Source organism: Capsicum annuum, chromosome 3 (genome assembly GCF_002878395.1).
Source record: "Capsicum annuum cultivar UCD-10X-F1 chromosome 3, UCD10Xv1.1, whole genome shotgun sequence".
Taxonomy (NCBI): Eukaryota; Viridiplantae; Streptophyta; class Magnoliopsida; order Solanales; family Solanaceae; genus Capsicum; species Capsicum annuum.
Window position 1 is genome coordinate 243,249,793 of NC_061113.1, and position 72,089 is coordinate 243,321,881.

Genomic DNA, 72,089 nt, shown 5'->3' on the forward strand with positions numbered 1-72,089 from the left:
CGGCAAAACTTCTTCATCATCAATAAAACATGGAACATTCCAATCCTTCTTGTCTGGCATTGGAAGTATCGGGAGTTCATATGTCTTCACTATGGTTTGTGGCCTGTACAATTCAGAGCAATAACAACTATAATCCTTTACATCCACATTTTTACTTTTTAATACGACAATTCCATGTGGACAAGGTATTTCATCAATTTTATATCGGCCACAATTGCACGTGCCACGCTCAATATCTACAATGTACCTCCGTCCCGAATCATAAACATAATAAAGATAACTTCATGCTGGTTTAACCTGTTACCAAAAGGCATAACATGTTTCAGATGCAAAAATATTAATATACACTTAATGTAAAACAAAGTTTCTGTTCCATAATTATTTTAACACATACCGTCATCTGCAAAGATTTAACACCATTATGAGTTAGAATTTCTTCAAATCTTCTACCAAAAGTTGTATTTGTGTACGATGCAATTTTGTTGTTCTTACACTTCCATGCAGCAAATAAGATTCTAACTTCTTCTAGGACACCTAGAATAGAGAGTTTTCTAGCCTCAACCAAACAACCATTAATACATTCGGCTATATTTGAAGTCATCATTCTACCTCTATTTACAGGAGAGTGACACCGAGCCCATTTTTCATACCCATCTTCCTCTAGATATTCCTTAACTCTTTGATCAACCTTAGCAACCTTTGACATAATATATTCAAAATCTTCTTTTTTATAAGATTTAGCCATGGAATAATGAAGGTCACTAAGTCTATCTTTGCTTTTCCTAAAATGGGTGCAAACGTTTTTCCATAAATGCCATATACAAGCTAGATGAGGGACATTAGGATAAACAATGCTTACACCTTTTATGATACTTTTATTTCTTTCTGAAACAACACACATGTTGTCTCTTTCACCAAAGGCCTCTCGAAACTTTTGAAAAAACCAAATCCACACGTTATCATTCTCTGAATGAATAACACTGTAAGCTAATGACAGAATACAACCTACGTATAAATTAAAAAAGTCAATAACGTTTTTGAAAAAATATACTCAAGGTTTGATTTATTATAAATAAAACATCAATGTATAAGATAATATAATATATAGTAAATAACAAAACAAAAATAATGTACAACATAAAAAAAATTAAACGCACAGTACCTGCACCATCTAATGTGCTTGCCGATACAAATGTTCCTTCACATGGACCGCTTAAATGTGCTCCGTCAACAACAACAACAGGTCTACAAAATTTAAAACCCCTAATCATCGGACGCAATGCAATAAACAAGTATTTAAACTCGTTATCTGCTGCCTTATGCATCCAAATGTGCGATTGGGGATACACTTGGTTCAACATATATATATAACGGAGCATTTTTCTATATCGATCTGCTAGTCATCCTCTAAGTATCGCAATCGCCTTTTCTTTTGAGCGTCATGCTTTCATGTAGTTAATATCGACTCCGTAAACAGCTTTCATCTCTTCGATAATGTCCGCGGGGGTGTGTATTCTTTTGTGATTGATTAATTTTGGGGTAGTAAATTCACTCACAAAATTACTTGTTGCAACCACATTATTCAGCACTCGGTCCCTAAGACTGCTACTATGCTCCGAAACAATGTTTTAATCACAAACAATTTCGATTCATTTATACAAGAGGCCTCCATGACCCACTGGCAATCTTCGTTACGACAAATGAGTATATAGCTGCATCAAAATATAAAAACTTAGTCATTGTATTAACTAAAAGTATTAATCTTGAAAATATGAAGAAAATAAATTTATTCCAACAACTGCCCAGTAATATTATACATTTCTCTGCATGTCTAATCTACATTATACATACTTTTTAAAAATTAAAAAAATCAAATAATACAACACATTAATCAAAGAATTAAATTTCATAAAGTATGTATTCATGTTATCAGTAGATATCTGCAACAAAAAATAAAAACTTAATCAATGTATAAAACAAAAATATTAAAAATTAAAATATTAATAACAAAAAAATAAAAACTTTCAATGTCACAGTTATATTATACATATCGCTGTAATGTATAATTTAAATTATACATTCAAAATTTTTACTTAAAAAAACAGTAATAACAGACAAACGACTTCACAATCTATTAAACCAATGCATCATAGATTTCTTCACCTGCCACGATTTAATTATACATTACCCAACACATAAAATATCACATTATACATTCGTATGATAGCATTACATATCAACAGTTAACAAAAATACACAACATAAATTTCTTAACATAAAAAAATCAATATGCTATAAGATCAGGAGATACAATTGACATCATGCCTTTTTTTGTCGGATCGTTTCGCTTTTGTGTTAAATCCATTCGTTATTGCGTGTCTAGCTATTACTGAAACAAGAGTTTCTTTATCCTTGTCTATATGACTCACCATTATTTCAGTATTCTTGCAATCAGTAATGAAGTTTTTAACCTCTATTTCAGGCACATATAGAGCATACTGATTATCCGTTTCAAGAACTGTTAACGCAACAGAATCATATTCACTACACTCGATATACATTACAGAACCAGTGGCTTTATCAAACTCTATTTCACTATTGGCTTTGTGTCGCAACTTGAAATACAAAGCAGAAAATTAACCAAACCAGCAAGTTGTTTCTTTAACTCAACATAAACCGTCGCTCCATTGTCGTTTCTTATTACAATTGGAGAAGAGTTTCCTTCAACCACATATTTCACTTCAATTTTTTTACGCACTTCGTCTATATCCAACTCCATGGCGATAGTAGAAATCAATTTCAAGAAAGTAATACTTTCTGAAACAATTATTGCGTCACTTTTGTATGACTTATAACTAGTTTCTGACTCCTAAATTCCAGAATACCGCAGCAATATTGGGATATTCATGTTGTTTTTTGAACTTTTGAAGAACGTATGTAAAACAATTTTGTTGCTATTTGGAAATTTTTTTGAAGAAATTTTTTTCAGCACTAGAACCTTTTTCGTTTTCAGATCTTCAATCAAATAATAAATAAAATAAAATTTGACTTGTATATATATTTTTCTTTTGAAATTCAAATTTCAGTTACTAGTTTTATCCATATATGAGTTAATGATATTTAATTATTACCGTTAAATAAGGAACAGTGATATAATTACTGATTTCAATTACCTTAATTTTAGGAATAACAGTTTCATTATACATTCCACCAAAGTATATTGTGTAGACAATTGTATGAGTATATTTGCCAAAATTCGGGAGAGAGAAAATATGAGGGGATTTTGTGTAATTACTTTCTTAAGCTAGGGGATTTATGTTGTTTGTACTTAAAAATAAGGCTTTTTAGCCCGGCCCAAATAATCCCATGGCTCGTGGGGCTTGAGCAATGTGGGTTGGGCTAGCCAGTGGGCCGGCCCGTAAGTCAAATACATGCAACTATTTAGATTGTTTATTAGTATTTTTATTTGGTTCGAAGGATATCATGTCAAAAGTTATTTAATTTCGCTATTAAGAGTATTTTTTGGGGTGTTGGAGACTTCAAAGGCGAACTCAGAATTTGAACGTGACGGGTGCACCTTTATATTTAACATAGTAATTAATAGTATAAAAGTTCGACATGCAGTTCTTTGAAAACTTGTTAATTATAGTATTTTATAAGCAAACTTTTAATATTATTAAATATCATTAATTAGATTTAATATGAAAAAAGTGTGTTATCCATCATACTTGAATTCAATGCACTTTTATATTTTAAATAATAATAAAAAGTTTTTGAAAAGTATGAAATTTGAGAGATTTGTTTGCTAGATGGTTGTACGAAAAACGTTTGGTTTAAGATGATCTCAAATTTTAAATTACTAATTTTTTAAATAAAAAATAAGTCAATGATCAAAAGATAAAAGAAATAAATATTTACAGTACAATATGGGGAGAATATCTACATTTTGAAGTTAGAAGGGAGCTTGTATTTTGAAATAAAATGAAAAATACATTAATAATGTCCATAATACACAAAAGAAAAAATAAAAAGTGTAAAATAAATAATTACTAAGTAGGAATTTTTTTTAATCAATTGATATATATGTATGTGTGTGTGTGTGCGTGTGTGTGTTTGCGCTTAAAATTCCAAACAGAAAACAACAAATAAATAGTGTATTTGGAAAAAGGAACATTAAAAAAATGTTGTTGGGCTTCGAACCCAAGTCATCACGCAATAAAAAAGACTTTAATTGGCATGCTCAACCATCTTGCCAATCAAGTCAATTGTTTTCAAGGGTGCGCAACATATATTTAATATAACACCCTGATATATATACAGATATACAAACTATATACATAGAGTTTTTCTCGAGGCTAGCGGGTGGATGTGCACCCTCTACTGCCAAGGTAGGTCCGCCTCTGGGAAACTTGATTAATAAGTATTAACACTATGTAATATTGTTTGGTAATATTTATGTTTATTAACATTCTAAAATTAAATTATAAAATATTATTTTGTAAAAAGTGGGCTAGCCCGTAAGGCCGCAGCCAACAGAGTAATGGCGTGGGCTTGATATTTTGACCTGACCCATCAAACTCAAAGCCCGTGTGGCTAGCCCGGATGGGTTAGGCCGACCCGTATTGACAGCTCTACTCTGGCTTAAAAGGTAAGACATACCTAATAGGCTTTAAAAAACAACAACTTATGTCTAACGAAGAATAGTTAGAACTTATGTCCGGTGAGCAACATATTTAATTTTAAACTTTTGTTTATAAGATAAAATTTTTGATCAATTATACAGATTCATTATTTTGAAATGTCCTAAATATCTATCTTATGAACAAAAGTCAGAATGTCTATCTTATGTACAAACTTTATTGAACGGGAAAAGAAATAAGGTCCACTCCGTATAGAGATCAATTTTATAAGAGTTTTCTCAGGGAAGACAATGTCAACCAGAGTCATTTATGAACTTGACCAAGAGTACTACATATAAGGGTAACTTACATAAATCTCTGAATCTTTAAATGATATTACATAAAATCTCGACTATTTTGTTAAATATATTTTATCTCGGCTTTTTGAAATGGTGATACATATGTTATATGGTGATACATATAAAAAAGTGATACATTTGAAACTAACAAGATATTTACAACAACAACAACAAACCCAGTGTATTCCCACACAGTGGGGTCTGGAAAGAGTAAAATGTACGCAGTCCATACCACTACCTTCGGAGAGGCAGAAAGGTTGTTTTCGATAGACCCCCAGCTCATGACAAAGAATAATAAACAAATTCATAATAAAGCATGAAATAAGATGAAATAACAGAAATAAAAAAAACCCACACAGTAATACCCTATACTAATGAACCAAAGGCACCCCCGCCCTAAAGCTCTTCTAACTACTAACTACGACCCACCCACAGACACTTGTCAATAGAGAGAGCAGAAAAGCGAGTCGTGAGTGTTCGAGTCTGTAATCTTGTCAAAGAGGGTTTGACCTCAACTAGGCTACGGGTTGTTATTCTGGTAGACATCACCCGAACGTCGCGTCCTAGACTGATGACACTTGCTCAATCTCTAAAGCAAATTCGGAAACTTTGGAAGAACCAATCTCGAGAGGTTGCATTGGGCGGGCGATAGGGACTCTGGATTTCTTTCTGCTGGCCTTCTATCCTAATTCGCGTCCTCCAAACCTTCCTATCTAGTGTCATATCCTCAGTAAACTGTAACTGCTCCATGTCACGTCTAACCACTTCTCTCTAATATTTCTTTGACCTACCCCTACTCCGCCTGAAACCATTCAAAGCAAGTCTCTCACACCTACGAACTGGGGCATCCGTGCCCCTCCTCATCATATACCCAAACCATCTCAGCCAAACTTTTCACATCTTGTCCTCCACCGAAGCCACTCCAACATTCTCCTGGATAGTCTCATTCCTAACCCTATCACTCCTAGTAAGACTACACATCAAACGCAACATCCGCATTTCCACCATCTTCAATTTTTGTATATAGGAGTTCTTCACTGGCCAACACTCCATTCCATACAGCATGGTCGGATGGATTGCCACTCTGTAGAATTTGCCTTTAAGTTTGGATAGCATCTTCATATCGCACAACACTCCCGAGGCAAGCCTCCACTTCATCAAACATGCCCTAATATAGTGGGAGATATCCTCATCAATCTCTTCATTCTCCTGAATCATGGACCCGAGATACTTAAAACTATCTCTCATATAAACAACCTGGGAATCCAACCTAACTACCATCTCTTCTTCCTGCCTCAAGTCATTGAACTTGTATTTCATATACTCTGTCTTGCTCCTACTCGACCTGAGCCCTTTAGTGATATAAGAGAGACTAAGAAGATACGAAACATATACCAAAACAGACCACAAGTTTGAAGAACCGAGGACCCCTTTGGTGACCACTCTCGGATTCACTACCAACAACAAGAATACACGATATAATGATGTATTTGACCAAAACAGCCAACCCAAACTAATGTAACAACAACAAGAAGGTGAACAACACAATAAGATTTTAACCATAGAACGATTACAAGGTTACACAAAAAGAACACTATCAACGATTACAACAAAATAAAGATAGAAAGATAAACAAATGAAGGTATAATCTTAAGAACCTAAGAACATATGACACTCTTGGACCCTTAACGCTACAAGCTACAATCACCTATCTCTTACAATTGACACAAGAGAGGCATCCACACCCAAGCACTAATGTATCAAGCAATGCAACACACAAGCGATTCCACACTTGTATATGGCCCTAGTTATGATTTTGGGACTCTCTCTGTCTAAGAGGAGTGTTCTCTCAATATCATTAAGCAACTAAAGAAATAAACCTTATATTGTTCTATTTATACTACATTACAATAATAGACAAAATGGCAAAAAGGGCCCTTTAGTGACTAGTCTTTAAAAATACTCAAAAGTGTCATGATTATTATCATATCATCCTCTCTATCTTTAGAGGAATTTGACCACAAATTCACGGGCTCACCTCTTTTACAAAGGCACTTCAAAATCTCCTTCTTGCGGCCACACATCTTCTATATACTCTTTATTTTGCACTTCAACTTTCTTTTGCTCTCCATCTTGCAGTTTGCCATAATTCTTAACCGATTCAATGCCCACTTCTTCTCCAAGATAGTACAATTTACCCTCCTTTAGGATTATATTCCACCAGTTTGGGCACTCACTAACCTTGTGCCCTCACCCTTGACACTTGAAGCATTGAAACCCCTTGGGATTGGAAGTAGAATTCAATTTACCTTCATACCTTGGATGATTTTTTTGGACAACCTTGGTGGCCTTGGGTTGGGCAGCCATGAATGAGTTCTCTTTGAGCTCCCTCTCAACCTCTAAAGCCGTGTGGAAGATGCCATCTATGGTGTTAAATTTGTGAAGCATCATAAAAGTAGAGATATCCTTGTTTAATCCAACCTTGAAGCGCACAATATCATGACTTACTTGCTCGCCTTGGTGGTCAAGTTTCAACATCAGTTGTTGAAATTCATCATAGTAAGCCATGACACTCTTGCTCCCTTGCCTCAAATTGTACAATTTAACAAGGAGCTCATGCCTATAAGTATCAAACAAGTACCTTTGCCGCATAAGGTTCTTCAACCAAAACCAAGGAGAAAGTTGTCCCCCAATCATCTCATTCCCAAACCATTTAACATACTCTCACCATGTATTAGCATACCCTTCAAAGTGAGCTATAGCATAGCAATTTTTCTTTTATTCGGTGAGATCATTAAGTTAGAAGATCTTGTCACAAGATGACTTCCATACAAGGTAGGCTTTGGAATCACTCTCACCTTTGAAAATGGGAAGTCTCACTTTGATGGAATTGAGACCTACATCTAGGTTTGGGTGGTCATCTCTCACCTCTTGGCCTAACTCCCTATGTATACCCCTCATTCTTTCTTTCCTCAAGTAAACATCATCATAACCATCATGTTGTCCTCCCCTACCATAGCCCTCAACATGGATGGGTCTATTTGAGGTAAGTGGAGCTTGTAGTGGCGGAATTGAATTTGGATAGTGAGGTATTTGGTCAAGTGGAGCTTGGATGGAAGGGTTTGAGTTTTGTGGTGGTATTTAGGTTCTAAGCCCTTCTTATTGGACTTGGTGGAGTGGAGGATGGCTTGGTATATCTTGTTCTTGGCTTTGGGAGTAAAGATTGGTTTGATTTGTGGCTATTGATGGATATAGCATTTGGTGCAAGGTCTCGGAAGTATTAGTTGGGAAAATGTTTTAAGGGGTTGAACGTCGACTCCTTTGGTTTTACACACGTTCTAATCTCTCACTCATTGATGCCACATCCTTATCTAATTTCTCAAGACCCACATTCAACCTAGCCACATCTTAGGACATAGTTTCAAGGTGAGCCAAAATGAGATTGATGGCATTATTGTCCATTGTATGAGCATTTGAAGCCTCGGGTTCTATTGTGGTGGTACCGAAAATTAACCCTTCAAGTTATAGTCCAATCAAGACACCCAATCAGTCCGCAACATCACACACAACAATACAATACAAATTCTAGAAAACAAAACACACGTGAATTCAAAATAACCTCCCACAATGAGATCTCACCTTCAAGTTTCTTCAAACTCAAGCTCAACAATGGTGGATGGCTCAAATAAACTCAAATTTAGCTCAAATTCAAACGCTATACTCCTATAGTGTTAGTGAACACAAATCTAACACTAAAAACACAAGAAAAACTCAAAATTTGACCTAGGGTAAAACACGGATTTAGTATTTTTGGGGGGAATTTTCAATTTTGATACTTTTTTTATTGGAATTTTCAATTTCTAGACTCTAATAGTGTTAGAAAACAAGGATATAACACTAGAAACACACAAAACACTCAAAAATCAAGTTTTTTGAAAAACCCTAAAAATGTGGACAGTAACTTTTTCTTCTTTTTCACTTTTTTTTTTCAAGATAACAATCCTAAAATTGATTTTGTTGGAACAAAATCAAACCTTGCTTTGATACCAAATGGTACAAGAGAGACCAAGAAGACACGAAACATACACCAAAACAGTCCACAAGATTGAAGAACCGAGGACCCCTTTGGTGACAACTTTCGGATTCACTACCAACAACAAGAATACAGGATATAATGGTGTATTTGACACCAAAACAACCAACCCAAGCTAATTTAACAACAAGAAGAAGGCGAACAACACAATAAGATTTCAACTATAGAACGATTACAAGGTTACACAACAAAAACACTACCAACGGTTACAACAAAATAAAGATAGAAAGATAGACAAATGGAGGTATAATCTTAGGAACTCAAGAACATATGACACTCTTAGAACCTTAAAACTGCAAGCTACAATCACCTATCTCTTACAATTGACACAAGAAAGAAGTCCACCACCCAAGCACTAATGTATCAAGCAATGCAACACACAAGTGATTCCACACTTATATATAGCCCTAGTTACGGTTTTGGGACTCTCTCTCTCTAAGAGGAGTGTTCTCTCAATATCATTAAGCAACTAAAGAAATGAACCTTATAATGTTCTGTTCATACTACAATACAATAATAGACAAAATGATAAAAGGGCCCTTTAGTTGCAAAATGACAAAAGGGCTCTTTAGTGACTAGTCTTAAAACATACTCAAAAGTATCATGATCATAATCATACTTGTATAATTTAGACTCAAGGAGTTGTCTTGAAACCTCCAATTTATCATTTATACCTCCCCGTGTCTCATCAATCAATACTATATCATCCGTAAAAAGCATACACCAAGGCACCTCTCCTTGAATACGTCGCGTAAGCACATTTATCACCAATGCAAATAAAAATGGGTTAAAAGTCGATATCTGATGCAACCCTGTCAAGGCAGAAAAATGCTCTAAATCTCTTCCCTCCATCCTCACCTGAGTCTTAGCTCCATCATACATATCCTTAATTGATCTTATTTATGCCACTGGGACCTCACTCACCTCCAAGCGTCTCCAAAGAATATCCCTAGGGACTTTGTCGTAAGCCTTCTCCAAATCGATAAACACTATGTGAAGATCCTTCTTCCTTTCCCTATACTGCTCCACCAATCTTCGCACAAGGTAAATTGCTTCCATCGTTGAGCGACCGGGCATAGAGTCAACTGATTCTCCAAAATAGACACTATCCTCCTCAACCTTCGCTCGACCACTCTCTTTCAAATCTTCATAGTGTGACTCAACAACTTAATACCCCTATAGTTGTTGCAACTCTGAATGTCACCATTGTTGTTATTAAGACTGGCAACGGACCAGAACCGGTACCGTCGAACCGATTGACCAAAATCGAAACCGATACCAAAACTTCTTTATCGATTTGTGTCACCGAAACCAGCGTTATCAAAACCAGAATACCAGAATTTTCCCCCTGTTCGCACCGATCCGTTGGCTACCGGTGTGGAACCGATCCAAACTGAAGCGATACCGGAACAGTACCAGAAGAGACGTTGGGTTCCCTTAACGTACTACTGGTACAGTTTTGTTTGAAATTTTAATTTAAATTATATATATATTAACTTAATGGCCGTAAATATTAACTCATATAATTTATTAACCTTTTTTTATAAAGTTTTGTATTAGGTTTTTTTTTTCATAATTGCAACAAACAAAAAGACAAATTTTAAAATAAAATTAGGCAAATAGTCATTATATTTATTCAAATTTCATACGTTGTACATTTATTACAAAAAAATTTAAAAAAAAATCTAGTCTACGCAGCCACCTTCTAGGAAGGGTTCTGTTTGAATTAGATCTCTATTGTAGAATCTTATTAATATCTAAATTGTTTATAATATTTTTGGCGTACCTTTTCTATTTCTTCAACAGATAAATCTTTCAAAATTGGTCTTTTTCCTTGTTTCTCCATTGCTTCCATTCCATCATCACTATTTTCCTCAAAAAATTCATCTATTTTGTCTTCAACATGGGGCGGTAATTTGAGGAGCCCAAAATTTCTTCGTTAGGCATTGATCCAATCCCTAAATAATACCGAAATCTCCAAACTATCCCTTGCTAACGAATATCAGTGATCTTCTTTAATAAATTTTCCTGCGCTAAAAGCTTGCTCCGAAGCAACTAAAGAAACTTGAGTTGATAGCAAATCTCGAACCATCCTTGGAAGTTTTAGAAATTGTCTGATACGGGTCTTCCATAATGATAAAAGTTGTTGTTTTCCAATTTCATCTCTAATATTTTCCCTATCCTGCGAAAGATACGAATCAAAATCGTTACTCCTACAACATTGAAGACCAAGTTCTTCGCCCATCTTGTCATCTAAATCATCATATCTACGTCTAGAAGTAGAAGGTTCGATTGGCCCAGTATTTTGTTTCATAACTTGATACAAGTTATATAAACTCCTAGTTTTAGATACTATGCTAGCACAACATGTGTCAACTGATAGGGTTTCATGAGGTTCAATTTCTAAATTGTTGTATAATTTTTTAACCAACATCACTGTACCATGTTCTTTATAAAATGGGTTGAATAAATTAGTTGTCAAAAAAAATTTGTGGAATAGGAAAATAATATTTTTAAAATTTATCAAACATAGCTTCAATTGTCTCTTTGTAAGGGCACATTTTTTTATATTCAGCAAGTACTCTAGAAGAGCAGTAATAGTTACTAAAACAGAAGAAATAGTTGGAGTATATTGAACAGATATTGTGTTGGTAATTTGATGAAATGTTTTCAAAAATTTACAAAGTTCTTCTTCTTCAGTCCAATCATCTTCATCTAGCATTAAATTAGCATCCTCATTATAAGAATTATAAACTAATTGTATAGGTTTACGATATATAAAAGCAACTTCAAGCATTTGAAACAAAGAATTCCATCCAGTAGGAATTTCGTTTGGAATTTCTTTTGGAACTTTTCTAGTAGGAATCACATTGTTTACATTTATATTTATAATCATTGATTATTTTCCTTCTTTTATTTTTAAAAATATAACTACAAGCAATTCAAACTTTACACAACCATTTTCAAATAAATAAACACCATCATGTACTATTAAATTTAAAATATGTACAGTATATCTAACATGAAAATGATCTTCGTCCATAGGACATAATCTAGTTTTTAACTTGTCAATAGCTTTCAAATTATTAAAAGCATTATCTAATGTGCATGTCATAGGTTTACCAATAAATCTAAAATATTTCATGCTCTCCATTATTGTACTAGCTATATAAATACCGATTTTAGACTCGTCAACATATTTATAAGCAATAATTCTTTTTTGCATGTTCCAATCGTGATCAATCCAATGAGCCGTGAGATTAAAATAATCATTACCGACAACACTACGACTAATATCAGAAGTAACAGATATTCTACCATCAAATTTATCAAATAAGCAAAGAAGAAAATGGCAGTATTCAGCTTGAAATTTAAAAATATTATTTTTAATTGTATTTCGTGAAAAAACTTTAAAATAGGGATTACATACTCGTTAAATATAATGAATAAAATTGGGATTGGAAGTAAAACTAAAAGACAAACCCATAACAGCAACCATTTTCGCTAGTTCTTCTCTATCTACATCTTCACTATATGTCGATGATGAACTTGGGCCAGCCAGGTTAAACATGTATAAACGCATTTGAACCATATTAGCTCCTACAGATTCATGCACAAATGGTGAACCATCTTTTTTTTGCCTTAGCCTCATTTTTTAGACAAATAAATTCTTTATTACATTTCATCAAATGTGAAATTAGCAACCTTGTCCTGCCATTTTTCCCCCTGGTCAAATGTTTAAAAACACTCTTGCATTTATTGCAAGTAGCAGTACTTTTTACCCTATCGTGCTCCATAAATTTTTAAACTAAAGACCTTTTAGTACGTTTGGTACCTTTGGCCCTAGTAAATTCCGGTAAAAGAGGAAGTTCTTCACCGTGTTCCGATAATTCCGTAACCAAACTAGTAGAGGTAGGGGTAGGGATATCACCTAACTCTTGTTCTTATATATCATCATCTTCAGGTAACTCTTCCTCAAAATTATCATAACGCCTACTTAGGATCTCATGATCTAATTCCATACCGATACCAACGTCGAAACCATTAGGCTGTGATAAAGAAGTTTCATTATGTGTAGGCAGTAATGAACTAGTAGTAGCCTTACTTTTTTAATTTCTACGAAAAACCTTACCAAAGATTGGTTTTTTACCACTACTATTTTTTTTGGAATCCATAATTAAAATTAAAATATTAAAAGAAGCAATACAAATATTATAAATTAAAAAATTAATGTAAGTAAATAAATGTAGATACTAAAATAAAAATATAGCTATTAACGTAATAAAAAGAGATTAAAGTTGGAACGAATATACCGAACGTCTGCGTAAAAGCAGACGTATACCAAATGTCGAAATTAAAAGATGATAATTGAAGCTTGTAATATCTTTAAAAAATCTTCAACTCCAACTAATATTATAATTATAAATATTTAGAGAGAATGTGAGAATATTAAGAGAGAGTATGAGAATTGAGAATATTTGTGTGGAAAAAAAAAAAAAATAAAGGATATATATAGTGAAAATTTTAAGGGGTGGTGTGGGGTAATTGGGAGAGAGGGGGTGTGTGGCAATGGCTACATTTGCAACGGCCAAAAGAGTCGTTGCCAGTGAATCTTATACCAAATCCAAATTTAAAAAAAAAAAAGAAAAAAAGGCAGAAATTATTCTAACACCAATTACACCATTAATAGTCATTGTGGACTGAAACTAACATTAATATGTTAGAAGAATGATCACTGATAGTGGAAAGCAAATAAGTGGCAGCCGCTTAACGGAATCGACGTACCGGAACCGGTCAACCAGTACCAAAAATACTGATTTTTGTAAGGTTTCGCACCGGTACCGTATTCCAGACCATTGGATACCGGTATATCGGCACCAACCGGTACAATTGTGTTACCGATACCGAAACCGAATCGGAAACGGAGTTGACGGACCGGAATAGAATTTTTCGATTCTGTTGCCAGTCCTAGTTGTTATATAAAGGAATCATGGTACTCCACCTCCAAGCCTCAAATATTTTTGCAGTCTTGAAAATACCGTTAAATAATTTGGTCAACCGCCTTAAACCAGCCCCGCCAGTAAGCTTCCAAAAATCCACAGGAATCTCATCTGACCCCATCGCCCTACCCCTTTGTATCCTGCGAATAGCCTCACTGACCTTCTCCACCTTAAAATGCCTACAATAGCTAAAATCACGACACTCCTCTGAGTGCTCCAACTCCCTTAACACAATGTCTCTGTCCCCCTCATCATTCAAGAGTCTATGAAAATACGACTGTCATCTTCTCTTAATATGAACGTCCACCATCAGCACACTACCATCCTCCCCCTTAATGCACTTCACTTAATCAAGGTCACGACAATTCCTCTCCCTAGCCTTAGTAAGCCTATACAGTCTTTTTCCCCGCCTCTCTTCTCTAACCCCGCATACAAACTCTCAAGCATTGTTGTAACTACTAACTTAGCCTCTTTCCCAGCTAACTTATACTCCTCCCTATTTACCCGCATATCCTCTTCATCCTTATTCTCCACCATCTTAGCATACGCCTCTTTCTTTGTCTTTACTTTCTTTTTTACTTCTTCATCCCACCACCAATCCCTCTGACGCTGACCAACCCGACCCCTCGAGATACCACATACCTCTCTAGCAGTATCCTTGATGCACCTAGCCTCCTTATCCCACATACCATCCACGTCTCCCCTACACTCCCACACCCCCATCTCCGCCACCTTCTCCCCTATCTCCAGCACACTCACCGGCGTTAAGCCACCCCACTTTATTCTAGGTCAACCCTCTCCACCCCTATTCTTTTTATCCTTCTTTAAGCCTAAGTCCATCACTAGGAACCTGTGTTGGGTCGAAAGGTTCTCACTCAGAATAACCTTACAATCCTTACATAACACCCTATCCCCCTTCTTAAGTAGCAATAAGTCAATCTGAGTCTTGGTTATTGCGCTTCGGAAGGTGACCAGGTGATCCTCTTTCTTCGGAAAGCTCGAATTCACTACTACCATCCCAATGAACCTCGCAAAATCCAACAGAGCAGCTCCCTCTTCATTCTTCTCCCCAAAACCATAACCACCATGCACAACGCCATAACCTCCTGATAATACCCCGATGTGTCCATTGAAATCTCCTGCTACAACAATCTTCTCAGAGTTAGGCACTCCTCTCACCACCTTGTCCAAAGCATCCCAAAACCGTTTCTTCTCTTCACCGTCCATGCCCACCTGCGGCGCATAAACACTGCACACGTTCAGAGTAAACTCCCCATTGACCAACTTAATAGTCATCAACATATCGTTGACTCTCTTAACCTTCACTACTTGCCCTCTAAGTTCTTCATCAACTAAGACGCCTACTCCATTCTTACGTCTCTCACTCCCTGAGTACCATAGCTTATAACCATCCACATTCCTGGCCTTAGGCCCTACCCACTTGGTCTCCTGGACACACACAATATTAATCCTCCTCTTTCTAAGAATCTTCACAAGCTCTATGGACTTACCCTGAAGGGTCCTTATGTTCACTAACAAGATATTTACTTAAGGAAATAATAGATTCTCTTTCATTCATTGCATTCTTTTATTTAAGCATTCTTTTATTTAAGGAAAGATATCTAATTTTTCTCTCAGTTTAGATTTAATTTAGGTGTTTTAATTATGTTTCATTTTTTCGTCTTTAATTATGAAATATATGTTTTTTGGGGTCTTTTTTCTCTTTTTTCGTCTTTAATTTTAGTCTATTTTTTTTAGATTTAATTTTAATTATGTTTCAATTCTGCTTTTAGTCTCTTTTTAAAAAATATTATTACTTTTGTTTCCTACATTGATTACACCATTACCTTTCATTAATAGCATATGAATCACCCGATAATTGAAATAAATAATTGTATCTATCATATGAATCACCATAATACCATATATATCACCCATTAACATCATATAAATCACCCAATAATTGAAATAAATAATTGTATCTGCCATATGAATCACCATAATACCATATATATGAATCACCCAATAATAGAAATAAATAATTGTATCACCATATGAATCACCGTAATACCATATAGATGAATCACCCAATAATTAAAATAAATAATTGTATCTACCATATGAATCACCTATGTCACCCATTAATATCATATGAATCACTCAATAATTGTATCTACCATATGAATCACCATAATACAATCTGTATCACCCATTAATATCACATGTATCACCCGTTAAAATCATACAAAATGTATCTATCGTATGAATCACCATAATATCCATATAATGATATCATATTTATCATTCATATGAATCACCATTAAAAAGAGAGAGAATTATACATTACCCCCCTGAACATGTCCAGTTTTATTCATGGTACACCTGAACTTTCACCAGTCCTAAGTATCCCCCGAACTTATTTTTTCAGTACATTGCGAGGCCCTTTTTGCTGATGTGGCAAAATGTGTGGGTTTCACACTCCATCACGCGCGTGATGGAGTATTTTTAAGTCAAATCATCCTTTTAAATGGTTAAAAATGAAAAAAATAAATATTTTTCTTTAATTTTTTCAACAAAATTCAATTATCCCTCTCACTATTTATTATACCTCTTCAACCATTACTTCCAATCTAAAAAAAAAAATTCATCCATTTATTAATTTTTTAAAACTCATGTTTATCTCTTAATTAGTTTATGAAATAAAACTTTCATCCGTTTATTAGTTTTGTAAAATTTTCATTTATTAATCTACAAAAAAAAATCATCCGTTTATTAATTCAATCTAAACTCCAGTTTTCATTTTTATGAAACTTCTTCTATTTTGTAATCTTAATTATATATATCATGCGAGTTATTGTAACTAAAAAATACTAAATATCGAAGCAGATATTTTAAAAGATAATGCAAAATAAATACAAAAAACTAAGATACATACTTATAATAAAGAGAATGTAGTTATACTGATTATAGATTTTTAGTCCCTAACGATTTGATTTTTGATTTAATCAAAATCCTAATCCAAACACTAATCGAAAACTACTATGAAACACTAACCGAAAAAAATTATTTTATATTTTTAACACACAAAAAATATAATTTTTTTGATGAATTGAAAAGATTTCCGTATATGAGTGTTGGGTACACGAACGAAATCCCACATTAGTATCTGAAAAGAAAAAGAAGCTACATATAAGGTGTAGAGTATTCTTAATGGTGTAAGTTTTTTTGAGAAAAATAGTGCGGACATGATCTTAAACGAACAATATCAATGAGAATGTTATAATTTTATGAATTAACTTTCACCGGTCAGTCAAATTTAATTTTTTTCATAAGTGTTATAAATACAACAATATCTTTCATTTCAATAGTGAATTTATTGCTTGGAAAAAAATGAAAAATGAGTTAATACTACTACTCAACTAATATTTGACTATTTGCAATTGCAGTATAAAGAACTTCAAAATCCTAATCGAAACACTAATCGAGAACTATTAGGAGACACTAACCGGAAAAAAATAATTTCATATTATGAAACACTAATCTAAAAAAAATAATTTCATATCTTTAACAGACAAAAAAATATAAATTTTTAAATAATAACTTACTTGATCGATGAAAATTATACCTTTCACTATTTTAGAGTTGAGAAAAATTTAAAAATATAATTTTTTTTTAGAGAGAAATCGAATAATTAAGGGTAGAAATGAGTAATTTTTTAATATAGGATAAATATAAGGGAAGTGAATGGTATTATCCACGTGTACGGCCACATCAACATTTTTATCCACGTGTCCGCGCGTGTGTTACATGCAGTGGACAGTGGGCCGAACAGGGTGGCGCGACATACTAAAAGAACAAGTTCGGGTGGGGGGTACTTAGGACTAGTGAAAGTTCGGTGTGCCATGAATAAAACGTGACAAGTTCAGGGGAGTAATTGATACTTCTCTCTTAAAAAAATAAACATGTATGAATAACTAAATAAATTTATATATGTATCAATAGATTTTAAAAAAAATTGGAGAGATTTTAGGAGAAGAAAAAAAAAGTTGCATGCATTAATGGAGTAGGAAAAAATCAGGAAGGGAGATGATTTAAGCATTACTGGAAGAAAAAAATCAGGAAGGAAGATGATTTAATTATTGATAATTAGGGAAGGAAATCTTGAATGGGTTAATGGTGAAGTAAAAATAGGATGTGAGGTTCTCTTGATATGTATCAAGAGTAAAGTTGAAAAATGAGATTTTATGTAAATTTTTAAAAGGGGAATGGACATGGGATGACCATTTTAAAAAGTATAAGTAACACAAATACCAACTCTTTTGGAAGTAATTACACTCTCTTCCACTTTTTTAATTACTTTATTCTCTCTCCCTATTAATATACATAGCATAGCCAACATATACATAGCATTCTGTGTATATGTTGGGATTTTTGTAATATGTTTAGGGAGTTGGGATTTTTTGTAATATTTGAAACATTAGTTGTGTATTTGTGTAATTTTTAGTTTTTTTTAAAAAATGGCCCACATTTGAAAAGGTGGACATGCTTAGCCAGTCGGCTTAAGTAATACCACTTTTTAGCCATTTGACCCAACTGGACACTTGCAGTCTCTATACTCAATCGTTACACTTTTATACCATATTGATACACTTTTATACTGTATTGATACACTTTTTAAAAGAGAGAAAAGAACTTCTATGCAAGCACATGCAGTCTCTATACCCAATTGATGCTCTTTTATACCATATTAATACACTTTTATACTACATTGATACACTTGCAGTGTCCATATACTCAATTGATACTCTCCTATACTAGATTAATACATTCTTTAGAATGCATATAAAAACTATATAGAGTCGTATAAAAATGTATCTAAATAATAATTGTGGTTAAAAACTGTATAGAATGTGTATAAAAATGCTATAATTATTATATAGAATATGTATGTGTATAGAAACTCTATAATTATTATATATAAATATGATAGCCGGACTCGTAATATTTTCTCAAAGTCACGAAGTTGGAGTACTTTAATTGAAATTTAATTGTCAGCAAGTTGAGTACTGAAAAGTCAAAATTTTGGATGACAATAATTTCCTCCAATCCATAGAGAGTGGAAAGAGTTGTCAGTTTCCTCTCACTTTCTCAAAGCAAACAAAGAATGGAAAAAAGAAGGCAAAAAAATACGGGCCCATTAAAAATAAAAAATCGACCTTGTACATAAAACGGAAGGGCCAAATTGTGATGTACCCATCCCTTAATGACTATTTATTGAGTTTTTAAATTTAGGTGTTAGTTTTATGAAATTATTTTAGTTTTAAGTGCTATTTTTATCCTTTACCCTTTAAAAAAAAGTAAGAGATATTAGGTTATATAGTCTTTAAGTATGATATTAGGCAAAATTTAGAAATAACATACTTATCCCCTTATAATTCGTCCTAGGATAATTTGTGTAATTTATCCTAGTATAATTGGAAGGCCCATTATTCTACAAGGCCCACTAGCCCAGCCCAATTTGACGTGTAAAACCCTATAACGTATCACCTTCCAATTTAAGTCGAAAACCCTAATTTTCACCTCTCCTTTCTTGTTGGGTTAACGAAGAAGAACCTGTAGCAGCAGCACCGCCGGAGCCATGGTAAAGCCGACAACTTCTCCGTCGTTTCATTTTGTCGAACGACATTTATAAGTTTTTACTTACGAGTGAATTTTTTTGGTTAATTTAGGTGAAGTATTCAAGGGAACCCGATAACCCTACCAAATGTGAGTACCTAATTTGCTTTGCAATTAATTTTTGAGATTTGATTTCTCCATTTGTGTAGATCCGAGTTATTGGACGTTGCTTTTATCTTTTTTAATTATATTTTTTAATCTAATTTGAGTTTGGTTTTGGTTTTGGTCTAGCTTGCAAAGCCAGGGGTTCAAGTCTCCGAGTTCATTTCAAGGTGTGTAATTAATGTTTATATTCGTCAACGTTAATTATCCTTGGTCCATCAATTAGAAGTGTATGTTAATTTAATAACGTGTGCATATTCATCAAGTAATGTTTTGGTAGTATTTCAATTATTTGTTTGTTTATTGTATGTCGTAAGTTGGATTATGTGTGCTCTTACTAGTGTTGATGAGTGAAGTACGTAGAAGTTTGGATTCTATTTTGCTTTTGTGTAATGTCTCTCCACATGAGTGTCGAGTGATCACGAGTATGAGTGAATAACAGACGTACAAGTTTGCAATTTGTTTTAAACCGTGTTAGCTTGATGGTAACAAGTGGTGCACATGTTGAAGTAAATGCTTCTCTACTGTTGATATAAACGTGCACAGCTCTTAATTTACTGTCACTAGTGAATGCTAAACAAGCGTGATGCTATATGATCGAATATGGAGGGTTTTTTTGTTTAATCTTAGAAGCAACATTTTCCAAATGCGTGGTCTAGTGGTCGATGAAGTGGGATAAGAACATAAAGTATCAGGTTACAGAGGCAGAAAATACTAGGCGCTTTCTTTTCATTTTTTCAAGTCTTGGTGGACAGAGTTGCCCCGTTCTATGGGAGGTAGCATGTACCCTGTGGAATTAGTGGAGGTACACTCAAGCTGACTTACACCGCAGTTATAAAAAAGTTTCGGAATTTTGAGTCTTGCCATTCTGAAAGCTTAGTCTATTACATTTTCCTTTCCAAGATAGTGCTTGTTGCAAATAATTAAGTAAAACAAGTTTAGTTATTAACGACAAAAGTAATTTGTTCTATCCGTAGAGATTTTTTTCATTATGATACTTTCTGTGGCTAGGTCGAGTTTTTTCCAGCTTCCATTTTCAGATTTTCTATTGTGTACTGCTAAATTATCTCCCTTCAGATCTTGATTAGCGGATTATAGTCTGTCCAGATGTTTTGTTGACAACCAATGCTGCAGAACCTTGTCCTTTTAATCACTAATTTCACAAGTTGGCGTGTCACTCTTTTTGGTTAGAACATATGATATGTTATGGTCCTAAATGTGTAGCTAGAGCTTTCATTCTTGTCTACAGTCTGTTCCTGCTTCAGTTATATGTTACTGAATCTTGGATTTTCTGGTTGACGTTTTACTGGTTTGGTGCTGTAGATGTATTTAACATGAGTTTCCTTTTTGTTTTTTTCTCAACCTGTTTCAAATTTTTTTTTTTTTATAGATAGTCTAGTAATATATAGTTGTAATTTTTGGTCACGTCTTTGTTAAAATAAATCAAGAACTGACCTTGATTCAAACACATTCCTGTGTAGCATTCTTTCTCAAAAATGAATTGGAATAGTATCTACAAACATGACCTTTTTCACCCTAAGTTGTGGAGTTTCTGATGGTGGTTGTTTCTTTACCAATTCTTACTAAATATGTATTTATTATCTGCTTACAGAATACGCGTGAGACAGCCCATGCACTTAGAAAGATGCCGTTGGACAAGGCCAAGAAATATCTGGAAGATGTTCTTTCCCACAAACAAGCCATTCCCTTCACACGCTTTTGTGGTGGGGTTGGTCGTACTGCTCAGGTAAAGGATCGTCATTCAAATGGTCAAGGACGTTGGCCTGTCAAATCTGCAGGGTTTATTCTGGATTTACTCAAAAATGCTGAGAGCAATGCTGAGGTAATATCAGATCATGTTATGTTTTTCTTGAAAAGAATGTGCAGCTTTCTTGATTATTCTACCTGCTCTTAAGCTTATTTTGGTTGTTCACTGGAACTTATTTAGGTTAAAGGCTTGGATGTGGATTCACTTTTCATATCTCACATCCAAGTAAACCAGGCACAAAAACAGAGGCGCCGCACATACCGAGCACACGGAAGAATTAACCGTAAGTGCTTTTATTTTCTTACTGCTCATTTTTGTATCTAGTCATTGATATATCAATCCCAACATCTTGGCCTTTTTGCAGCCTATATGTCTCACCCTTGCCATATTGAGTTGGTATTGTCTGAGAAGGAAGAGTCCGTCAAGAAAGAGGTGAACTACTATTTGTTACCATTTATTTTGTTTTACTCGTATGTACAATGTAACTACCGCACACTTCCATATTGCTTGCCTTATGTTTTCTTTTGTCATCTGCATATTGGTTAACTTACCTGTTCTTTTGTCTTCTCCAAGAATGTTTTCAGAAATGTCCCTAAACATTTTGTTTGTGATGCAGCCGGAGACTCAGTTGGCTCCTAGGAAGGCAAAAGCATGAGCAGTGAATCTCCTGGATCGCAGAAGGTGTCCTTAGGCTTTGTTATGTAACAATTTTGGCAGTTTGAACCATTTTCTCCGTTAGTTTGTCGCACTGTTCTGCGTATTCTTATTATTTCTAAAGTTGAGTTGGATGCTTACCTTATTTTGGTGGCTAAAGACTTCTGGTGAACTTTTCATTGGATCACAAACTCTCTTCATTTCTATACTTAATCTGTGTGGGTCGAGTTACAAGCAGTGTTGATGCGATTTTTGTTCAAGTCCAAAGATGATCAAATCGTAATGTGCTCATTAGCTTTAGTTAGTCAAGGTACTGCTAGTTACTGCACTTTATATGGTTTCGATCTTATTCAAAGCGAACGATCTCCAAATTAGCTTTAAGTTGAGGTACCGTTTGTAGTGTAAGAACGTTGTTTGAGAAAGTAGTCAAATGCCCCCTCAATCTATAAGCCAATTTTCAACTACGAATCTATACTTCATGGGGTGCCTTATTAACCCCCTTGGACTATTTTAAAGCAGAAATATTATTGATTTTTACTAGGTGATGTGTTGAAAGTTAGGATATTTCACGAGGAGCTCATTTCTCAAAATTATGGGATTTTGATGCAGTTGTATTCATGAGTTTAATCATTTTCCTCTATTTAACAATTAAACAATGATAAATACAGTCCGAAACAAAAGAGACTACATTTAATAGCGTGCATAAATACTTGTATGTATTCAAAAAAAGGGGTCATTTATAAAAGGGAAAGGGTTAAATATGCCTCTAAACTTTACGAAAATGTTCGGATATATCCTCCATTAAAAATTTAGCTTACCAATATCCTTGACATCCAAGTTTTGGTGCACATATACCTCTGTTGTCAAGTTTTGGACCATATATACTCCTGTTGTCAAGTTTTGGATCATCCTGTCGCCGTTAATTGCTTTGCTGGAATTTTCCAACCTCCTTTTTCTTAAGAAATTATATTTGACACATCACTTTTTTATTGTCACATCACACATAATTAAATTCACTCCTTTTTCTATATATTAAACATCCTTCAAATGTTCTCATCTACCTCACAATCTTTTTGGATTTTCTCTATTTTATCGAAACCCTTTGTATTTTTTGATTCTTGTGTCACAGCTCCTCTCATATATACATATATACATACATACATATAAAAGATATTCTCTTAATTGACAACTTACCTTTGTTGTCTCTATATAGACGACCTCTTTTACACTTCTCTTAATTGACATCTTGCCTTTATTGTCTCTATATGGACTGCCTCTTTTACACTTCTACATCCCTCTAACTTAAATTTTCCTTATTCTTCTTATTTTTGATGTTGGAATTGACGATAGTGCGAAAGACAAAGTCGGTTGATGATAGCAAAATAATCTGCAGTTGGAAAGTACTTTCATTCTTGATTAGTGTCGCAATTGTGCATTGAGTTTTTATGGGGTGTTCTTGATATTTTTCATTTTTTACTAGATATTTTTTGGGGGTTATGCAAGAATCAAAAAGCATAACAAAGAAATTTCGGCAAATTAGAGAAAAAATAAAGAGATTGTGAGCTAGATGAGAGCATTTGACAGATGGTTAATGTGTAGAAGAAGTGAGTTTAAATTATATGTGATGTGACAATTAAAATGTGATGTAGAAAATATGATTTAAAAAAAAATGGATAAAAAGGGTTGAAATTTTTTAGCAAAGCAATTAGCGGCAATATGGGTATATATGACCCTAAACTTGACAACATGGGTATATATGACATAAAACTTTGCAACATGGATATATATGACCCAAGACTTGGACGCGAATGACATTGGTGAGCTAAACTTTTAACGGAGAGTATATCCAAATTTTTTCGCAAAAATTAGGGATATAGTTGACCCTTTTTTTCTTTATAAAAATAGTATAGATACATAATCTTATTCGTCACTTATAGTATATTTTTATTTTTACATCTGATAACCCAATTTTCTTTTTACCGAAAATAGCTAAATACATATATAATGCATTTTAAACACAATGTTGACATAATTAATAAGAGAAAAATAAACAACAATTTTTAATACATTTTGAATTCAATATATTATACGTATTAAATATATATTTCAATACACGTGGTGAATATATATAACTAAAATATGTTGAATACAAATACTTTATAAATATTACTACATGTTAATTTTAAATATTCCGTGATTATTTAAATTAGTTTATATTGTTAGAAGTGTATTATATTTGTTACGAGATAACAACTTTCGAATTCATAAAACGTATAATATTGAATTCATAAAGTGCATCGCGTATGCTAAATATAGTATACACACTGAAATTGTATGCAATGATATAGTACTACCTTCATTTCGTTTTACTTGACTCCTATAAAAAAAATAGTTGCTTAAATTTGCTTGTCTAATTTATAAAATTAAAATAATTTCTATTTTATTTTTCTCTTTCTATGCGGATAAAGTTTAGAAATGACCCTGAAATGGCTAGATACAACAAAACTCTGGATTATCTTTTGTTGTATTTATGAAATTAAGATAACTTTTGTATGTAAAAAATACGTTTTAATTTTTGTTCATTAGATATACATTCGTAACATTTAAAGATAGTGAATCTGCTGAATTGACTATAAATTTCACTTTGTAGACAAATATGAAAACTTATTTAAGGGGATAAAATTCAAAACCACATTCTTCGAGGAACAAAAATTCAATTGTTTAGGGGACAGAAATTTAATACTAGAAACTTTGAATACACTAATGTAATTTCCACCTCTCTGTAAAGAGCCTACCCGGTGAAATTTCCTTATTGGCAAGTCGCAATACGTTTTGTCCATTTGGGCCGTGTTGTGGGCGAAAAGTCTACTTGGGCCAAGTCGATTGAAAGACCACCGTTCACCACCGCCGCCTCCGCCTCCTTCTCCGGCGAACTCCTCCCGACCACCTCCCTTCCCGTTATCAGGTTCCCCTCTTTCTCCTTTTTCATGTTTGTGTAATTGTTCAAAAAGACCGAAAAAAGAACCCTAATTTTTCCGACGAGAATTTTGCTATGAATAACAATAACCCAGTTAAGAATGTTAGTTTAGGAAACTCCGGGCCAACTCCAATGCAAATTCCTCAAACTATGCCGATTAACCATAATAATCAACCAGCAAGGCGCCATTTCCCTGGCCATTTTCAGTTATCTGAACAACAATCCCAACGCTCTCATCCCCAATTCCAAGCACAAGCACAGGCATTTAGCCATTTTATTACTTCGGGCGTTAACGCGAATGTTGGTGCTGGTGCTGGTGTGTTGTCTCCTGCTAGTTCAACTCCGAATACAGGAGGTTCTGGAGGAAGTAGAAAAGTGCTCAATCGACCACCTTCTCGTACCGGTGGTTCGTCTAGTGGGCAAGCAACTGCTTCACCGCTAAAGACGATGGAATTAACGCCTGCTGTACGTAGGAAAAAGAGGAAAGTTTCTGATAAGTTTATACCTGATAAACTGGCTGCGGTTTTGCCTGAGTCTGCACTTTTCTCTCAGTTGCTTGAACTTGAGGCTCGTGTAGATGCTGCTCTTTGTAGAAAGAAGGTCGATATGTCGGAATCACTTAAGAGTCCTCAACGTTTCCAGAAAACACTTAGGATTTATGTGTTCAATACTTTTGCGAATCAGACGCGAGGTGATTCGGATAGTGTTACGAACGAGCCAGCTTCATGGTCTCTTAAGATTATTGGGAGGATCTTAGGGGGTGGGCCGGGTTCTGTAGCGTCTGAAAGAGAACAGAAATTGGGTGTTTCTTGCCCCAAGTTTTCGTCTTTTTTCAAAAAAGTTACTGTTTACTTGGATCAGAGTTTATACCCTGATAACCATGTGATTTTGTGGGATAGTTCGCGTTCACCAGCACTTCATGACGGTTTTGAGATTAAGAGAAAAGGGGATAAGGAGCTTACTGCAATCATCAGAATGGAAATGAATTATATGCCTGAGAAATTTAAACTATCGCCAGCTTTGCAAGAGGTTCTTGGTATTGAGGTTGATACACGAGCTAGAGTTTTATCTGCTTTGTGGTACTACATAAAAACTAGGAAGCTACAGATATCCCTTGACACCTCATCGTTCACTTGTGATCCTCCTCTAAGGAGGATTTTTGGAGAAGAAAAGTTGAAATTTTCCCAGGTTTCTCAAAAGATTAATCCGCATCTGACTGCCCCTCAACCTATTCACTTGGAGCACAGGATTAAGCTATCTGGAAATAGCCCAGCTGGGAACACTTGTTATGATGTACTGGTTGATGTTCCCTTCACAGTGCAGAAGGAATTATCCACCTTCTTATCTGATTTAGAGAAGAACAAGGAGATTGATGCATATGATGAAACTATTTCCACTGCTATAAAGAAAATCCATGAACATCGGAGAAGGCGAGCTTTCTTCCTGGGATTTAGTCAGTCACCTGCCGATTTTATTAATGCATTAGTTGCATCTCAAGCCAGGGATCTTAAGCTTGTTTCTGATGATTCAACCCGTGATTCAGAAATGGAGAAACGTTCTGAATTCTACAATCAGACTTGGTAAGCTTCTTTCCTAAGTATGTATTTATTGATTAGCTGGGCTTAAACTTCACCGTGTTGAAATGCTGTATAATGATACTCTTTTTATTCAATATTATGGTCAGTACATCTTTCGAAACGAAAAAAAAATATAATGATATCACGTAACATTGATGCCGTGAACATGTCTGATATAACATATGGAGAACTTCTTCATCAGAATGCAGACGGCTAATGCATGATCTCCATTTATCCACAATCATTATGATTTATGGGTTTTTTTTAACTTTGAAACTGTCTCTGTTGATTATGTATAAGATAAATCTACATTCATTTGTACCTTTCAAGCTTTTCAGATCACCTAACCTACTTTCTGTGAACCTTATAGGACTGAAGACGCCGTCGTCCGCTACTTGAACCGCAATCATGCTTCTGGTGCTGACCATTCTGCAAGAAAATAGGGCCTGTCCTGCCATCCTTTGGACAAAGACGTCTTACTTAAACTAGGGGATCTCATCTAGCTGCTGATAGCAAAAGAGCATATTGTATATCAGTCGGGCTTGAATGTTAAGACATTTGTCGACTTCGCAAAAGGATAACGAGGAACGACCTCCTGCGAGCCAATGTTACTAATGTGGCGTAGTTGTAATTATGTTGGAAATGCTTTGTTTGTTAATGGCTGGAGTAGAATTCACAGCTGATCAGCATTTCGTAGTTAGCCATTCTTGACTTTATGGTGTTTCGTTAGATGCATGCTGGAATAGGAAATTGCTCGTTAATAGTTCAACTTATTGTAATTGGTAGAAGCAGCTGATGTCTACTTTTATCATTTCAATGGAAGGATAGACAATTGGTGCTGTATTTGATTAGAACCTAGAATGTGTTAATCTTATGGCAAAAGTTGATCCGCAATAGATGCTTACATCAAACTGTGCGACTTTATCCTATGATTTAACGAAGTGAGGATACACAGTATGAAAATCCTATATGCCACAGATGTCCAATATTTAGTTCTTTACCGTAGCTTGTTGAGTTACTTCAATAATTTACAGACTTCGTTCTTAATCCAATGTAGTGTATGGCTGTGACTGAATTCTAAACTCTTGGGTAGCAAACACCAGGTGATGGTAATAGAATTCTGAATATAATTCTTGTATGTACATTTAGCAAACTTTTTAATACTAATATAGTATGTACCAAAATAATTAAGTTCTGTCGGAATAATAATCAATTACATGTTCGAACTGATATGTAACTATACTAGCCACATAAACTTCACAGTAGACGATTAATTGTAAATAATTACTTTTTTTAATTTTATAATTGTGACGTTGCACGCTTCAACTAATTTCACAAAGATATGTGTCATCTACTATCAACAACAGGTATCGAATAACTCAAATTTGAACCTTCTTCATAGTTCTCAAGCAATTTCATTGATCACTAAAGTCATATCCTTTTTATAGTGAATTAAGTATTATTTACGCAATAAAAAGTCACGTGCCTTCCATCATCCCTTTAATCGAAGCGAATGCAAATATCAGTGTCTGTATCAGAGGCCAAACCGATAGAAAGATATTTTACGGTCAGTTCTAATCTTTGAGCAAACAAAATCCTGTTGCCCCTTTATCTCTTTAACTCTCCATTTCCCGCTCCTTAAACCCTGAGCCATTTACAGAGCAATAAGCTCTCGAATTCCTTCACAGATTTCTCTACCTATATGCAGCTCGTTCCTACAATAACAATACAGAGATACACTTAACCAGTGGCGCAGTATTATTCAATCCACATGGCCGCCGCTTTCAGCAGCGCTATTTCACTATGTCCCTACAAACTATGCCATCGCCTAAACCCTAGAAACCGTTATATTTCTTGCTGTACTCCCTCCTCCTCCTCCTCCTCTTCTTCTATAGGTACGTCACATTACTACTTTGCCTTCCTTCTTTTGTTTTTGATAAAGCTTTTTAGTAATAAGTATAAGGTAACTCTGTCCGCTAAGTGTAGGACCAATGGGAAGAAGCCACCGAATATTTTGTCTATGGTTGAATTTGAACCCGAGACCTCATGGTCCTATGATGAGAGTGAAGTCATGCAATTAGAATTTTTGGAGTATTAGAAAGAAGGTGAAAACACAAAGTCACCAGTGAATAGAACTGCAAAGGAAATGGAGTAATCACAATTTAAATGGTTAACTTATTTTAGTGGATAAATTGCTGCCTCATAAATAATAAAGATTAATATATTGGTTTCGATTACTGGTTGCAGTTTGGCTTATTCTCTGTAATATTATCCTTGATTTTCACAGTATGACCTCAAGTCCTTTTCAGCTATAGTTGGATTCGTTGTTAAAGTCAGTCTTTTGTATCCTGATTATGCATACGCTTACGAACACATTTTGTACCTTTTCTTGTATTACCTTGAGTAAATTGTATGCTTACGTGTATGTAAGAGTCACACATACACACACTATGATTAGTATTGGTTAAATGGTTCATTTTTCTTAACTTCATGTAAAATGATTTAGCTTGGAGATGTTCCTTGCTTCTTAGTTCTTACACCCCCTTGCTTTCCTGAAGCTTCTTTGGGAAGAACTTCATTGATTTTTTTTCTTCTATTTATTGCTGAAAGTTAGTGTTGTTTCAGGTGTACATGGATCAAAAGGTCCTCGTAAAAGACCCGGTAAAATGGAGGGTGCTGGAAGAAGCATCGACGATTCTGTACAGAGAAGGATGGAGCAATTCTATGAAGGGCCTGATGGCCCACCTTTACGTGTTCTTCCTATTGGCGGTCTGGGAGAAATTGGGATGAATTGCATGCTTGTTGGAAATTATGATCGTTATATCCTTATTGATGCCGGAATTATGTTCCCTGGGTACGTGTTCCACAGTGGTCATTCGTGCAACTCTTCAACAATCTATTAAAATGTTGATGTGTAGAAAATTTTACAGAATCTCCCTTTAGTGAATCTTCTTTGATTACTCTTTCTGTTCATTTCCTACTGAAAGATCCTCTAAACTTTTATCTATAAGTTAAAATTTCCGAGGGGAAATGATAACCTATTCAAAAAATTTCTTCCTTAGATGGTACTAGCTGTGTTCGGCTTTGAATCTGGTTACTTGTCCGTATTTCTTTTTCATGGACTGACTTGGGATCATATTGGACACCTTCTCCAGCTATGACGAGCCTGGTGTTCAGAAGATTATTCCTGACACAACATTCATTAAGAAATGGAGCCACAAAATAGAAGCAGTTGTTATAACCCATGGACATGAAGACCACATTGGTGCTCTCCCATGGGTAAAGTTTCTATCCTACTCTATTCATATTATCACGTGTACTGATGAAAATATATTTGCATATTCGGCTCAGGGACATTGTACTCACACACTGGATCTAAGTTAAAGAACCATACTTCTAACAGTTTTTAAGAAACTAGTGTATGTCATACAGAACTTATCTTTCTGTCTAGATTTCGTGTTTCTAAGGTCCTTTATTTGATTGGTTTGGTAAGAATTTTCTCATCTTTTCTATTCCATGCCTCTATGGGTTGTCTCCCCTTTGTTGGTGTTAGCCTTTTCTGATGCATGGAGTATATTTCTTGGTGTTCCAGTCCTTCTTGTTTAATTTCCAAATATGCTTGTATGTATTTTACACAGTTTATGTTGCCTTGACATCTGTTATCCTAACAGGTAATTCCTGCTCTGGATTCTCATACACCGATTTTTGCATCGTCGTTTACAATGGAGGTTTGTAAAAGATCCTATGACTCTTTTGACTGCTTTTGATTATATAGTAATCCTGTGTTCACAAGGATTTGTTGTATTTTGAAGCCTAAATCCGTAAAACCTAAATCTGCCTTCTATCTCAAAGAAGAAAAGGAAAATCTCAAATCAAAGTGGAATTTTTTTCCTTGACAAATAGTAAGCATAGGGAATATGCTTTTCCTTGAGATCCAGTAACAGAACAAAGTTTTGTGTCTTCTCTCTCCTACCAAGCAAAGGCAAATCTGAAATTACTTGTTTTTTCGTCTCTTCAGTCTTGCATTCATCTGTCTTTCACTTTTATCCTCATTAAATAGAAAAGGGAAACTTCCTTCTCATCTATTCTGTTTGTAATCCTTGTTCTCTCCCCCTCTACCTTGGCTCTGTTTCTTCTTTCTTCTGCCTTCTGATCTCCTTTTGGAATTTCCGTTTTGTTCTTTTCCTTTTTCTTCTTTTCCTTTTCTCCTTTCTGTAAATGTTTGGATGACATTCTTATTGTTGTTATTAGTGAACAAGGTCCAGTGGTCCATTTCAAAAAATGAACTAGGTCAACTGGTTGGTATACTATCTCAAGGCTGCAAGGATAATTTGATTTTGTTGGAGTATGATCCAAAACCAACATAGGACATAAATTGAGACACCAAGACCTACTGTTGCATACGTATTTATTAGAGCATCATTCTCTTTTTTCCGTAAACATTTCAACAGTGCTAGATATCAATTTCTGCTGAACTAAGTATCTCTATTGTTTTGTAATCAGCTAATTAAGAAGCGACTGAAGGAGTTTGGGATATTTGTTCCATCTAGGCTTAAGGTATTTAAAACAAGAAGGAAATTTACGGCTGGGCCCTTTGAGGTAGAACCGATAACGGTTACCCATTCTATTCCAGATTGTAGTGGAATAGTGTTACGTTGTGCTGATGGTACGATCCTCCATACAGGTGACTGGAAGGTATTACATTGTTTTCCTCTTATAAGTCATACTTTTTTTTTTTTTTTTTAAGATATGTGATCTGTATCTTAGCCTATGAGTATTATTTTTTGATTGGTAGCATTATGAATATTCTGTATTTACAGATAGATGAGTCACCACTTGATGGGAAGGTTTTTGACCGTGAGGCCCTGGAGGAACTCTCAAAAGAAGGTGTTACTTTGGTACGGATAGTATCTTATTGTGGAGTTTACTTTTTTCAATTAGGCGTATGTATTACATTTGGAATGCAGTTCAACCTGCTGAAATAATGTATGAAGTGATACATATTGAAGGGCTTGAAGAGTGTATGGTCTGCAAATGAATTACTATTTACTTTCTCAAGTAGTAAGCTGTAACTGCTATTTTGTTAGATGAAATTTAGATCCTTAGATACATCTTCTGTGAACTCTTTGATTTTCCTGTTAATATTCAGCTGTATGCCATGCGTGTTATTTTTGGACGATTTTAGGTTCTTTTATTGAGTGACCCCACAGTTTGGTAATTGTAACTTTTCTAATAGTATTTCTTATGTAGAAACAAATGTGTTTTTTTATTCTATATTTTAGTATATATATTTGAACATGTGATGCGCATTGCGCTCCATGTTCTCTTGATGGTATTAGTTCTTTGCCCCATAACTGAAAATTATCTCATCACTTGCCTCAAATGTAGTGTTACTTTCACCCCTTGTTAAATTCTTGAGCTGCAATCTTCTCTGTTGTTTTCATGCATCATTTGTTATGTCTTTTTTAACTATGATAATGTTTGAGTGTGTAAAATCTCTTGTTCTCAAGTTTGCATACATGCACGTGTCTTTTGCGTATAATGTTGATCTTTTTTCCCAGGGACAGGAGCGAATGTCCAATTTATCTTAATCCTATATCCCCATTTTCTTTATGTGCGTATACTTCTATTTATTTTTTCACCATTCTATAAAGTTAAACGTACAATAAAACATGGAGGATATGTTGTTCATTGAAGCAAACCTAAAAGAAATTATTGATGGGTATTTTTTTTTTTTTCAGATGATGAGTGATTCAACAAATGTCCTTTCGCCTGGAAGGACACTCAGTGAAACTGTAGTTGCAGATTCGTTGCTGAGGCACATTTCAGCTGCCAAAGGAAGGGTCATCACTACTCAGTTTGCATCAAATATTCATCGTCTTGGCAGTGTGAAAGCTGCGGCTGACTTGACTGGAAGAAAACTGGTATAGTCTCTCATCCCTGTTATTTGAATCTTTTCCCACACGTTCTCGTGATCTTTTAGTGTCATTTAGACTATCTTTTTTGTTTTTCAGATTCAGATTATAACATGATTGTTTAATAGGTATTTGTTGGCATGTCCCTGAGGACGTATCTTGACGCTGCATGGAAAGATGGGAAGGCACCAATCGACCCATCAACTCTGGTAATGGCCTAAATTGTCAAGGCCTCTTTTGACTGGAGGACATACCTTATCTGTTCGCAAAGACCTGATATACAAATTGACATGCACTATTATACAAGACTGTTAAGCTTACAAGTCTCGATTTACATATTTTTCTATGCCATAGTTGTAAGTTTTAATCATGATATAAAATATAAATGGTAGAGTGCCGTGTAAGATCGTTACAAGATAGGGTGAGGACCAAAAAAATAGTCTTTATTCAATTGTATTGAGACGAGATATTCAGAACTTTACCTAATATTTCTTATGAGCGAAATTAACTTGTGTATCCACCATCACCCCAGATTTATATTCATTGACATCATATGCGAAGGACACTCTCATCATCTGAAAACCTTTAGAGTAGTTTTAATCCAGGGGTCACCCCCTCAATGGCGTGGCTTAGTAGATTGTATGAGGTTTTGTGATTACATTAGAGGTATCAAATGAACGGGTTGGTCTGAATTTCGGTGGCTCAAAATAGGCTGAGTTAATAAATTAGCGGGTTATTGGCCTGTCCAAAAGTGATTTGGACTAAGGGCCTGTTTGGATTGGCTTATTTTAAGTGTTTTAAGCCAAAATGATTTGTAAGCACTTTTGAAGTGTTCGGGTAAAATAAGAGTGCTTTTAATTACTTATTTTTAAGCTAAAAAGACAAAATAAGCCAAAAGTCATGAGTTAGAATTCCTAACTTATGGCTTTTGGCTAATAAGTCAAAAGCTACAAGCGCATCCAAACACCCACTAAAATAGATTGGGCTAAAATGGGCTAAAAAGTGGGTCCTAACCCAACCCGCCAATTCTTACTACGATTTAATTTCCTTGATTCTTGTATAATTTTTAAGTACCTAATAAAATTTCCTTTTTTGATATTGTGGTTATATGTAACATATCAAACAAAAAGAGACAAGGTTTCTCATGGCTCAATTAGGATTTAGGACTACATATCGACTGATTTTTTTTTTTTTTGATGAAGTAATTGATTCATTGTTGGCATCCAGAAGATGCAAACTAGCTACGAAAGGAGTGAACAAAAATATGCTAGATCTGATGTATAATCATACTACCAGTGAGCTAACAAAATTCAGAAAGCTATCGGGGGAATCCTTTGGGGATTAAAAAACCCAATCAAACAAATACATGAGACATCTAGCTTTGAGCTTGGGCTGACAAGTTGAGAGTCCATCAGAACATCTGCCATTCCTTTTATTCCAGTTAGTCCTGAAAATGGCAGCAGGTATCATCTTCCAAATCTTCTTGATGATGCTGTCAACTTTCCAAAGGCTCCAGCTTTCAAAAACTTCCCTTGATAATGTTTGGCGTTACCCACTTAAGACCAAAAAGAGTGAGAAACATGTTCTGTAAATCTACTGCCACAAGGCACTGCAAAAACAGGTGGCTATGTGATTCTGCTGCTCTTTGATACATATTGCATCTGTTCACAATCTGAATCTTCTTTCTGGCTAAGTTGTCTTGGGCTAAACAGGCTTCATAGATTGTAGTTCAGTTGAAGCATATCACTTTTGCTGGAAGTTTGGCCCTCCAGATTAACTTCCAAGTCCAATTGTCAGTAATAACATTTTGGTCCACAATTTATAGATGGACTGAATTGGCTGAGCCAATAAATTGGTGGCTCATTAACATGTTGGGCGGGTCATGTTTTTATGGGCAAATTTGCCACCCCTAGATTACGCCAGATTTTTATTACAATAAATTAAGAGTACACAAAAATGACCAGAACATAGTATTTGATTCAGGATAGACCAGCATGACTTTTTAGCCACGTACCAAAAGTTCCTGACGGGAAAAAAGAACATGTTGTTGAGGTTTTTTTTTTTTTTTGGGGGGGGGGGGGGGGGGGGGGGGCTAGGAAGGGGAGGTGGAGTTTCCTGTCTTTCCTTGTCGTGCGACTTCATTAAAATTTGTCTTCTCCTTGGATCTGCTATCCAGATCAAATGTCTTGCTCAATTAGAATATGAGGATAGGGGGCGGAAAACACCTTGAGCATTTATTGAGTGAGGATTATCACTTAAATTTTTGTATATATCATTGTTTAATCTGTGTAGTGCAACTAGTGATATACGGAAGGGATATTTTCAATTGGTACAGTGCCTATTTTCGTAAACTTCCTTATAGATTTTCTCTTCTTATTCTAATTTCTCCCTCACTCATAAGTACACACATCTAATTCAGTTAAAGGGGGAAGATATTGATGCTTATGCCCCAAAAGATTTGCTGATTGTGACAACAGGTTCTCAAGTAAGTATTGTTGATGTGTCGTCCAGCTTTGCAAGCTTCACTTACAGAATATGTAACCTAGTCTCTGTTGTGTCAGGCAGAACCTCGTGCTGCGTTGAATCTTGCGTCATATGGAAGTAGTCATTCACTCAAATTAAACAAAGAAGATCTAGTTTTATATTCAGCCAAGGTATTGTATTGTAGAACTCAAAGCAAGGTGAATTTTTCTTTCATGACAAATTCTCCTCAGGAGTCCTATTTTCCACAGATGTATCTGATCAATTAAGATCATCCATGTCTTTGACTTTGGCGTATTACCTTTAATCTTTTAATGCCCTAGTTCTGGCTCCATTGAGAGAATATTTGACACATGCATGCGCACCTGAAGAGAAGAATCTTATTCTCGCTCTTCTACCAACATTTTTATTTCCTTTCAGCCAATGTAATGATAGTCGATGAGTTTTAGTTTTGTGTTTGTAGCTTCTCTCTAGATAGCTCTTCTTGTGCTTTGTCGTCACCATTTTATGCTTGCTGTCCCACCCCATGATCAACCTTGTTTATGTTTAAAGAGTTTATATGCTGTTTTTAAAAGAGCTTATTTGCTCTACAACATCTCTGCCGTATGATAGGAGGTGGTTTTGTTGATTTGTAGCTTTGCAAAGAGCATCTACTCTAAATGATGTGAACTATAAATTTCCCGCTTTGTGAGTTGAATAGAATCATGCTGCTGAGTCTCCTTCCAACACCAAACAAAAATAGTAAAAGTGAAATAAACGTAAGGAAGAGATTCAAAATAAGGTCCTATTGGGGTTAAATTTCTACAGTAGGAGGATTGACAGCAAATGTCGTCTTTATTTATATCCTTGCGGTGCTTCCTTGGCTTGTGTGATGAACTAGTTAGCAACAACAACAACATACCCAGTGTAATCCCATAAGTGGGGTCTGGGGAGAGGTAGGTTGTACGCAAACCTTACATCTTTGAATAATCAATATTTGGTAGCTTTGAATATCTTTTTTCTTTTAATTTCTCTTCCTATTCATATGATAATGCTTAGGAACATATCTTGTTGAATATTTTATTTGGATCAGGTAAAGTAAAAGGAACATATCTTCTTGATCTTTTTAATACTTTTTGGCTCTTTTGAAACTATTTATGAGAAAGATTCCTTGAGGTGTTCTTTGGAAGTCTTAAGTTTGCAATAAGATAATTGATAATGTTGTTTGGTTGCCATAATCAGCTGCACGATTTTTTTTATAGGTGATTCCTGGTAATGATACCCGGGTGATGCAAATGTTGAACCGTATATCAGATATAGGATCAACTATAGTGATGGGAAAGAATGAGCTGCTGCATACGTCCGGCCATGCTCATCGGGAAGAGCTGGTAAAATCATCTTTTAAGTGAACAGCTTACTGCATTACGATGACTGTTATGATAATAGTTCATTGAGTGTTGACCTCTCGAGTCCCATTTAGTCATGACTTTATCTTGAGTTATTCCTTTGCTGGTAGAAGTTGTACGTGTTAGATATTTGTTGACAGACTCTCATTCACTAACTTAACAACAATCTGAGTATCGTTCTTGCTTCCACGTAATAGAAGCAAAATAAAAAGTTGGTTGTAAGATCACGTGCATTATTTTCGTCATATTGTGAAAAGAAAATGAAGAAGGTTCATGTTGTGACAAGAAAAGGGAAATTTTTGATGGACGGTAAGAATCACACTGCTGTCACTTTTTCTAAGTTGACTTAAATTTGTAAGTTCCAAACGGTTGGCCCGTGGATGAAAGACATTGAAGAGAGAAGGAGAAGGGCGGGGGAATATGATTTTCGTTTTTATGCATCTTTTTGCTTTAGAAAAACAAAGAAAGGGAGAAGATATCATATCAAATTTCAAAAATTCCAGTTTCTCAGATTATATCCCAGAGCATGACACAGTTCTGGTTATGTTTATATGTTTTACCCTTTTTTTTGCCTCTTTTTTACAACCTCGTGGTCAATGTTCTAAGATGCAATACTGATGATGGATTTCCCGTTCTTAAGGAAGAAGTTCTAAGGATCGTGAAGCCACAACATTTTCTTCCAGTCCATGGCGAGCTCTTATTCCTTAAAGAGCATGAATTATTGGGGAAATCAACTGGAATTCAGCATACAGCTGTAAGTAGTATGGTTTTATATCAATGTTTGATTGATAATGCTTATTGCTTCAAGTATCTTCAAATTGTATAGACACGTAGGCATTGGATTTAAGGTGTGTTGGGGGCATATCTTCTTGAGACAATAACGGAAAGAATTTACCAATAATGCTATTCTACTATTCTTGTTGATTTAGGAAACTGAATCATGATGGAAGCATGTCTATCTGGTCACATTTAGATATTTCACTGGTTTAGGCTCAGAATCTGGCAGATTGTCCCAATTTGCTTCCTTGGTGAATTGAAGGCCAACCTCATGGTTAGAGATTGATGACCCTTTCCACTAGACTATTCCTCCTTGTCAGATAACAGATTCTTACCAAAGCTAGATATAGTGTTTGAGGAAAGTTTGTCCAATATCCAATATGTTGCATGCCGTTCTTTTTTCAAGGTTTAGCTGAGAGCTGTTCCAACTTCCAACAGCTCTAATTTATGCTCTGCTTCATTAGCTTTTTTGTGACCAGTGGTCCTAATGTCTAAAGATTCTAATTATAGGATTCAACTATTTCAACTGATTTTCTATCCACCTGAATTGTATCTAAGCTGACCAACCAAAGAGTGCTTTTATTATGCATGTTTCAGTTTCCAGCTTCTCCCTATGGGATGCAAGAAGTACAATCCTATTTATTTGGATGATTTTTCAAAAATACATGAATATATATACTTGAAGAATGCTTAAGGGGATGAGACGACTTCAAGCATTGGGAATTCTGTAGTTAGAGAATGATTCAGTTGAATCACTTGCATTATAAGCATTATTGTCAAGCCTTCTTGGTTCTTCATCGATGCTGATTTAAAGTGACCCCTGTTATTGTAACTGTGTGCAAATAGGTAATCAAGAATGGAGAGATGCTTGGAATTTCCCATTTGAGGAACAGAAAAGTTCTATCCAATGGTTTCACTTCCCTAGGGAAGGAGAAGTTGCAGGTTTCTTACTCTCTCATTGTGTAAACAAATACTGTAGTCTTTCATCTTACCTTCTAGTTTAGGCTGGTTTATGCAGACATGATATTGATCAAGTAATTTTCTTGAAGTTGATGTATAGTGATGGCGACAAAGCATTTGGTACAGCTGCTGAACTTTGTATTGATGAGAGACTAAGAATTTCTTCCGATGGTATTATAGTGGTCAGGTAATTTTCTCGAGCTTGTGATGCATCACATATTTTCCACCTTGTGATATTGATTTCTGTAAGATATCTGTAACAGTATGGAAATATTACGTCCTCAATCCACGGATGGTATGACAGAGAAAGCTTTGAAAGGAAAAATAAGAATCACCACGCGCTGCTTGTGGCTTGACAAAGGGAAACTTCTGGATGGGCTCCATAAAGCTGCACATGCTGCACTTTCAAGTTGTCCATTGAGTTCCCCATTGTCCCACATGGAAAGAACTGTGTCTGAAGTTCTTAGGAAATTGGTTAGGAAATACAGTAGTAAAAGACCCGAGGTTATTGCCATTGCGTTTGAAAATCCTGCGGGAGTCCTGGCTGATGAAATCTATGGAAAACTTTCTGGAAAATCACATGTAGGTTTTGGAATTTCAGCACCGAGAAATGTGTTGGATAAAGATCAGAAAAGAAGACAGGAAAGTGGGGCATGTGCAGAAGAAGGCAATGGCCATGTCCATCCAATTGATGCAGCTGAGCAAGTGAAAGGTTTTGTTCCTTTCATGCTTCATTGCAATAAAATAATTCAGTAAATTCTTTCCAATGCATTCTGTGGTTTTCTAATCTAATAAGATGCTAGGAAAAGTACTCACCTTCGGGTTGGTCTGCTTGTGATCTTAATATAGTTGCTTTTGACATTCACAAAACCAACAAGCCTAGGGTGTAGGGTGGTGGGGTTGTCCATTCATGTTAGTATACAGGAGTTTTGAGTAGAACTGGAGCATCACTTGAACTGAATCTATATTTTAGGGGTCACATATGGACATATGCTACTGCAGTTTCGGATTTAGCTAACTATAATTTGTTGTGTTATAATTTTGGTTAATATTTATCGTGTGCATGACAAGTGCTGACAGGTTGCTCCAATATTTAGAAGCCCAAAGACGATGGGATTCTCACATGTTTTCTATGTCTAAATTGAATGTCATTGCTGGCTTAAAGTATGCTTGTGCATCATGCTTGGCTTATAAAATATCTTTTATTTTTCTTTCTGGAGTAGACAAGTTCATTAGTCGGTGGATAGACATTACATTGGAAATTGCTTGTTGATTTTCGTCTTCTGATATGACTAGATCTTAAGCATCCAATGCATGCTTAAATTTTGTTGTCAATTCTTCCCTAACTTCTACGAGCAGGTGATGATATGGACATTGAGAGACTTACACGCGATGGAGCAACTACTTCAAGCTCAAACTCACCGGATGAATATTCTACCACTGAGGTATTATTTGATGATTCTTCAGTGTCTTTTGTATCATCATCACTACTCGGTCAGTTAAAAGAAGGTGAATTTGGCACTTCAACACAGGGGGGATCAGAATTGTCCAGAAAAGAGAGCATTCAAATTGATTCTGGCTCTCCACAAACTATGGTGAAAACTTCCAAGCCTTCGAAGAGAAACAAATGGAAACATGATGAGATACAGAAATTGATTGCATTGCGTGGGGAACTCCACAGCAAGTTCCAAGTTGTTCGTAGACGAATGGCACTATGGGAAGAGATATCTTCTAGTTTTCTATCTATTGGAGTTGAGCGAAGCCCTGCACAATGTAAATCTCTCTGGGCTTCTCTGGTTCAGAAGTATGAGGTAGAGTGTTTCTGATTCTTGTTTCCTCCTTGAGCGCATGTACATTTTCTTGGTTGTGCTGATTAGCATGCTCAAACTTTATTGGAAGAAACAATATTCCACAATAGAACCATAAACATGCATTTGGGCCATCCTTTTCAGTTTTTTTTTTTAAGAATATCACATTATTTCTCTCTTGAGGACAATGAAATGAAAATAGGGATGGTACCCTTTTGTTATGGTGTGTTGTGGCTTCTCAAGGGGAAAAGGATGAGAAATAAGATTTATCCGTTTCTTGAATTGTAGATACACAGATAATGCTAAAACAAAAAAAAAACACATGAAATATTTTGTATATTTCATTTTAGTTGAAGATTCACCCTTTCACCGGCATTCTGTTTGGAAGGCTACTTTTAATAACTATATGGCATTCTGTAACAGGAAAACAAGAGGGACAAGAAAAGCCAGGAAAAATGGCCTTACTTTGAGGAGCTGAATAGAATCTTGTCTGGTTTGGAGGCAACGGCCCAAAAATGATTGCATGTAAACTTGTGGCTAGTTTTTGTCGAGCAATTCTTCATTGACGGGATATGGAATTTCTGATATTGAGATTTATCCAAAAATACTAACCCGGCCTTAAAATAAAAGAATCCGGATGAAGACTTCATCATTTGTACTGGCACCTCTCGATAAGCTGTTGCGCAAACTCTACAGATGAAGCCAAAGGCAGGGAAGGGATTTGATTTATCAGGACTTAAAATAGTCCTTATAAAGCTGGGGAAGGAACAGTAAATTTTGCAATTTTTGTTAGTGATTTTACAGGTGGGAAGATTCGTCATGCTGGTGATATTTATCAAGTGGATACAGTTGATGGTAAGAATTGGCAATACGATTGATTTGGGTTACTTGTAGAGTGGTAGACACTATTGATTATGCATTGTATGTTGTACCTACTATAGCACTGATTGCCTTGATGATGGGAAGTAGGAACATTGCTTCATCAAGGAAATGGTAAAAGAGGATAATTTATAGAAATACTCCTCCAAATTACCTTAATTGTTTCTTGGTACTGTAAAATGTTAATCTTCCTCGTAAGGCTTCCTTTCATCAGATGGTTATAGTTTTGGGCTAAAAGAACAGCTCCATCAATCATCACTCATATTTCTTGGATTCTTCAAATCATGACATTGTTTATTTTGTACAATGTATGAAACTTGTAACAAGTTGTTACTGTAATATTTAGATTACATGATACTTATCATGCTTGATAGGCAGAGTTTCTTGTTATTGCAGGTCAATTTAATCTTATATTGCAGGACATTTACACTCTGTTATTTATGTTTCTCATCTCGAGAAGATCTATGCGTGCTCCCTAGATAGACTGTCCTCAAGAAAAAATGTTTTTGTAAAAGTAGTAGTTTATAGAAAGATTTACATTGGTTCCCTTTATTAAAAAAGAGTCACCTGTAAAAGTAGTACTTTATAGAAAGATTTACATTGGTTCCCTTATTAAAAAATAGTTACCATCAGATGAATAAAATCTTTAATATTCTTGAGATATTAAAGTTTAAAATAAGTAATGAATTAACATGCATAGCATTTCTAAGGCCATATTTTAAACTGAAGTTCTTACTCCTTAGACATTAAACTAGTTGGTTTCTTACTTTCCATCTTATAATAATATTATCAAGAAACAACACTGCTTGCGTAGAAGTGATATTCGCAATAACTTATAACTTTAGCAAGTGCGGTTATACAAAATTGGAGCCAAAAAAACGAAAAAGCGCAATTTAGAAAAGATACTATCTTGACGAATTATTTGGTTTAAGTTATTAGCTAAAACACGTATATTTATAACAAAATCTTTGATGCAACTTTTTCCATATAAAAGATAGAGTAAATTATTCAAGTTAAAAGTCTCGATAATTTCACAATTATAATCTTAGAATATTTCAATTTTATATCAAACAGCCCCTTAAATTTATATAATTGTGTAAAATCATTTAGTTAAACTTTTAAGAAGAAAATCTCTTAAATCCCTCACAATTGCTTTTACAATTTTTTGTTTTTTAAAACTAACGAAATTACAATAATAATAATAATCTAATTAACCAAATCCTATTTTACCGCCCCCGAGGAAACAGTATATAATAAGGCGGAAAATGAAATGAATTTAGTCCTTCAACGTTGAATCAATTTTGCAGTTAGTTTGTGTGTTGAAAGTAATGGAAGATACCTCCTCATCATCATCCAACAATGTTACAGTTTCCGGGGCGGCAAAATATCTAACGGGGCTTCCTTCTCGGGGCCTCTTCTCCTCCACCATCCTCTCCTCTAATCCCGTAAATTTCTTCTTTCTCTTTCCCATAAACCCTAATTTTTTTACTGATTCCTTATATGTGTAACTAATGCTTCTTAATAATAGTAGTATAATAGTATAATTTAGATATAACTGTTTTATTTTTTTTTTTAATGTTTTGAGTAGATATAACTGTTGTATAATTGACGCTCAAGGGCGTGACCTAGTGGTCAATGAAATAGGTTCGAGAACTTTAAGATCTCCCATTTAAATCCCAGCAGAGAAAAAACGTAGAAACAACAGCAATACCCAGTGTATTCCCATATAGTGGGGGGTATGGGGAGTGTAAAATGTACGCAGTCCATACCACTACCTCATATGAGGTAGAGATTGAGAGGCTGTTTCCGATAGGTCCCGGCTCAAGACATATAACAGTATAACAAATAAAAAATATAAAAGCACACAACAAAGATGGAAATAAGACACCCACAAGATATTACTGTAAACTATCTATCCAAAACCATAGACATCACCGAAACACCATAAACAAGAAACTCCAGGCGCAAATATAAACAAAGCAGTCTTCCCTACTATAATGGCCGAACTCCTACCCACTAACCCTATACCTTAATTTGAATCCTCCACACTTTCTTATCAAGGGTCACATCCTCTGTAAGCTGTAACTACTCCATATCATGCCTAATCATCTCCCCTCAATATTTCTTTGGCCTACCTCTACACAGCCTAAAACCGGTGTAGTCGCAGAATGTTATGATCCTACTGCAAGGTATGGGACTTTGAGTCCCACATCGGTTAAATGGGGAGCTAATGTGGGGCTTATATAGCATTGGGCTCTCCCACTTTAATGGCTAGCTTTTGGGGTGTGGTTCTCCTAAGGTTGTATCAAAAAACCAAGGTGTAGGGAGGGTAGAGTGTATGCACACCTTAAGGTAGAGGGGCTGTTTTGGGAAGATCCTCCGCCTGTGGCAAAACCAAAAATTTCATTAAGGGGCGTTCAAGATTTTGTATATATATATGTATGAAAAATAGGTTTTGACCTATATACTTAGTATAATTCTTCATATACATAATATAATTTTTTGAGAAGGGTGTTTGATTGGCGACCCTAAACTCTATGTGAGTACGCCATTGCCCTCGCCCTCGGCTTGAGTGATGAATATCGAAGCAACTAAACACATATAGAAGTGAAGAGGATAAAGAAACTAATAGGGAAAAGATAATATAGTATTTAAAAGAGGAGCAATAACCATAACCAGCCAATGGCTAAGTGAAATACACTAAATAACAAGTAACAAAGTTTCTAAGACAGGCAACTATGAGACAAAAGTAGTAGGTGATTTTTAATCATCTGTTCTAATCTTGGTGGACAGAGTTACTTTCGTTTCCCGTAGAATTAGTCGAGGTGTGAGAAAGTTGGTCCAGACACCACAATTATCGAAAAAAGAACTGTTGTATAGTTGTCCCAAACTTATCTTTTCTCTTCTTTGTCGGGATAAATTCTAGAGAACAAGTGTAGGCTTTATATTGGACATAGAGTTCAGGAAGCTCAAAGGCGGATACTCTTATAGCACTTGGGTTCATTTGAATCAGTACTTTCGAAGTGGAGTGTAAATATGTGTGAGAATTTATTGAGATTAGAATAATAGTAGGCCTTAACTTGTGTTTTAGAAATATAACAGATTCAATGCTAAGAATTTTAAAAATTGAATCCGTAGAGAACAACCAAAGATTGAAGGTGGCGGAAATGAGAATGTTGCGTTGGATGTGTGGACTTATTAGAGGGGATAGAGTTAGGAATGAGACGATCCGAGAGAAGGTGGGAGTGGCTTTGGTGGAGGATAAGCTGCGAGAAGGAAGGTTGAGATGGTTTGGGCATGTGATGAGGAGGGGCACGGATGTCCCGGTTCGGAGGTGTGAGAGACTAGCTTTGGATGGCTTTAGGAGGAGTAGAGGTAGGCCGAAGAAGTACTGGAGGGAGGTGATTAGACATGACATGGAACAGCTGCAGCTTACTGAGGACATAATCCTAGACAGGAAGGTGTGGAGGTCGCGAATTAGGGTAGAAGGTTAGGGTGAGTGTGTAGATTGTGGCAAGGTGATAGGAGATCGATTGGGTAGCCGGGCTGTAATCCTAGGCCTGTGTCCTTGAGTAGGGGCCTTTAGCCAGGTGAGTTTGGGTGGGGTGGGTGAGTGTTTGTTACTAGGACTGTGTCCTTGAGGAGGAACCTCTGGTTTATGAATGTAGGTTTCTACTAGGTGGTGTCCTAGTGCTTATTTTTTATTTCGAATTGCTCGTACTTCTTTTTTTTGTACTTCTCTGATAATTATCTCTATTATGTCTTGTTTATGTATGCCATCTTTTCCTGTTACATGTTTCTTTACGAGCTTGGTGTACTATTCTCCGTCTTGAGTCGGGGGTCTTATCGGAAACAGCCTCTCTACTTCTTCGGATGTAGTGGTATGGACTGCGTACATCTTACCCTCCCCAGACCTCACTTTGTGGGAATACACTGGGCCTGTTGTTGTTGTTGTTGTTGTTGAATCTTAGAGAACAAGATAGTAGAAAGAGTTTAAAATTGTGTTCATTCAATTTCTCCAACTCTGTTTGGACCTGTACAAAGCATACTAGTATATAGATATAAGAAGCTCAAATTAACAACTGCACAGGGCTTGGTCTTCATTATCCTTATTGTGGAATTCTAGAGATTTTCCATGTTAATGGAACTCCTTGTATGTGATCCTATAATCAACATGGTGATATAAGCACAGCTTTATAAACGCAGCTCTGCATGCAGTAGTATGTTTACCTGAAAAAGGGTTACATTTAGATTGAGAAAGCGCTATGGCCCTTCTCGCCTTTTGGTTGAGATACTATTAAACCCCAGCCTAGACAGTAATAAGGTTTTACAGCCAAAAGGAAAAAAAATGACTATTAGGTGATGTTAAACGCTGCATGAATAGTGTAGGATCAGATATGTCTTCAAAAGATAAATAAATAGGTAGTACCTCTTATATGCATTCAACGGCCTCCTTGCACCTTTTAGAGTAACAATCAGCTTCTTATCTTCGCTTTAAGATTATAGTATCAGATATGTCTTCGAAAGAGAAATAAATAGGTGGTACCTCTTATATGCGTTCAACAGCCTCCTTGCACCTTTTTGAGTAACAATCAGCTTCTTATCTTCGCTTTAAGATTATATTATCCATGTGGCCTTATCCTCTTATGTGTTTACTTACCATCATGTCTGCTGAGTAGCATTAGCTGGAAAAGAATTTGGTTATCAAAAGCGAAGTGATGCTATCAGGAAATATTTACTAATGCTTCTTTCATTTTCTTTTGGTCTCCACTAATTTAGAAACTTCATGCAGGGTGGAATGCGAGTATATGTCTGCGAACACGAAACTTCACCTCCGGGTCTGTCTCTGTATATTTATGCCTTCTAAATTATTTAAAGAGCTGCAATTCTATATTACTGAATTAGCTGCACAATCCTGTTTTATGGTGAAAATTGATTAGGCCTCTAGTTCACCTGTTATTCTTGTTCTTTGAATTGTTTTTACTTGCAGATGGCTTTTTTTTATTGCTTAATTTTTGGTTTCTTCAACTTTACGTATGCACTTTTGTTCCAAATCATGTAAAACATTGATGTCCTGTCATTGTGTCTCATTTGGTACATGGTTATATCTTAGAAATATCTCTTGTATCTTGAGTCTTGATGCAATTCGAATGCCACTTTTTTTTTCTTTCTCACCTTTTCAGATTTTTAAAATTTTATTCATTTCCTCATTTACCATTTTCTTCAAGGCTATCTTGATTTCTTCATCAATCTGGATTGCTAGTTATGTTTACAAAATGTTGTATATGCAGAGGACCAGCTTATTAAGACAAACCAGCAAAACATACTGATTAGGTCTCTCATGCTTAAGAAGCAAAGAGGTGACTATAATTCAAAAGACGGGAAGGGAATTTCCTCAAATGACAATGGTAGAAAAAGGTAATTGTCCATGTTTTCTTTGTTCAGTATTATTGCTATCCTTTACTAGCTATTGTACCACTGTCCAGTTAACATATTTGTATCTCCTGCCACCACCTAATTTTCAGAGCTGCTGAAAAAGCATTGGATGGTAGGGTATCAACCAAGAAGGCTACCACCAGTAAACAAGTTGCCTCTACGCAAGGTGGGCCCTTTATTAATCGTCACTTATGGTCTTTGTAGGTGGTGCAATCAAAAGTATTTTTTAGAAGTGGTCTTTCATCGTAAAGATACTTGAATTATTGTCTTCATGAAAAATACTTGAATTATTGTGGGTGTTCATGCATCCTATTGCTAAATTGAAAAGGAATAAAGCAGGTGAGTATCCCTCAGCTCTTTACTACTTCATCTGTTTTAATTGTCCAATTTGACTCTTAAAATCTAGCGCAAAACTTTTATTGCATAGTTTGAATACCAGCTCTAATACTTTTGGGTCCACAAAAAGAGAACACAGTATTGTTTGCAAAAAGACAGCTCCTTCCCTTCCATTTGATGATATACCATTTGATTGGGTACGGAGAAATTTTAGATTTTATGTGATTATTATACATTAGTAGGAGTTGGTAGAAGAATATATTGGAAACATCACATCAAGTTTTAAATTTAAATAGTCAATTTAAATTCTAGAAGTTCTTACAGATGTAATAACTTTATTAGTTATATTGTCTTGGATCCTAAAATGGGAAGTCTCATATAGGTTGGGATAATAGCGGTAGTATTTAAATGATTAATGAGTCGTGGATTTTTCATTTGACCACCTCAGTTCGTCTTAAAAGTTAATCTCGATATTATAAGGCAGAATCATAAATTATATCTTAACTTAAAATATTATTTGCAGAACACGAAGGGAAGACTAGGTTGGCAATTGAAGCAAAAATAGGTGGGAAGTTGGGTGCTAGTATATTTTACAAAGTTAATCACAGACGCAAAGTGGGAAGGCTAGGCTTGCGGGAGGGGGGGGGGGGGGATATAATTTACCGTGGATTATGAGTGGAGAGGAGATTCGAGTTAATTATATAGTCAAACATCTCTAAATTATATAGTCAAACCTCTCTATAGTGACAGCATTTTCCCGAAGATTTCATGGCTGCTCTAGAGAGGTGTTGTATATGTATACTGACATCGGACATTCAAATCTCAGTTAGCTGTTATAAACAAAAATATGCAAAATTAGAAAGAGTGAATATTAAAAAAAAACAAGCATTAATAGTTTTTTCCTCGTGCAATTATGAAATAGCTGATGTGCACCATTTATATAATTTTTTTCTTTAAATTATATATTCGTACTTGAAATTTACTATGTGCATGACATTACCATAAATATTTTGGTATGTTTTGTACATAATATTTTTTTACAAAATTTTAGAACATAATATTTGAGTATTCGGATATAGAGAGGTAATTTTACAAAGTGTATACCGTTATAATAAACTCCATTGCCGTTATAGGTAGAATGTTGTTATAGAGAAGTAAAATATAGCATGGAAAATTGGTTCCAGAGAAAATCTGACCGTAATAACGAGATGGAGTTACCTATACTACATCATGAGATGCTACACAATGCACAAAGTAAAACTCGACTTTTTGAGACTATCTTTTTTGGTTAAAAGAAGAGTGATGGGTTCAAAGAGCTTGTGTGGTTCCTAGGCTCGTTGTTTCATTGTAGTCTTTTATGCTCAAGTACATTGTTGTAAGGTGTAGGCTCCTCCTATTTTACTTTTACTTTACTTTTACTACTTTTGACACATCGTATGTTGCATATTAAATGCGACCTATGGATTATTAGATTGTGGACAGCTCCACCTCTTATAGAGGGGAACTTTTGGTGGACTCCAATTCTCGTGCAGCGGAGATTGTTATATTCATTGAGTCACTGGGCCTATCTCAATTAACTAGCTTAATTGTTGGCATAGATGTTCCGTAGACATTAGCAGTTCTTTCGAGTCGTATTTATGATTATTCACATCACATTTATGGATTATACTTTATTACTTTGATGAATATTCCATTTAAAATGAAATATGGTTGATTTAATGATTTATTTATGCATAGTTTTCAATAATAAATAATTGAGATTTTCCAAAACCTTCCGCATTCGTGATTTAGGTGCATAAGTAGGGATTATTACATGGGTTGGTTTGATTGGGTCGGGTAGAACCTAGCAGCAAGCGTCATATACTCTACTTGTTTAGGTTGTCTCATCGTAGTGTTGCACGAATCAACTTAGTCATGCTAGTAATGTAGCACAAATAGTACCCTCTCATAAGGGTATTCTGTCGTAATTCCAAACTATAAGGTGTAGGTCTTTCGCCTACACTGACATGTGTAGTTTCATAGCATCATACAAAACATGTTTGAAGCTAATCTCGGTGAACTCAAGTAACTCCCAAAAACACTTACATTTGTCAACCTTGGCCTTCATAGCCAATCCAACCATTTGAGGAAAAATCAAATAGAAATGCTTTCACAATTCATAGTAAAGAAATTAAACAAATGAAGATTATCCTTTAAAGATTCAACAAGTGCTATTTCATCGTGTAAAGGTTTTAGAAAAACGTTATACTTCATATTTTATAAATATCTGAAACTGTATAAAATCAATCAACAATATGAATTTTGGGGGAAAAATCAAGAGATAGTAAGTTTCAACATACCTCTAATCGCTTCCTAAATCTTACCTCGAAAGATCCGAAGATTCATAATCTACATATACACAACAATAACATACCCAGTATATTCCCACCAGGTGGGGTTGGGGAGGGTAAGTGTACGTAGTTCCTACCACTACCTTAGATGTGAGATAGAGAGGCTGTTTCCGATAGACCCCCGGCTCAAAATAAAACAATCTAGATAAGGAATATTAAAAGAACAAGATACAATAGAAATTAACATATCAAATAATACCATAAACAAGATACTCTAAGTAACACAACAAAAGATACAACATCCTAAACTCAGACTAACCTTCTACCCTAATCCGCCTCCTCCACAACTTCCTATTCAGGGTCATGTCCTCGATAAGCCGGAGTTGCTCCATGTCATGTCTAATCACCTCCCTCCAATATTTCTTCAGTCTATCTCTACCTCGCTTGAATCCTTCCCTAGCAAACCTCTCACACCTCCGCACTGGGGCATCCGTGCTCCTCCTCATTACATGACCGAACCATCTCAACGTCGCTTCCCTCATCTTGGCTTCCACCGAAGCCACTCCCACCTTATCTCGAATAACCTCATTTCTAATCCTATCTTTCCTAGTACATCCACCGAAGCATTCTCATCTCCGCCACCTTCATCTTCTAGAATAAGCCAACACTCCGCCCCATACAGCAATGCCGGTCTAACCACCACTCTGTAGAACTTGCCTTTATGTTTGGGAGGTACCTTCTTGTCACGCTCTAATAAAAATCTATAATCCATCGCAACAATATCAACTAAGTCAACTATGTGTAGCACTTAAATCCAACTTCACGCCCCATACAACAATGCCGGTCTAACCACCACTCTGTAGAACTTGCCTTTATGTTTGGGAGGTACCTTCTTGTCACGCTCTAATAAAAATCTATAATGCATCGCAACAATATCAACTAAGTCAATTATGTGTAGCACTTAAATCCAACTTCACAACAACAAAAAACCAGTATACTTCCACAAGTGGGGAAATCCAACTTCACTAATTGAGCAAAAATCTTTATTTTCCAATTCGAAAGTCAAATCCTTGAGTTTTGACTTCGATTCGTCCGTTACACGTATTATGGAACCTAATTGCTCCCTTAGAAACTCAAAACGATATTGTTCAAGCAAACCCACCACTATTCATCTCCTTTACCAACAAACTTGTCATTTCAAGACTAGCCTTTTGGCGTTCCATGAGTTGGTGGTTAAATTGAAATCTTTAGTCAAACCATAGTCTACGCTCTCCATGGAACATAATATACAAATTGGAGTGAAAGGATTACCTCTTTGGCAAAACCCTAGAATTTTCAAGACTTGGATTCTGGAGTTTTTCTTCAATGCTCTATAATTTCCATAATGTTGAGTAGTTAAGGAATGCATTTAGTGCACCCAATCTACTAAGCAGTGCAATTAATACTCGCCTCAAAGCAGCATCTATGGGGTAGGAGCTTCCCCTTCTCTCCAACTCCCAATAACTTGTTCCAAACAAATAATCTCTCTCCTTAAATGCCCTATAAAAGGCTGCTTCAGTTGGATCAGCTCTAGGGCTGGGACGGCACTCCACCCAATGCTTATCAAAAGCGAAAAGCTCTAATGTTCTTTGGGGCTTTAAGTTCAAATAAAGCGTGTTCTTTAACCAAAAAAAAAGCGCTAAGGGAGAAAAAATACTAATATATATTGTCTAGTCAAGAGTGATATTTATAACTTATAAGCATGGATAGCAATTATATGAACAAAGAAATTGAAAAAGATTACGATAAAGTGAAATATCATTGTTTAGTGTCACCTCTTCAAAAAAGGCTCATTGGTAAGTGATAATATGCCCTAGAACCTTGGTGACGACACTGAAAAGCACATTAAGCGTGGCAAAGTACTCAACACGTTTTGAGCCTCGCTTCAGGGCTTAATAGCACCTTTGACAACAGTGGCTCCACCATCGTGTACGACCTGTCCAGCTTGCAAAATGATGCTAAGTTTGTTGTTAACTTCTGGAATTTACTGCCAGTAGTGGTTATTTTGGTACCAAAGCTTGCTTCTTAAATCGTCTCTTATCATTAAGAGTTACTTTAATTCCTTAAGTTCCTTTATAATTTCGACATCTATTCCATTGTCCAGCTAATTTTTTTCCTTTTCAAAAAAAAAAAAAAATCACCCCTTTAAGCCACTGCCAATATGGCCTTGGTTCTCAAATTTCCTTTTTTTCATTTTGATCTCTTTTGCCAACTAATCATTGGTAAAATGACTATACCAGCTAATCATTGCTTAATAATTATTTCAAGCTATACCAATATTAATTATAAGTGTTTTGTGACTTTGTTATACTCGACTGGGTCCCGCCTAACTCGGAATTAATTAAATTGCATCCTTAAACTTGAAATTTGTCCGAATTTATTATAAAAATTCACAGGGCTTCACAACTACTTTAGGAATTTTCTGAAATCTTGATAGGACTGATTGTAAAATCTTAACATTCACTGCCAATTTATGTTGGATGAGAAGGTAAAGATCATACTCCTATCGTTTACTACCAATGATAAGTCGTGTGGATTACTGGCAAGCATCAAGTACATTTATAACTGTATGTAATGGGATAAATGGTGAAAAATGGCTCCTTCCAGAAAATGTGTCTCTGGAACATTAAGCGACTTGAAATAAGGCGATTGACATGCTGTAGCGACTTGAAATAAGGCGATTGACATGCCGTAGCTCTAAGTTATCTAAATATCCCTTTGGGGACATTGAATCTCATGTTACCCGAACCTTTGGGAATATGGAAGCCACTTACAATGAGGTCTATTGATTTGATTTACCATGTGATGCCTGAAAAGTAAATGCAAATGTACTAGTAGTAGTATATTCTCAGTTAGACACCATCATGTTTTTCCAGGTCAGATGTACATTGGTAGAACTTCATTGTAAATATTTCCTACTCTATCTTTGTCCAAATTTGGTGGTTTGAAGTCTTCATTGAAACAATATTTTGCAGAATAAATTCATGGGCATGCATTAACTTTTGCCTCAACTCCTGCAGAAACTTCGAAAACTCGTACGCCTGACATACACAATATGACTGTTGAGAGGTTACGGGCTCTGTTAAAGGAGAAAGGTCTTTCACTGAGAGGAAGGAAGGCAAGTATTTGCATAACCTTTTTTTTTAATTATAGGTTTTGAACTTTTGATTGTGCTTCACTGTTGTACTTTTACTCCGTAACTTGTCCTCTTTAAGGACATTATACACTTTTTAAGTAGTACTCGTAATGATGTGTTCAACTTGTTTGCAATTGAGGCGTGGTTGATTTTGTGCTTGTATGATGAGAGTGTCGAATATTTGGCCTATTTGTTAACATGTGATTCTCTTTCACTACACGTTCTCACTATGCAATTCTGTTGGCAGGATGAACTAATTGCACGGTTAAGGGGAACACATGACTAAGCATATTCCAAGAGTTTGAGGCGGCTGATTCCAAAATCCTTTTTGTACACCAAGCAGGCTCGGCGAAGTAGGCTTTTGCTTCTCTATTGTTCATGCTTTACAACTAGTTAAAAGAGTCAGCTTATGGCCTTACAACTCTTGTGTGTTTCTGTGTTCTTGTTGTATGCTGTAGCATTTTGTTAAACTGCGATGGCACACTACACTTGTGCCTTAATAGTTGATACAATGTACTTCTAATTATGCGAAATAGTGCATGTCGATGTCTTGCTACCATCTGCAAATTCGCAATGAAACTGCTCTTTCAAAATCTTTTCTTGTTAGCTTTTGAATCTAATTTTATCTGGGGATTGCAACTTTTTTATATTACCTACGAGAAGCAAGCTATAGTGATTTGGCTTCAGTGTGTTCGCTGGACTTTCTCATGTTTGTTGTCTCCGATACTATGACGTCTTCGATTTACTAATTAACAATGCATTTTAAGTTTTGATTTGCTCAAGCATGAATGATACTCAAACTTAATTCCTATTTGATTAGCTAGCCTAATAATAATTCATTGCTCTTCGTATGGAATAAAGTTATCTTGAATTTAATATTGAAATTATCTCATTCCACATATCAAACGACGACAAAGTGAATTACGATAAATGTGGGGCGTAATGTGACCAAAAATTCAGCAAAAGATGACAATAACGCCCGCTTGCTGCCGCTGTAGCCACCTTTTAAGCAGTAATTTACTTTCATTGGTTTAAATTGTGTGTCCTGATTTTTTTCTTTTACATGTCCAAACAAATACCTAGAAGAGCTTTGAACTCTTTTACACTTCATTGATATTTTGGATAGAGAAAATGCTCTGTTAACCCCACTTATAATCTTTAGTCGAAATTTTAACTACACACTCAACTTTTTAATGTGACCCTATTACCCCCTGAATTTATTTTTATCGAATTTATTACTCTCAGTTGCTGACGTGTCACTGGACATGACTACACGCGTCCATAGACGCCTCAGTTGACTTTTTTTTCACTTTGAAATCATTATTTTTTTATTGCCACGTGATGCACGCGGCATCCCATCCCATATTTCAAATTATCCCATTTATGGTAAGATGGGATAATTTTATCTTGAGTCTCCGGAACAATAAATAATTTGAAATACTCCCTTCGTTTCAGAATAAGTGAATTGTTGAGGTATGTATTGGTGTGCTAAAATAAGTGAATCACTGAATTTTTCAAATTTACCCTTATAATTTGACAACCAATTAACTTTTGAAAAGGTATTACAAGATCAACTTTTTCTTTTTTTGTGTGATAAAAATGAAAAGTTGTATTAAATTTATGTCTTTAATATTTTTTTCTTAATTTTTGTGCCAAAATTCAATAATTTATTTATTATGAAATGAAGGGAGTAACTATTTTTAAAAATCACAAAAGGTAATTTTGGACAAAGGGAGTTTTTATTAGCAAATGCTTTGAAATCCTATTAGCAAATGTTTTGATTTATCGGGCTCTGAATAGAAGAAAATAAATATAAAGCTTTTGTGTGTCACTATCAAATATCTTGTGGATAAAAATAAATTTAAATCGATTATCTATAAAGAACTATAAAAAAAATCAATTGATTAGTTGTTTAACTCTGACTTATAGTCGCTTTTCTCTAAAAAATTTAAAAAAAAAACGTGTTTGAAAGCTGCTACTTGTGTAGGAGTGACCCATAAATATTACTCCCTCCGTCTCAAATTATGTGCTAAAGTTAAAGTTAAAGTTAACTTTGATTCATTGCATTACTAATGCCATGAATTTTGAGGTATTAGTAATACACACCTCAATACACAATAGAATGTATAACTAATGCAAGGTATACCAAACAAGGTACTACTAATACACATTAAACTAATGCATGCATTAACATTTCAATACACTCTACCAAACAACTCCTAAGGGTAAAATTTTAATTGTATTTTAAAAAACTTACCGAATAAAGAAAGGCGACATTCTTTTTTAGATGAGCCAAAAAAAAAAATAGTGACACATAATTTGAAACGGAGAAAGTACTATCTTTTTTTTTTGTCTTTTTGTTGATAAAGTCACACATCTTTTTTTCTTTCCTTTTTTGGTTTTTGGTTGACAAAGGCTAGAGCTATTAAAATGCGCTTGGCCCGCCCAATCCTTTAATTAAGTGGGTTTGATTTAAATTTTAGGAAAAGGACAGTTTATAACACTTTTTAAAAATAAATAGCCTAAATTTGAAAACTTTCCAAAAAGTGATCAGTCGAATATACTATTTTTGTTTTATAGTCATTTCCTAATTTGGGTTATTTTGGTCTACGTAGTTCATATACAGTCCATATACAATACTGATACAATAATCAACTTGAGCAATTTGACCCTTTTAAAAATACTAGTTTAGGATACGTGCGTTGCACGTGTAATTTAATTAAAGACGTTAAGCCAAAAAAAAAACTAAAATTATAAATCAAAGTTAAAAGAAACTTACGTCAATATTTTATAAGCCCAACTCAATTTGCTATATACTACATATTCTCCATTGTTTGTTTATATAGACACTAATTTCTTAGTTCTTTCGTTATTTTTTCTTCTCAATAATATTATATGGAAATAAGAATCATCATATTTTCTAAAAAAAAAAAAAAAAAATACCAAATGAAAGAAAAACACATAAAATACATAATTTAGGAAACTACATTGATTTCAAAGAAAAAAAAAGTAAAATAACGTGAGAGGAAAAAAGGGGAAAACTTTGAATAGAGAAATAACTACGTACTTATATCCTTTCAACTCAGAATGTAATATGAATAAAATCTTAAAGATAATTTCAAATTTTAATATTAGTATACTGAGATATGGTACCAGAAGACTTCATCCATGAATGTCCGAAGTTACGACTTCAAATTATCACTCAAACTGCTCATAGTCTATAATTAAGATGCACAATCAAAATAGGAATTATCCAGAATACATACACATATAGAACCAAAAGTAGAATATATATAATAAAATAGCTAGTAAATGCAGATTGCTAGATATTGTTTTCTTCCTTCAAATTCAATGGCTATGTACATTTTCTTTTGGTATCAAAATTTATCGTCGGCATCAAATTAGCTGCTCATGCTCATTCTGCTAATATTGAATGCACTGTTTATGTACAGATTACCATACTCAATCATGTATGAATAACTCAGTATAATCCACATGGATACGATATATGTGTTGTGTCGTTTACCCTATGGACACACGCTCTCTTCTCCCTCATCTTTTTTGTTGGTAAGCTAGGGCAGCCATGGTTGCCACTGTCTCTCTATAGCCTTTTGCTGTGGGAGGGAGTCCTCAAGAAATCTTAAGGAGCGCGTACCCGATTCTATACACAATTAACTTACGCTTCTTGCTTAAATCCAAACAAAATAGCCGCTTCTTTACAGAAAAATAATGCGACTACTTAATCTTGAGGGGCCGGGACATCTTTGGATTGTCCTAAAGTTTTTGATTCCCTAAATAGCTTATAATGTAGCTTCGGGAGTATCAGACGGGACTTGTGTGGTTTACCTTTCCATGATCAGGTGCTTTTAAAGTCGATTGCAGTAGATGCCCCACCTTTCCAAAATACAAAAGCAAAGACAATCAAACCACACAAATATAAGTCATACTCATATACTTATAAAAGCAACAAACTTCATATAATGTTGGTAATCAATTATAAATGATAGTTGTATGTATGTTTAATAACATCATATGTAGTAATAATAGGGACACATTCTAGAATAGCAGTCACTGCACCATCAGTAGTATCCACCGCAACCACCCATTAAGTTATAACGGATTAATATTAATTTGAGTTCGTTTATAGTCATCGGGACGTTTCCTGCAACAACTAGATTCGCTCTAGGAGATTGAATCAATTACACTACGATCCAATTAAAAAAACTTAATTCTTGATCATAATATAGTAAATTATTATCACTTTATAATTTCCTACACCTTGACAACTTTAGAATTACACAATAGACCTCGAGTTACCTTTTCATAATTTATTTAAATAAAAGCATATGTACAAATTATAATTATAAAATTTATATGTACTTCGAATTATAAAAAAGTAATGTTGGAGCCATAAAAATTTTAATCGTTAACAAATAATATCTTTTACAAAATCAGTTATATTTGTATCAACCAACTTATTGGAATTTCATATAAAAAGTTTTCTAGCTATATACTAAGTTATTTTTTGTGTACATGTAGTGAATGTTGAACCCACTTCGTTTAATTTTTTGTTAATTTTTTTTATTTCGAATTGCATGGCTAGAAGGGAATGCGGTGGTGAGGGTTGGGGGTAGGGTGAGGGAGGGAGATTAGTAAACACCACTATTTTTTAATACTACTTTAATAGTTCAAGTAGATTTGTTTAAATGAATGATAATAATCTTGATTCCAAACGGCCAAAGCAAAAAAATTACTAATAAAAAGTAGATTAACACAAAAGAAAGAAAATGCCTATTCAATCCTTGTTAAGTCTTTCATGAGCAGACATATTCAATTCTTTTTTTTATAATTATGGTGTTCGTATCATCTTTCACATATTTACCAATTTCATAAAGGAAATAAAGAGCACAGATCAAAGATTGATTCCACTAGCCACATCTAAAAATATTCAATAGAAAATGTAAATATTCAACATCTACAAACAAACCTTGTCAAGAGGAAAAACATTCAAGCAACTGTAAAGTAAAATGAAACTCATATGAATTGGATAAAGAGGTGATGACATTAACCCATTCTTTTTCTACCTTCTCCACCAGCTAATTTGACTTTAAAATGATTTAACACCGAAGTTTGTCTTAACTTCTTACAAAATCAATGAAAAATACATGTTGAAGTGTTTGGCATACCTGATAAGAGAAATTAATCACTTTTCATAGAGATTATATTTTGAAGTGTAGATGAATTGGCTATAAGTATGCAATAAAACTTGCATTAATAGAGTTAAATGAGAAGACTTTGGGCTTTGCGTAAAGCAAGTTGATAAAGAGAATCGAAATAAGAGAACCTGGAGAAGAAACGAAAGTGAGAGTAATTGTGGATGAAAGAAAAATATGATGAAGACAGTGAAAAGGCGAAATCAACATGACTTTTATAGAAGTTGGTAAAAGATACTTGTTTTACATGGGATGAGAATTATTTTGATCTTATTTTGTATGAAAAAAATTATGTTAAAATCTATGAAAAAGAATTTATATTTTTTTTAATTTTGACAAAAAAAGTCCGAAAATTTTATGTATTATCAATTTGAAAAAAGGCCAAAGAATTTTTTGTTTTTCTTTTTGGATTTATGGAAGATGGAAAGATTTTTTTATTTTTTTGGGGGGAAAAAATGTTCGAAAGATTTTTGGATTTATGGAAGATGGAAAAGTTTTTTTTTTTTTTTTTTTTTAATTTTTAACAAAAAAAAAAGGCTGAAAGTTTATGTATTACCGATTTGAAAAAAGATAAAAAAGAATTGGCTTTTTTAATTTTAATGTTTAATTATTTTTTAGATTTTAGATGATGGAAAGGGAATTCTATTTTTGTAAGGAAAGGTTTTGTTTTAATTTAATGTTAATATTATTAAAATTATAGGAAAAAGGTTAAAAGACGATTTTATCTAAAGCGGAGACTTTTAGTGAAGGGCAAAAAGTTCATATCTCTTTTCTAAGGGTCTTCACACTTTTAATATATTATAGATTATAGATATAGATATAGATAATAGATATAGGTTATAGATTTCAATTTTTTTTTGCTATAAATATTTTAACTGATCAAATATTCTGTTTTTTTATTGTTTAGAAATAGTAATTAAATTATATAAAAATGATATAATTGTTAAATAGAATATGTATCGATATAAGATATATGTATAGAAATTATATAGTTTTATCAAATATGTATATGCATAATATATATATAAAAAATGTATGAAAATTATATAATTGTTGTATAAAATGTGTAAAAAAAATGTACAGTTATTGTATAAATTGTGTATCAAAATTGTATAATTTTCGTATAGAATATTTATATGTATAAGATTTGTATAGAAATTGTATAGACGGTGTGTAGAAACGGTATAGAACAAGCCAGTAAATTGAAATGGTTAGAAAGTGGAATTTAAATTCAATGGTTATTTCCATGGAAATAGTTTAGTTTAAGTGTCATTTCTGTCCTTCCCCCTTAAGTTTTTTCAGCCCATTTAGAAATGAGGCTTATAAGCTCAGCCTCACTTGGCTCGTCGGCCTTAGAGGCCTAACCCGCCAGCCTTAGAGGCCAGCTCGTGGACTAGGACACTAAAAATAATTATTAAATATTTTTAAGTTGGTCATTTATTTATTAGGAATTAGAATTTTGTTAATCTTTTCTAACTTACTACTTTTTTTTTATCCATCCTTTGGTTGATACTAATTTTTTGAAAGTTCTTAGTGTGTGTTTGAAATTGTTGGTAAGCTTCTTTTAGTTGTGGACTTCAAAAAATTACTTTTATTTGTGATAATTTAGTAGTTGTTGTCTTTGCTTAATGCAACATTTTGTTGTTTAAATTTAGGCTCTCTTGTGTTATAGTCTTGTTGCTTTTGTGCAGATACTTTATGTATATCTGTATTTACTATCTTAATCATATTAGAACTTTCCTATGAAATTTTTAGCTAAGCATCATTTCTCTGCTTATTACAGTAAATGCTATGAGTTTATTACAACTAAGAAATCGTTTGGTATGAGGTATAAGGGATAAATAGTTCGAGATAAAATGAAAGATTATTTTATCCCATGTTTTGTGTGAGGTATTAGTTAATACCGACATTATTTACCTCACCATTCACGTTATAGTGATGAGATAAATTATCCCATATACATTGTGGAATAACTAATTTCGGAATAACTATTCCCAAGATTAATTATTTCGGGATAACTCTTTTCCAACCAAACGACCCCTAAAGTTATTAGTAAGATGCCTATAACATGCTAAAAACTAGTAGGAGATATATTAAAGTGAAATCATAAAAATTAGTGATTGTCTAGTACTTACAATATTTTCGTTTATCATATTTCATATTGCTTTTATTTTTTCTAAAGGGTCAATTCGTCCCAACCCGCGATCCACTTAAGACTAGATTGGACCGTTGTTTTAAAGGTCCTTTAGTTAACAGGGCTAGTCCGTTCTAGCCCATTTAATTCTTTAATCCGCTAGAATTAGATTGGATTGGATTGAGCCAGCTCATTTTGAACAAAGAGTATTGGACTTTTCTCTACAATTAATTATTCAATCTGTCCTATAATGAATTGATTTTTAATTTTTAGAATTTGTACCGAACGAGATTTTAACTTAAAAGATATTAAACTTTTGTCCCAAAAAAGTTATTGATGTGAATAGGGTGTGCATGACCGGATTAATTCGGGTCTTTTAAATATTAAATCAAATTATTTGTATCGAGTTTTTAAATCTATAAATCAAATCAAACTAAGAAAATTCAAGTTTCTTAACTTCGAGTTTTTCAATATTTTCAGGTTTTTTGGATTTTTTCGATAAAATCTTCATACAAATATATAATTAATTTATGCTTTAAATATCTCATTCGTCTTAGCAAGATACAACTATATTAAGTGTTTCTTAAATCAACAGCACCAAATATTAAATTAAAAAAAAAATAGGTTATGTATTTATGCAACACTCGAAGGGGAGCCTTGGAGTAATTGGTAAAGTTGTTGCCATGTGATCAGGAGATCACGGGTTCAAGCCTTGGAAACAACCTCTAACAGAAATACAAGGTAAGGTTGTGTACGATACACCCTTGTGGTGGGACCCTTCCCCGTATACCGCGCATAGCAGTAGTTTTAGTGCACCGGGCTGTCCTTTTCTTTGTATTCATGCAACACTAAAGAGTAGATATCCAGCATTATTGTCATTCCGCGTACTCCCTCCATTTCATAATAAATGAATTGTTGAATTTTGGCACACAGATTAAGAAAAAGAATCAAAGACATAAATTTAACATAATTTTCTATTTTTATCCTTTTTTTAAGTACAGAATCATATTTATGATAAGTCTTGGTTGTCAAATCAGCTCTTTGGTTGTCAAATCCTTAAAGGTAAATTTGGAAAAAAATTTCAATGATTAACTTATTTTGGAACATCAAAAATACTCCAACAATTCATTTATTATGAAACGGAGGGAGTATTTAATTGAATATTTTTGTTAGCATTAGTATTGATTTGGGTTTTATTTGAGTTAATAATATTTATGGGCTATAAAACTTGTTAAATAATTAATAATTTTAACTTAAAACTTGAAAATAGAAATAATGAAAAAATTTAAGATATATTTATAAATTCCATAATAGTAAATATTTTTAAATTATACAAATATTATATCAGATTAATTCTTTTTGATTTGACCTTTTTAAATTAAAATCAAATCAAATCAATTGTAAGAGAGTTTTTTTTCAACACCAGACCAAAATAATAGTGAGAGTTTTTGTTTTGAATCGATTTATGATTTATTATGCTCTTTACGATTAGGTTTTGTTCACTCCTAAATATGAATGATTAAAATTTAATATCAGCTTCAAACACAAAATAAAATGACTTTTTTTTTTCCATATAAAGAGTACTTTAAAATTATTATGTGGCCAATATACTTGGCCCACAAAAATATAATAAGATATTTGACTTAGCTAATATTCATTATTCATGCTTGTACTAATTGTATGTTTACATCCCATGCTTACCTCCCAGGGTTGGTTGAGTTGGTTTGAGGGGACTTCCCATAGCAGAGGTCGCGAGTTCGATTCAACTTTAATATCTTCTTAATCGAGCTCATCATATAGGGTTTACCTAGTGCGGTTTATATCTTTTGTGTGGTTTGCGAGCTATTGCACAGTGAGGGATTTATTCAGTGCGCACACAGTGCTCACCCAAAGGACAGATGTCAGGGTATAGCGGCTGCGGATTTTCCTCGAGTTTTCAAAAGAAATTGTATGTTTACCAAATTATTTCATCAAAGACTTTTTAACTTAATTATTTTACTAAAACCCCTTTTAACCCATTCTGGTTGCTCACAATTTATGACTTTAATATGTAAGTCCCGTCGACAACAAACAAGTCCACTCACCAATGCCTTATTGATTAGTAGTAGTTTTTGACTTTAAACTCATAAACCCTGCATTTGATTGGTCAAAACATCTCCTAATTAAATAAAATATTAATTAATTACAAAAATAATTTATAGAAGGCCATTGAATTGAAAGCCACCATAATATATGAAGCATTTTATGATATATCCCACCATGGGTGGACAATTATTTTAGAATATCCAACACAATAGTGGACGCTTTTTACTTATCAAAGAAACTTACAAATTGGGAGCAAAAGCCACTCATTACCTGCTTAGAGCAAGACATACCCCATTTTATAGATCAAGTAAGATTTCAATTTAGTTCTCAAAAATGCATGTAAGGAGGACCTCAACTACATATTCTAGTTCCTTGGGGAACATCAAAATTGTAACTTCTACACAAGTTTCTTTCTATATTAAAAAAAAAAAAAAAAAAAAAAGAGTTCTTCTTGGTTATAGTACACTCCTATTTTATTCAACCTCATCTCACCCCTAACTTCCATTGGTAGTTGTTATTGTTGGGACCATGGGTGGACGATGACTAATCAAGTACTGCATTTTGGTGTACGTTATAGTTGCAACAATTATTCGAAACTGATACCTTCGTTCTATTTTATGTGTCGTCATTTGATCGGACACGGAATTTAAGAAATAAGTGACGATTTTATAAAGTTTACAAAATTGTCCCTCTTATTTTAATATTTACTTTTTAGTTGTTTTTTCTTAATAAGTGGGACCCACTAAGAATAAAATAGAAATGATACCATTAAATAGTTACCAAATAAGGAAATGTGTCATTCTTTTTTGGGACGAACCAAAAAGAAAATGATGATACGTAAAATGGGATGGAGGGAGTAAGTTTTACAAGCTGATTCTTCTGTCTTGACAAAAGTATTGACTATTGCAATAGGGACATCATGTGTCCAAAGGAGTGAGCAGCGCCATTCACAATCCAAATTGGGAATATTCGTTTTCCAAGACACTCGATGAACCAAAGAAACAAAAAAATTCAACTAAATTTGGAATAATAATATTCAATCATAAAATATTCAGAATAATATAATCTCACGGGTGAAGTTAAAAAAAAAATAAAAAATACTACGTAAGCAGAATTTAGCTCTACTTTAAAAGATAAAGAGAGTGTATCTCAGCGAACAACAGGTAAAAAGCCAAGGACGGAACAACTTTCTCTTGAAATTGGACGGAGGGATTCTCAAGCCAAAAAAAAAAATTACTTACTCTTCCAAACTCTCAAACTGATAGATGTTGACACAACTTTCTCTTCATTTTCCCTCTCTTTAATCATGCGTTTAAGTATTGTCATGACAGGACATAAAAGAGTATTCCTTCCTTTCAACCGTGACGGATCCAGAATTTTAGGATTGTGGGTGCTTAAAAAATTTAAAAACTAAAAAAAAAAAAAAAAAAATCACCTGGGACATCCCTTCAGTGGAGGATCAACTTAAATGTCAATGCACCAACCAACTGTTATGTTAGTGGGTGTTTTTATATGTTTTATACCTATCTTCATATATTTTCTATGTAAGTATACCTATTTCGCGTGGAATTTACTGGATGCCGGAGCACCCAGAAAATATACTTAGGTCCGCCCCTGCCTTCCAACGATATTTATCCTCTATTGACTTAACACACAAATTAAGAAATATAAATAATAGTGACAAATACCACATTATCCATTAAACATAATAATTAATGTCTTTAAAAATGTATTGGTGTTCAATAGTAGTATTTCATAGCGAAGTTAAATAAGTAAAAAATCATAAATTATTCATTAAGTTTTCAAACTGAACAAGTATTATATATTAGACATCTATTTAAAAAATAAGTAATGTATAAATATTATTGGACGGAGGATTATATCTTTAAACGACAAATGGGAGTTATATTCCATGTTTCTCGTTATATTTCGATCCAAGTGAAGAGCGCCGAAATTTTGATAGCGGCGCCGCAGCTAAGCTAACTATGAATCATATAATGTGAATCATGTGCTTTTTAAAGTACAATGAGTGATGAGCTTACTACTACTGTACTCTATTTTATTTCTTATTATTTAACATTAGAAATTTATTAATCAAGGATTGCATAGGCAGATTTAGTTTTAAACTTGTGAGTTTTTAATAAAATAAATAAAGTTGAACAAAAAATAAATAGAAAAAAAAAGGAATCTTCGTAGGAATTTAAACTCACAGTCAGCAGTAGCATGACACATATCTCAAGTGTGCCCCTGCTACCACTGAGTTATCCCATTACTTAGTTATGGGTTCCCACCTATTAATATTTAAATCTATTGAAATTTCTTTTAATATAATTATAAGTACGATAGTGGATGGGGATTCTCGAGAACCCCATTCGCTATCGTAGGTCCGCCCCTGTCAAGTAGTCTCGGCTTAACTTAAGCCTGGTCCTCTTCTCTTCCATCGAAGTATAGTTATTATAATAGTACTAGTATTGTATTGTGGTAAACATGTGTCTCAAAGAAAGAGACAAAAATTAGAAGCAAATTAAAAATAAAAAAGAAACAAATTTAAAAAGAGATTCAAGTGATTGATGTCTATTTAAATCCAACATATGAAATACTTTGTTCTATATCCATAAAATAAGGACGGAGGGAGGGAATAATTGATTTGTTATTAACTTATTATAGAGGATTATATTGAAAATTGCTTAGTTGTGACTACAATTTGGAAGTGCTTTTTCCTATAATTCATATATAAATCATCATTAAGTTAAACTCAACTCACGTGCTAATTCTCAATTCATTATGATCATCACTAATGCTCCAACTAGTGAACCAAATCCAACCACGTTTCAAATAGGGGAACATTAGTATACTAGCAATAATGAATTGGCAAGAAATTAAAATAGGTAAATAAATCACAATGATAATGCGTAAATATATTTAACAAATGATTATTCATGAGGGTGAGGTTATTGACCAAACCAACTTAGATCCAACGTATGGATTATGGCGCATGCTATATATTCCTGAAATACGTTTGTTGAAAAAGAGTATACTCTCTTCATGTTTTAATTTTTTTTATTTGTTTTAACTTGACACAATATACGAAAAGGTAAAGTGAACTTTGCATCTTGTAGCTTTGAATTAAAGAAATGTAGAATATACTGAAATTTTATGATTTGAAACATATTTTGTGTAAAAGTAAATTTTTGGAAATCCTTTATTAAAATATTTTGTGAAAAAGGTTAGATATTTAATTTGTGGTGCTACCTACTGATAGTACACCAAAATCTGGAAAAAGATCTTTTCTTATGATATCCCCTGATCATTAATTACTGATTTTAAGTTTCTAATCCACCGTTTAATCATGATTCACGCCTCTTTATCTCTGCAATTATTAAACTTTGACATTTTAAATTAGAGTTTTATTTAGCTAATTAAGCAATGAGGGAAATTATAAGGTGATATATTTGTCTGAAACGTTGATGCCAAGTAAAATAAATAATGAAAATGATATTCTTTCAACGAAACATATATATAAATCTTATTGAAATTTCTACCTTCAAAAGTAGACACTATAATATGCGAATCTAATCCCATGCAGACAACGGATGAGAGATAAATCAATAACCACTCCCCCCACCCCCACCTCCACCCCAATTTTTATAACATCGTTTGACTTGATAAAGTATGTAAAAAAATAAAAAGACTTTTTATATGTGTAGTCGAGAACTTAAAATTATTTTATCAAAATTAACAAAAATATATTAAAATTATAATAAGATGGCATTATTTTTTAAACGAGTTAAACAAAAAAGGTAGACGAGGGAGCAAAAGGTTAGGAACATATTGACCCCTTGTCTTAATTTCGTGAAACATGCCCTAAATTATATTACGTGTGTATTTCGTGTACTAACAATTACCAGTACACAGCTAACTGCATCAGCTATAAACCAGGAACACTGTCCAAACACTGCCACTTCTATATCTTTCTTGAAGTTGACGTTCCAACATAAGTAACAGTTTGACATATGCTTTCATAGACATAAAATAATATCACATGGCATATAAAAGATATCTCATGAAAACGTGATTGATTATGCCACCGCTCTATATGAGATAATACATTAAGTCCAACATTTTGTTACCTCTCATGAGTTTGTTATATCTTAACTCTTCAATTAATTATTAAATAAAATAACTTAGCATTTTATTCATGAGAATGTTATCTCTTATTTCACCAATTAAATGCGACCTTCGGATATTAATCAAGTGCGGCTAAAACATTTTGATGGTCTAAAACGAAAATTGAAAGGAGATCTTAATTTTTTTTTAAAAAAAAATAAATATATATTTTCTTAAAAAGTCTATATTTTAGATATTTTGAGGTGCAATGTTGTTAATATTTTTTTATAGTCGATTTCTTCTAATAATTTTTTTTATTAATATAGCTAATGCGTTTAATCTTTCTTGATACATAGTACTTAAAATTTTAATAAATCAAATTTTTAATAATTCTTTACTTTTATATAAAAAATTATTTTTTCTACAAATAGTACTTAATAATTTTTTTTTATAAAAAAACTATAATCAATTATATGAAAAAGATGAAGCCTCTCAATTTTGGGAGTATTTTTTCACTTTGTGGAGCCGAGCCTGATATTAATTAAAGCCATCATTTTTTTCGGAGGAGAAACAACTAACTCAGAAAGTGGACAAATTGAATTGCCTAGCCTTATATTATATGACAGTCAAATTGTACTACCTACCCCAACATCAAAAATGAACTTCTCTTCTTGATCAACTAATTCAATTAGAGATTTAATTAAATAATTTGTTGGTGGGAAAAATATACGCTCAATTAGTCATCTATTGTTCAATATATATATAATAACAACACGGGCTATACATATAACTTAAGAATAGTTGATACTCACTACTCAATACTGCTTGAATGAAAAATTAGTCTAAACGAACGTTGATCAAGGACCTTCGTAAAAATCACAAGCAAACTTCAAGCCATATATTCATATACACTGACAATTAGATATTGCATTTGCAAAAAAATATAACAAGCAGCAAATGCTAATTAATCAGCAAAATACTACTAATATTTTTTATTTCACCCAATAGCAAGATAGCTAGCTATCGCGGTGACAGATTCGCACATTGAATCCACCAGCCATATGTGCAGTTAAGAGAGGCATAAAAACCGGTTTTTCTACTTTCACCGGTTTAATTTCGAACCGCCTCAATACTGATGCCAACACATACTTCATCTGCATGAATGCCATTTCTTTACCCAAACACACCCTTGGACCTGCTTGAAACACTGGAAATTTATAAGCACTAACACTTTTCAATAATCCATTTTCATCGATCCAACGGTCCGGTTTAAATTCGAGCCGGTCTTTACCCCAAATCTCCTCCATCCGTCCCATTCCATACTGGAAATAAGTAACTCTATTTCCTTTTTGAACCCTTGTTCCGTCTGGCAAAATGTCGTCTGTAGCTGCGTGCTTTGAGTCCCAAGCCACTGGTGGATATAGCCTCATTGATTCGTTCAAGCACGCTTGCAAGTACTTCATCTCTTTTAATTCGTCGAATTCGAGCGCCTTGTCGCCAATGTTGATCGACGTTATTTCGTTGATCATTTCATTTTTGACATCCGGGTGATTGGTAGTGAGCCAGAAAAGCCATGTTAATGCGGAAGAAGTTGTGTCTCTTCCGGCCATGATGAAGCTTATGACCATATCTCTCACCACTTCATCTTCGTGTCCAGCGATTAATAATCTGGAGAGAAGATCCATGTTCTTACTGTTTTTTCCATTTTCGTTGATCGTCTGTTTCTTCTTCTCTATGATGTCGTTAATGCAACAGTGAACGCGTTTCACGTTCTCTTTCAGCTTCTTCTCTGATCCTAAATTGAGCGCTCTCTTGCCTTTCCAAATCGCGTAGACTGGAGCCATCCCACGCATGGCACACGCTTGAGAAGCAGTGTCAAACGAATCTACTAGACTCGGCACGTCTGAGAGATCATCCAAGCAATGCGGGTCCGTACCCAGCGACACCTTGCATATAGTATCGAAGGCGAATCGCCTAAGCACGTCTTGCAAGTCCAACACTTTGCCAGATTTAGCAGCATGGTTCAACAAAGGAATGAGCCTGGTATCGACTACTTCTTCTAGAGTTTTGACCACGAACTCCCTCAGTGACTTTGTACTGAACTCGTGGCTAGCCAATTTGCGCTGCGCGCTCCACTGCTCCCCGTCCACGTTGAAGATCCCACGACCAAGAAAATCGCCTAAAATCTCCGTAAAGGGCTGGCCTTTTGGATAATTAGTGAAGTTCGTTTTGAGCATGTGTTCAACGTTGTTCGGATTGGCTGTGATTATAGTTCGAGGGGCACCGAAGCGTTGAACAAGAATGGTCTGTGTGGGGGACTCCGATAAAAGTTGAGTGTACCAATCCAATAGCCGATGGCGATTTTTGTAGAAGGAAATTAGACAGCCAACGATGGGGTAAGAGGAAGGGCCATAAATGGGAGTGAATTTTCGAAATTGAAGATGCAGTTTTAGGGACAAGTAAAGAAACCCTAAAATGAAGAAAAGAAAGAGAGAAAGAAACATTTTCATAATTAGCAAAGTGAATGTTAATGCTAAGTGAAAGTGGTTTGACTGTTTTTGAGGGATAAGTGGCTCTATTTATATCTGTGGAAAGAAAATGACATGAGCTATTATGGAAATTTGCCAGTACACTTGATATTATTACAACTAGGCTGCAATTTCATCACGTGAATAATATGCGCAAATTGAAAGTAGGCTATGCCGGAGAGTTATTGAGAATGACAGCGCCCAAAAATTGTCTTGCCATCAATAACATGGAAATTAAATTTGTCCGCTAAGAAGAGGTTTTTCAATTTATTTTAGTGATTTGTTCCGATGATTAACATTCCTTATTTTCAACCTAATTGTTGTGCATGTGTTAGAATAATCAAGAAAGAAAAAGGAGTGAAGGGTAAATAAAAACTTATATATTCTCTCATCTTTGTTTAAAAAAAAATAATTCTTAATTATTTGATTTCAATTTTTCAGATGACATGTTTAAAAATTAAAAGACATTTTGATACATTTGATATATCCTTAATTTAAGATCATAAGATTTAACTATGTTGTTTATTTTTTTTAAATTCTATGTTAAATCTAAATCTGTTATTCGATTTAAAATGGACGGAGTGGTATTTATTTCTCTACAAATTTAGTGATTTAATCAAATCTAGGGGTTGTAATGCTGTATCTACTATGTTTATTATGCATTATTTATCGAGCAGTGTATTTTATTATTTTATAATGTCACCACTAAAGCAATATGTGTGTCCGCCATTGGCTGCGACATTTTCTTCTGCACGTGACAAAGACCTTAGTTAAGCCACTTGTAAGTTTATCTTTCTTTCATTTAACTAGGGTCTAAGAGCTTCATTTCATGATAATGCACCTCATATTATTTCAATGTTTGACCATTTAAACTTTACTAAGTATAATCTTTCATGCATTAAAGTCAAATTTCAATAATTTTGACCACTCAACTGATCTTCCCCGTAGCTGTATTGGAGTCCAATACATAGTCAAAAATTACTGATTAAAGGTCGTATATTTGTACGTCAGCAGAAAACAGAATAGTGTTTGCATTTTTAAAACATGCTATAGCCTATACAAAATGTCATGGTACTCCCTCCATTTTATTTTATGTGTTATAATTTAATCGAATATAAAATTTAAGAAATAAAAAAAAATTTAATATAAATTATTCTTTATTAAAAAATATGGTACTGTTTTTTCTTTAATTAGGTGGAATTAATAAAAGTAAAAGTAGATTGTACTTTTAAATAATTATCAAATAAAAAAAAATTGAAAATAAATAGAAAAATAATGACACATAAAATAAAACGACGAAAGTTCTATTAAAGAGTTAAGACAGTAAGCTTTTGCAGCACTTTTTTCTTTTGTCAAACTTTATGTCGAAGTAAAATTATAACACACAGTCTCTTAAGCAAGAGGTCGGGGTTCGATCCCTGCCTCTGGCGAATGGAGCAAACTCTGTGGTCAGTTTTCTACCGCTTAATGCGCTGACTGAGGAATGGAGGATTAGTCTCACGGTCGCCGGCTGTAGGAATACCTTGGAAAACCAAAAAAAATAAAAAATTATAACAAACAAAATGAAATGAATAGACTGGTTATAATAGGTTAGCTCATTTTTCTTGTGTTTTATAGTACATGTACACTCCATTTGTTTTAATTAATTTTTTTTTTAATTCATTTAAAAAAGAACTTCTCTTAATTTTTTTTGGCAGCTTTTTAAATCAAATATTTCGCATGAAATATTTAAGACCACTAATTTAAAAGAAAATTTAGTATAATCAACGTATATTTAATTCAAGGCAAACAAAATTAAAATTAAGAGTGTAATATATTGAAAGGGTATAGAACATCTTTGTAATTTGATGCCTATAGTACGTCCCTATTTCTCTCTTCATTCGTTTTTACTTGTCACTAATTTTTAATTAAATTTCTATTTTTACTTGTCACTTTTGACATATCAAAAAAAGACAATCGTTTTTCCTATTTTACCATTAACATCAATAGTTGTTTCTCTAAATTAATTGCAGAACATAATATAAATATTATTTAATAAAAATTCTATGATAAAATAGTTATATTATAAGTTACTCTCTCCGTCCCAAATTATTCGTCCCAAATTTTTTAATTTGATATTTCATTTTACTTGTCTTTTTTCATTAATCAAGAAAAAATTAAAAAAAAATTGTTTTACCCTTTACATTAATTATTTTCTTCAAATTAAAATGTAAACATCATTTAATAGGAATACTATAATAAATTGGGCATTTATTAATTAATTTTTTTAATCAATATATTATCTCAATTTAAGATGGAGAAAGTATTTTTTTTAATAAATACATCAAATTAAAATGTGTCAATTAAAAGCGAACCGAGGGAGTAAAAAAATGAGAACTTGAAATTGGACGGTGGACTCCCAACTCCCAAGAATAAATTTAATCCAAACTCCAAACTGAGGACAACTCAACTTTATATTCCTTTTTCTCCTTATAATAGTTACTACTAGTCTGTGTAAGGCATGGCCCAATAAATATTTTTTAAAATTTATTTTAATTATTGTGATTTACAATATTTTTTCTTTATATATTTTATAAAAATATATAATAAATTATTTTTTAGATATTTTAATTTATTAACTATTATAATTTATAATTTTTTATGTAAATTTTAAATACTTAGATGATCATAATAATTAATTATGGGTGATATAATAAAATTACGATTGAAGCGGCGAAACAGACATATGTTAATGACTCACAACAATTAATTAGAAGTGATATATCAAAATTACTATAAAAAATACTTGTGAAATTTTTTTAAATGTTCATAATAATTAATTAGGAGTGACATAGTAAAATCACGAGTGAAACAACGAAGCAGACATGTCTAATTAGAAGTGATATAACAAAATTACTACAAAAATATTTGGGTGAAGCAGCTGGAACAGACATGTCATAAATATGTATTTTATTTTTTTATTAAATATTATTAATTTTATAATACATAAATAAAATTATAATAATTAATTAGAGATGATATAATAAAATGACGGAAGAAGCAGCTTATAAAGCAGGCATGTTGACGGAGACCTGCCTGCTTCTCCTCCTCATTCCCTCTTATAAGACTAGTCATCAATAGCCCGTGCAAGGCACGGACCCAACGAATAGTTTTTAAAAATTTATTTTAATTATTATAATTTATAATATTTTTTAAAATATATAATAATTTTTTAATAGGTATTTTAAGCTATTAACTATTGTAATTTATAATACTATTTATGTAATTTTCAAATAATATATATCGATCTCATTGTCCAAACTTTTGTGACATTTATACTCAATTATATTTTTTAAACACTTTAAGTTTTACATTACTGTGATGTATAATATTTTTTCTTCTATTCCAATTTAAGTGTCATCATGCTTAGATGAACATAATAAGACATTGATAGTCAATTATATTTTTTAAAACACTTTAAGTTTTACATTACTGTGATGTATAATATTTTTTCTTCTATTCCAATTTAAGTGTCATGATGCTTAGATGAACATAATAATTAATTATGGGTGATATAGTAAAGTTAGGTGTCTTAATGATTCACAACAACTAATTAGAAGTGATATAGCAAAATTACTATAAAAAATATATGTGAAATTTTTTTGATTAACTTATCATTTTATATCTATTTTACCCTTTCTATCAAATTATTAATTGACACAGTGCTTAAATGGTT

At 33.9% G+C, this 72,089-nt stretch overlaps 6 protein-coding genes across 8 annotated transcripts; 4 read left to right on the forward strand and 2 right to left on the reverse strand.

Annotated features, from left to right (window-relative positions):
- Positions 1–14,860: 14,860 nt before the first annotated feature.
- LOC107864917 (craniofacial development protein 2-like) lies at positions 14,861–16,691 on the reverse strand. Its single transcript, XM_047408724.1, has 2 exons — positions 16,680–16,691; positions 14,861–15,520 (listed from the first exon to the last, which is right to left on the reverse strand). Exons 1-2 carry the CDS (start codon positions 16,689–16,691, stop codon positions 14,861–14,863), a joined length of 672 nt encoding a protein of 223 aa, XP_047264680.1.
- Positions 16,692–19,589: 2,898 nt separating this feature from the next.
- LOC107862697 (60S ribosomal protein L17-2) lies at positions 19,590–22,502 on the forward strand. 2 transcript variants are annotated; one of them, XM_016708335.2, is made up of 7 exons: positions 19,591–19,712; positions 19,801–19,837; positions 19,979–20,019; positions 21,462–21,692; positions 21,798–21,900; positions 21,982–22,049; positions 22,234–22,502. In XM_016708335.2, exons 1-7 carry the CDS (start codon positions 19,710–19,712, stop codon positions 22,270–22,272), a joined length of 522 nt encoding a protein of 173 aa, XP_016563821.1. In that variant the 5' UTR covers positions 19,591–19,709; the 3' UTR covers positions 22,273–22,502. The 2 variants fall into 2 exon arrangements, with proteins under 2 accessions (XP_047265608.1, XP_016563821.1); XM_047409652.1 differs by lacking the exon at positions 22,234–22,502 and having other exon boundaries at positions 19,590–19,712; positions 21,942–22,042.
- A 2,527-nt stretch (positions 22,503–25,029) lies between these two features.
- LOC107862698 (SWI/SNF complex component SNF12 homolog) lies at positions 25,030–27,719 on the forward strand. Its single transcript, XM_016708336.2, has 2 exons — positions 25,030–26,828; positions 27,196–27,719. The coding sequence occupies exons 1-2, from the start codon at positions 25,324–25,326 to the stop codon at positions 27,266–27,268; spliced, it is 1,578 nt and encodes a 525-aa protein (XP_016563822.1). The 5' UTR covers positions 25,030–25,323; the 3' UTR covers positions 27,269–27,719.
- A 646-nt stretch (positions 27,720–28,365) lies between these two features.
- LOC107862699 (ribonuclease J) lies at positions 28,366–41,407 on the forward strand. Of its 2 annotated transcripts, XM_016708338.2 has the most exons (18): positions 28,368–28,720; positions 29,451–29,679; positions 29,981–30,104; positions 30,497–30,553; positions 31,329–31,520; positions 31,646–31,723; positions 32,567–32,749; positions 32,869–32,949; positions 35,160–35,225; positions 35,302–35,394; positions 36,463–36,588; positions 37,247–37,360; positions 38,230–38,325; positions 38,433–38,530; positions 38,607–39,055; positions 39,703–39,788; positions 39,876–40,154; positions 40,575–41,407. In XM_016708338.2, the coding sequence occupies exons 1-18, from the start codon at positions 28,597–28,599 to the stop codon at positions 40,668–40,670; spliced, it is 2,571 nt and encodes an 856-aa protein (XP_016563824.2). In that variant the 5' UTR covers positions 28,368–28,596; the 3' UTR covers positions 40,671–41,407. The 2 variants fall into 2 exon arrangements, with proteins under 2 accessions (XP_016563823.2, XP_016563824.2); XM_016708337.2 differs by having other exon boundaries at positions 28,366–28,720; positions 39,703–40,154.
- A 610-nt stretch (positions 41,408–42,017) lies between these two features.
- Positions 42,018–52,900, forward strand: LOC107862700. The gene is made up of 6 exons (XM_016708339.2): positions 42,018–42,475; positions 45,823–45,868; positions 46,322–46,448; positions 46,556–46,632; positions 52,192–52,289; positions 52,555–52,900. The coding sequence occupies exons 1-6, from the start codon at positions 42,359–42,361 to the stop codon at positions 52,591–52,593; spliced, it is 504 nt and encodes a 167-aa protein (XP_016563825.2). The 5' UTR covers positions 42,018–42,358; the 3' UTR covers positions 52,594–52,900.
- A 13,962-nt stretch (positions 52,901–66,862) lies between these two features.
- LOC107866012 (cytochrome P450 94B3-like) lies at positions 66,863–68,356 on the reverse strand. Its single transcript, NM_001324907.1, is given in 1 exon segment — positions 66,863–68,356. A coding segment is annotated over 1 exon segment (1,494 nt).
- Between the last annotated feature and the right edge of the window lie 3,733 nt (positions 68,357–72,089).

What these genes read in the sequence shown, in the direction of transcription:
- LOC107862699 (XM_016708337.2), top strand. Translation starts at nt 28,597, where the DNA reads ATGGCCGCCGCTTTCAGCAGCGCTATTTCACTATGTCCCTACAAACTA. An exon ending in CAAAAGAAGGTGTTACTTTG is followed by an intron (nt 31,724 to 32,566) that starts GTACGGATAGTA and finishes TTTTTTTTTCAG; the next exon opens with ATGATGAGTGATTCAACAAA. An exon ending in TGCAGCTGAGCAAGTGAAAG is followed by an intron (nt 39,056 to 39,702) that starts GTTTTGTTCCTT and finishes TTCTACGAGCAG; the next exon opens with GTGATGATATGGACATTGAG.
- LOC107862698 (XM_016708336.2), top strand. Translation starts at nt 25,324, where the DNA reads ATGAATAACAATAACCCAGTTAAGAATGTTAGTTTAGGAAACTCCGGG. An exon ending in GAATTCTACAATCAGACTTG is followed by an intron (nt 26,829 to 27,195) that starts GTAAGCTTCTTT and finishes TGAACCTTATAG; the next exon opens with GACTGAAGACGCCGTCGTCC.
- LOC107862700 (XM_016708339.2), top strand. Translation starts at nt 42,359, where the DNA reads ATGGAAGATACCTCCTCATCATCATCCAACAATGTTACAGTTTCCGGG. An exon ending in CCATCCTCTCCTCTAATCCC is followed by an intron (nt 42,476 to 45,822) that starts GTAAATTTCTTC and finishes AACTTCATGCAG; the next exon opens with GGTGGAATGCGAGTATATGT. An exon ending in TTTCACTGAGAGGAAGGAAG is followed by an intron (nt 52,290 to 52,554) that starts GCAAGTATTTGC and finishes TTCTGTTGGCAG; the next exon opens with GATGAACTAATTGCACGGTT.
- LOC107862697 (XM_016708335.2), top strand. An exon ending in ACCCGATAACCCTACCAAAT is followed by an intron (nt 19,838 to 19,978) that starts GTGAGTACCTAA and finishes GTTTTGGTCTAG; the next exon opens with CTTGCAAAGCCAGGGGTTCA. An exon ending in AGCACACGGAAGAATTAACC is followed by an intron (nt 21,901 to 21,981) that starts GTAAGTGCTTTT and finishes GCCTTTTTGCAG; the next exon opens with CCTATATGTCTCACCCTTGC.